This window comes from Simochromis diagramma, unplaced genomic scaffold (genome assembly GCF_900408965.1).
Source record: "Simochromis diagramma unplaced genomic scaffold, fSimDia1.1 OVJJ01000740.1, whole genome shotgun sequence".
NCBI classification, from domain to species: domain Eukaryota; kingdom Metazoa; phylum Chordata; class Actinopteri; order Cichliformes; family Cichlidae; genus Simochromis; species Simochromis diagramma.
Window position 1 is genome coordinate 53,671 of NW_024387541.1, and position 72,089 is coordinate 125,759.

At 42.8% G+C, this 72,089-nt stretch overlaps 1 protein-coding gene across 1 annotated transcript; it reads left to right on the forward strand.

Annotated features, from left to right (window-relative positions):
• Positions 1 to 2,134: 2,134 nt before the first annotated feature.
• Positions 2,135 to 50,844, forward strand: LOC120727411 (sodium/hydrogen exchanger 9B2-like). Its single transcript, XM_040021640.1, has 14 exons — positions 2,135 to 2,345; positions 18,377 to 18,466; positions 19,890 to 19,998; positions 37,008 to 37,178; positions 42,766 to 42,908; positions 43,012 to 43,139; positions 43,340 to 43,421; positions 46,348 to 46,441; positions 46,523 to 46,629; positions 46,716 to 46,865; positions 47,001 to 47,109; positions 47,290 to 47,426; positions 49,549 to 49,723; positions 49,862 to 50,844. The coding sequence occupies exons 1-14, from the start codon at positions 2,268 to 2,270 to the stop codon at positions 49,897 to 49,899; spliced, it is 1,611 nt and encodes a 536-aa protein (XP_039877574.1). The 5' UTR covers positions 2,135 to 2,267; the 3' UTR covers positions 49,900 to 50,844.
• The last annotated feature ends 21,245 nt before the right edge of the window (positions 50,845 to 72,089 follow it).

A 72,089-nucleotide genomic window follows, 5' to 3' on the forward strand; every position in this document is an offset into this window, starting at 1 on the left:
CCACTATCAGCTCCTTTGTCTTACTGACGTTTAGAAGGAGGTTGTTCCTCTGGCACCAGTTCTCCAGATTCCTAATCTCCTTCAGGTAGGCCGTCTCGTTGTTATCAGAGATCAGGCCCACCACGACGGTGTCGTCAGCAAACTTGATGATGGTGGTGGAGCTGGTAGTGGCCACACAGTCATATGTGTACAAAGAGTACAGCAGGGGGCTCAGAACACACCCCTGGGGTGCTCCAGTGCTGAGAGTGGTGGAGGCTGAGACATGTCCGCCCATCCTTACTGCCTGTGGTCTGCCAGTTAGGAAGTTGGAGATCCACTGACACATAGATGAGCTGAGTCCCAGATGCTCCAGCTTGGTGGTGAGTGTGGAGGGAATTATGGTGTTAAATGCAGAGCTGTAGTCTATGAAGAGCATTTTAACATAATTCCCCCTTCTAGTGTCCAAGTGAGTGAGTGATGTGTGGAGGAGATGAGAGATGGCATCGTCTGTGGAACGATTTGGACGGTAAGCGAACTGTAGTGGGTCCAGTGTGTCTGGTAGTGAAGAAATGATGAAGTCTCTGACCAGGCGTTCAAAGCACTTCATCACTACTGAGGTGAGGGCTACAGGGCGATAGTCATTGAGAGAAGCAGGGTGGGGTTTCTTCGGGACAGGAACAATGATGGACTCTTTGAAGCATGTGGGGATCACCGACTGAGATAAAGAGATGTTGAATATCTCAGTGAATATCTCAGTGAATATATATATATACACATATATATAATTCCCTCGAAGCACAGGCAGACTCAAGTGGTTTCCTGTTACTGGTTTATTTGAAGACTTCTCTCCAAAGCCACCGTGAAAACTATACAGCATTAACAAAATAAAACTCAGCCTACGACACAGCAGTAAAAACACTGTACAACAAACACGATAAATAAATAAATACCTCGTTGGCTGCATGCTGCAAAAAGGGAATCAGCCGCTTCTGAGGTTTCCTTTAACCGTTTAACCGTGTGTAGTTAAAGTCCACCTAACATGTCTTTCAATAAAACCCATCCTTTCTGCGCGTTTACAGGTGTTTTCCTTCTTTCTACCCAAAGAGGAAACTAGCACAACTTCTAAGCGAACTTGACTTTCAAAATAAAAGCACCAAAACGTTGACTACAAAAAACAAACAAAGTAATGTACAGCTTAAACAATTTACAATCATGACATGGATCTTGACAAGATAAAGAAATAATCCAAATTATATACAATGTCATCATGCCAACAGCTACAATATATATATATATATATATATATATATATATATATATATGTATATTGTAGAATATATATGAATTCAATATATATTGAATGTTACAATGTTTGCAAAGAGAGGAAGTGACGAAAGATTTGCGCACGCGGGGGGTTTCCGGTGCGGATCTCATTGTCAGTGTTGCCAACTTAGCGACTTTGTCGCTATATTTAGCGAGTTTTCAGAGCCCCTTAGCTACTTTTTTTTCTAAAAAGCGACTAGCGACAAATCTGGCGACTTTTTCTGGTGTTATTGGAGACTTATTTATGACGACTTTTTGACGTGAAAGGGCGTGTTGCTCTTACTCTCAACAAGCAGCGGTGCTGCCGTGGGCACCTCACCCGTGCTAAAGCACTCACGGGCGGAGGATAGTCCTCCCCCAGCTGCAGGAGATGTTCACACCTATGCGTCCAAACTGCAAATGAATCGCGCATGAGCGAAGCCGCTGCTCCCACACTGACTGTAACGCAGTCAGTTCTTATTTTACTGTTATGCTGTTTTGTGGATCACAAGGTTTAAAACTACTAATAAACACACACACACACACACACAAAGTAACTCCACCAGAGTGCCTGTTTCGGGTCACTTTTGCCGGTCGAAGCCCGGATAAAGGAGCAGGGTTGGAATTGTGACATTAAAAAACAATAATTGCTAAAAGAAATTTAATTTGTAGTTCTAAATACATTCTAAATGCATTTAGGACGTTTTTTGCTCACTTTATGTCTCTTCCACGATGTTATTTCTCTCTCCAACAGTTATATTAGCATGACCAATTATGCAAATTATGTGATGACGTCATGTAGCGACTTCTAGCGACTTTTAGGACAGCCAATAGCGATTTTCCTTACTGAGGAGTTGGCAACACTGCGGATAGTGACAGAGAGTTTGAGACGGTATCGTAACTCTGCGGCTCCCCATCTCCTCTCAAACTGCGAGGGTTTTTTTTACGCTAATAAATTTGTTTCCCGCTTCGGTTCCCCATCCACAATGAGCATCAACAACGATGTGGACGTGGTCCGTGAACGCACCGCCCGGGACACCGAAGAGACTGCGCCTCTGTTACAGGTAAAACAACCGACGAAGTCCCAAAATTATGCACAAAAGGGATTACTAATGCAAAAAAAGGGGGTTTTATTTATACATGTTTAAATATAATTATATACGGTGGCCCCTAGAGACAAAGCATGTACAAACTCCAGAAAGCATTTCCAAAACACATTTCTAGCGTTAACTGAACTTCCAAAACAGAGCTACCTAGATCACTTAAATTACACAATTGGAAGCATATGTGTATTGTTTGTGTATTTATACACAAGCACTCATATATATTTAAATAATTTAAAAAAAATGTTAATTTACCTGTTACTACCACACACCAAATCAGGTCGTTGGTACTTCCTGGCTTGTGTAGCCACTAACAAAAGCTCAACACTGCACCTAGCATCCTGGAGCACTTCTGTTGTCTTTTGAGTTTTTATGTGCTTCTGAGTTTTTACGTGTTTTGGAGTTTGTACGTGTTTTGTGCTTTGTTTCTTGTGGCCACCGTAAATATACTTTTATTTATTCACTCCACATAAAATGTAACAAATAAATCATATAATACAAAAAACTATTTACATTTCAACTTTTAACTATTTAAATTTTCAGCTAAATTTTCAGCTTGTTTCACTTTAAACAAATTTAAAGTGAAACAACACAAAACACTGCAAACCACAACACAATTAAATATAAATTAAAATATGAAAACAAAAAGAACATGCATATTCTCTGTCATATGGGCCTGCTTGAATAAACTTTCTGAATCCTTTATCATCCCCAACTGAAAATAGTTGTGGATGATTACTAATTAGTGATGTTCGATTCGTGAACGAATCGTTCAATACTCGAGAATCACTTTACTGACTCGTGAATCATGATTCACAAGCCCAACTGACTCACTGACTCATCCCTGTTGCTGTTAGCAAACTAATTCCATTAGTAGAAATATATCTAGCTTATAATTAAAATTGTGGGGGGAAACAACAGCCAGTTTCGTAACAAAAGCATTTCTGCTCTGAACTGGAAGAAAAAAACCTGAGTAGAAGCTCACATCAAGAAAATAGCTCCTCGGTTCAGAGTAGCATCGCGCTGCTAACATGCTAACAACACATTTGAGCTACTCACCCCCTCGCTTCCTGTGCTGAATCATAAGCGAATCACTCAGGACTCGCTAACCCCCTCCCTCCTGTGCTGAATCAAAGAGCGAGCGACAGAATCACTCAGGACTCCCTCACCCCCTCCCTCCTGGCTCACAGCTTCTTCTTCTTCTTGGTTGGCCACCAATGTTAAGGCGCATTACCGCCCCCTGGCTCACAGCGCAGTGGACATTTAGATGAGAAAATATATATTTGACACACTTAAGGAAAATACTAATAAAATACAAATAAACAAAATAAATGTTTATTAAGCAATTTTGATAGGAAGTTGCTTGATTTTAGAAATGTTTTTGCTCTTTTTTTCTCTATAAAATAGTTTTGTTTTTTTTAATCATTCATCTTAGCAGTGGGATTTACATGAAAAGGGAAACAAATTAAGTTTGAGTGAAAATGTAAAATTTTTGCACTCTCTGGTCAACTGACTCAGTGAATCAAATGACTCAAAAAACCCGATTCACTTTGGTGAGTGACTCATTAACACTCGATTCAGTAAAAAGAATCAAATTTACCATCACTATTACTAATGTGACGTTGTTGTCCCTGGCTCTCTTTCCCTCCCGCTCTGTTCCTGTGCTACTGAGAGTGTAACTACCGCCCCTCCCCCCTCTTCCCAGCGCAAAGCACAAGGCTCGCGTGTGGAGTGAAGCGAAAAAAAGTGCGAGAGAGGGGGTGAGAGAAAGAAAAAAAAAAACAAACAAACAAAAAAAAAAAACCCAAACCCTAAGGCTCCCAATAAGGAGCCTGTTCGCGTCATTCACTTCAAAGAGCCGGCTCTAAGAGACGTTTCGTTCGCGACCGACAAATCACTAGTGACTTGCTGACCTAAAATCTACAGTCTGAGACAGAAAATAAATGTGTTTATGTCACAAGGAAGAATTTATATGTGACATTTTCAATCTCAGATAAAAAAAGATTTTTTTTCAGATAAATCTTGCGAAGGGTGAAGCAATAATTCCAACAAATCTAAAATCACAATTCAATAAACATATTTTAAATGGTCCAAATTTAAAAAATAAAAATCAAACATCAACAGTGACTTTTTTGTTTAATTTAATAATAAACTGTGAATTACAGTAGTTAAAATGGATGGTTTTTACAGTGTTGTCAGTAAATCAGGCTGTCAAAATGTCCAGGAAAAACATCACGTGCTTGTTTTGAATTGCTTGTTCATCTGTTTTCTGCCTGTGTCAGCACTTGCAGTGAAAGTACACCCAACACCAGAACCTCTATCTTTCTTCTTCTTTTTTTCCCCTCTCATGCTAATCTCTAACTTTGTTTCCTTTGGGCTTTGTCTCTTTTTTGCAAATAAATTGTGTCCAAATTTGAAGTAGACAAATATATGATTTTTTTTTTTTTAATATATTGGCGTTATTTCAGTCTTTCATTGGTTAAAAATCCAAAGGACCAGACAGGGCACAAGAGAGGTGAAGAAGAGAGTGGTTGGAGACAAGTGAACAGGATGGACAGGATTAGAAATGAGTACATCACAGGGACAAAGTCAGAGAGACAAGGCTGAGACGGTTTGGAGGGAGGGATAGTGGCTATATTAGACCAAGGATGTTGAAGATGGAGCTGCCAGGATAAGGGAAAGAGGAAGACCTTAGGGGAGATTATGGATGTAGTCAAGGACAGGAAGAGGGTTGGTGTGAAAGAGAGGCGTAATTTAATTACATAACAATAATTGCTTTAATGCAGATTGTTTTGTATATTTGTTTGTTTGCTTTTTGAGTAGATGTTGTGAACAGGAAAAGAGCAAAAGCCGAGTTAATGCTAAGGGACAAAAACATACTGCAAATTGTGAAAAAGAAGTGTGGTGTGGTGGGGATATGATTAAAATGCAATAATGCCACCTAGAGGAATTTCTACCCAGGAAATATAAATGGTAAATGGCCTGTATTTGTACAGCACTTTACTTAGTCCCTACGGACTCCAAAGCGCTTTACACATTCAGTCACACACACATTCACACACTGGTGATGGCAGCTACGTTGCAGCCACAGCTGCCCTGGGGCGCACTGACAGAGGCGATTTTCAAACAAACCAACTAGAAGATGAAAATTCACAGAGGCAGTCTGGTTTCAGTATTAAGATACCTTTAATATATTAAGCTATTATAGCTTTTTTCCTTAAACAATTTCAGCATGGATCACAATAAAAGATGAGTGTGGGAGGGCCATCCTATAGTACAGTCCCAAATTACGCAAAACAGCCTAATATTGAGCTGGAGTAACAGCGAGGACCATTAGAGGAAAATCACATTGTTATGTTCATTTTGATCAATGTTGTCATTGTTGCACTTACACTTGTAAACCTTGCCTTAAACTGCATGTTTAGATATTCTTCTGTTCCTCCCCTACACATCGAAGCAATTGGCTATACTGTTAAACTGCAGGCACATTCCAATTTAAAGGTTCTGGTTGTCTTATCTGTAAAGGATGATCACTCCTGGCCATTTAAGAGCTCATCTGTGCTTGTATATGGTGAACCATTAAAGTTAAGCCATATAAAGGGTGAGAGGAGATGACCCTTTGTGATCAGCAGGATGTCACACACACACACACACACACACACACACACACACACACACACACACACACACACACACACACACACTCGCACATGCATAAACACGGTCACTGCAATAAAAAACAAACAAACAAACATAGCAAAAACAAGAACTAGTAAAATCTCCACTCCAGCAAATCAGTCACTCCGCCAACAGGGCCTCAAATAAGCCATTACACCGCATATTCAACCAATAAAAGGGATAGGATTAGGGCTGTTCGATATAACGATATATATCGGATGACGATATAAAAACATCTATTGTTTCCTATTATCGTTTGTTTCGTGGTGTCGTAAAATAAACTGTTTACAGGAATATTTTTTCACCGCTTTGATGGCTATATTAATTTCTTAAAGTTCTCTCTTTCTCTTATATTTAATAAAACCACACTATGGATGGACAAGCGCCTGTTTTTACGTGTTGTCGTTAGCAGCAATGACGGTAAAACCATCGCGTGGCTCCGCTGTCCTCTTGTTTGTTTTCCTTGTAAACCTTTCACAATAAAGCTCAAGATCCTGTTGAGACTTTTCAAAATAAACGTCAAAGAGTTTGCAGAGAGTTTACGGATGAGAAGCAAAAAAGAGCCGTCAGGTGCTAAAAAAATAAACCTTAGAGTCAAACTTTGAAAGAAAATGGTGGCCTTTACAACTTATGTCTAAAAATGTATAGTTTCATGCATCGGTTAAAACACTCGACTCCAGGTAAAGGCCCAGTTGGAAACACTTCACGCAAGTTGAGTTGCCCGAGATTCGCATAATTTACAGAAAATGTTACATTTTTGTGATTTATATCGTTGTCAGGACGATAAATGTGTTATATCGGGATATGAGATTTTGGTCATATCGCACAGCCCTAGATAGGATAGAGGAGGACGAGCATACGGCCACATTTTTAAATATTTCTGTCATATATTCTTGGGGATCTCATGTAATATTGGTACCAAACCATTATTACACAGCTACAACTAATGGGTTTCAGCCCAGACTACAAAAAAATACACACATACTAGTAGCATGTAAACCCAACCCTGGCACATACAGATAAAGATTGTGTGTCTCCAAACTTGCAGTGTTGGTCTTGGATATAATTTTCAAATATCTCAAGTTAGATTCAGAACCATCCTGAGTCTCATAACAAACACAAAGAGACGTTTGTTTCCAGAACATCCTCAGTCATAACCAGTGTTGGGACTAACACATTATTAAGTAACGCGTTACAGTAACTACGTTATTATTGTGGTAACGAGCACGGTAACTAGTTATTATGCCAAAACCGGGAACGCGTTACCCGTTACTGGGATTTAGATAGGCTCGTTATTCGTTACTTCGTGTGGTGGCTATCGCGGAGCTTCCACAGATTCAATAACATTAGCAAGTGGTGGAAGCCAGCAGGTGGATGAAGGAAAAGGGAGGCAAGAGGAGAGACCCGAAGCAGCCGCCGGTCCGAGTGTCAGGTGAACTGAACTTCAGGTAAGAAGTTATAACCTGCAGTCCATCTGGGTCAGATATGAACCAAGTTTAGGTGTAGTTTATTTTCGTTATGCTGACTTTTTCGTACTGCGTGCTAGCTAGCATGACAGAGTTTCTATACAGCTGGGTGGGTGCTATGTTACTGATGTTGAACTTTATTTTGTTCATAAGGTTAATTATTAGAGTTGCCAACGTCCCGTAAAAAACGGAATCGTCTCTTATTTAGAGAAAATATTACGCGTTTCGTATTGAGGTGAAAAGGAACACAGTTTGTCCCGGACTTCAGCTACAATGAAAAAGACACAAAGCTGGAGTTTCTGTGTTTACGCTGCACAGCTGCCTGTTCTTCTCTCATCCTCTCACCCTCCCTCTCCTGATTCTGCTTCAATCATGAAACTGATCAGTGATCAGCTGATTGGCTTTTCTCTCTTGTTTATTTATCGCCCACTTTGCGCCAGAAAGAGGAAACCAGCGGATGTCGCGGTAAACAACAGCAGCACGTTTAAGCTTGATCAGCTGTTGTTAGAATTTATTTAATATTACTTTCTAGTATCAGCTGATGTTTGCTGGAGCCACAGCTGTAAAGCTGCTGGTCATGATATCGGTTTGGTTATGTGGTGAGAGGGAAACATGAAGATGAAACCAGGAGATGTCCTTACTGAATCATCAGAGCTGAACAGGTGATGGAGAAACAGGTTTACCTTTTAGGTCACATGAATGAGTTGAAGGGAAGTTATGAACTGTTTCTGAGAGACAAATAACACCAGGATCCTTTTCTAAGTAGCTGACAGCTGGTAACTGTGCAGGGGCGGGTCTAGCAAAGTGTTGCCAGGGGTCCATGTAGGGCATTAAAAGGGAGAGGTGGGCACAAGAAAATACTTTCTTATTCTCATTTAAAATGTCTCACTTTTAAAAAAAATAATTATCTGAGTCTTACAACAAACAATTGATAGATTGATACATATATACCATCACAACAGTGTACATCACTGTCACAACAGTGTTTGTTTTCATTCAAAGACTTTATGATTTTTCCTATAATGGCGGCCGGTCTCTAGTCAAAATGCCCGGGACGATTTTTTTGTCCCAGTCCAGCCCTGTATGCAGCTCATCTGCAGTCTGGTGTTACCTACATCTTCCTATTCAGAAGGCAGAATTTCCGAGTTCTGAGTACAATCGAAAGCTCCACGACTGCAGTTTTTGTGTTGGATGTAAAAAGCAGGCTAGGATAGAATCAGGCGTGGGATTTCTCTCGTGAAAATGTGCACATTATTTTTTCCTTTCTATTGGTAGGTGGCACAGTGTACTTGTGGCAAGTAAGCAAGCTAGAAGACTGGCAATCTTGCTGGGTTACGGAAGCAACACACTAACAAGAGAATTCTGAGTAAAACCAAAGTTACTTTCCCTAAAAACTAGTTACTCTGAAAGTAACGAGTAACTTGAAGTAACTGAGTTTCTTTTGATAGAAGTAACTAGTAATGTAACTAAGTTACTAATTTAAAGTAACTTACCCAACACTGGTCATAACCATAATCAGTCAGACAAACACCAGTGGAAAGAAAAACCCTTATGAAGTGGAACTGTGGTCTGTTGTAAGGTGTTTTCTTTTTAAATGTTTGCATAGAGGCACCAGTATTAACTTTTATAGCATTAGCTTCACAACTATACTTAATACTTTATGATTGAAATGTGCTGCAAAAAGGTTGAGGTGATGTCGCTGTCTCAGGCCATGCATCAAACACAGGTGGTTATGCCCATGCCCATTATCAACAATCTACAAGCAAAGGACTTTACACTTTTTGAACTGTTGTAGTCCTGTTTTAATTCCTGATTAGTTCTGGGTCTGGTTGAATTGGGGGTTAGTCCCTGTGTCTTGATACAGCCCTGATTTTGTTCTGCCTTGCTGCTTAATTAAAAAACTAGTTTAAGAAGGCCGGAAGTGCAAGGCTGTGAAATTGGACGGTCTAGCCTTCAGATTTGCATCACCGCTGTGTTGGTGGAGTTTAATAAACTCGTCCGTCTGCTCCTTGCTATCTAAAATATAACAGGACACTGGCGTAAATTCTTGACCGTCTCACACTTCTGTTTAATCAGTTTTCTGTTTAACGTTTATTCAGCTGTGTGAAAATCCCGGAGGAACTCACCCAATGGTTTAATAAAGTTTCATTTAATCTAATAATCTAATAACTTTGATCTCAGCCAAACCAATTTACTCCGGAACAAATAAAACACAGAAAAAAGGCAAACAATTACATTTTTAAGTTATCCGAGTGACTAATATATCATGTTTAACTTGAGTAGCGAAAGAGCGGGGGTCTGAAAAAGATGAAGCCGGGAGTCTGCTGCTCTCGCCGGCGATCGTGGCTCAAGAGTTGGGAGTTCGTCTTGTAATCGTAAGGTTGCCGGTTTGAGCCCCAGCTTGGACAGTCTCAGTCATTGTGTCCTTGGGCAAGACACTTCACCCGTTGCCTACTGGTGGTAGTCAGAGGGCCCGGTGGGGCCAGTGTCTGGCAGCCTCGCCTCTGTCAGTGTGCCCCAGGGTGGCTGTGGCTACAATGTAGCTGCCATCACCAGTGTGTGAATGGGTGGATGACTGGATGTGTAAAGCGCTTTGGGGTCCTTAGGGACTAGTAAAGCGCTATACAAATACAGGCCATTTACCATGGAGTGACCATTGAACCCCCCCCCCCCCCCGGCTTGCTATCGAGCGAGTGGGTAACAGACGTCTCCGAAAATGTCGGCACACTTTTGCAAATATGCGATGTCTTGATAAACCAAGCAGATATTTGTAATTTACACAGCTACTTTCTCGCCTGAAAATATGTTAAAAGTTTATTTTGTGACCCAGAAAGATTAATTTTAAAACTTAGTAGCAGCCGCCATTGTTGGCAGCTGAAATTTGGCTGGGCCGCTGGGCCTTCAAACGCGGCCTCCAGAGGATGCAGCCGACGTTTTGGGACACCGCTAAAGTGTCTTGCCCAAGGACACAACGACCAGGTGAGAGGGCACGGGGATCGAACCGGCGACCTTCCGGTTACAGATGCACTTCCCAACCCCCTGAGCCATGGTCACCTTTTGCTCCTCAGCTCTCTCACAGTGACTCAGCTATGTTCCAATCCCTCCATCCACCTGGGCACTCTCTTAGCTAAACTCAGGACACACACATGCATAAACATACACTGATAAACACTCATCCCCCATCCCTTTCCAAACGTCTTCGATGATTGTCCCCTCCTGGGGCAGATGGCGGGTCGACTGGACCAGCGCAGACATGCTGCAGGACCGGATGCGCTGTCTACTCTGGCTCTCTCTTCCCCTTACCCACCCCTGTTGCCTGTCTGTTTCTGTGGTGTATTGACAGTTATGTGCTTTTTGTGCTGTAGTGTTTTTTTTCTCTTCTCAAACTGTTCTCACATTAGGAGCTCAGTCTGAGTGGAGTTTTTTCTCCTCCACTCCCCTCATGTTATGTTTTTTCGTTGTTTTTCCTATCAGCCTACCTCTCTGACATGTCTTCCCAATGTGATGTGTGTGTAAAGTTTGGTCAGAAGGTTCCTTTGTAAGTGCACATGCGCCTTTAGTGTGCTGCCTGCTGTAACCTATAATTTCCTTTGGGATTAATACAGTGGAACCCCGACTTACGAATACCCCATTTAACGAAAAATTTAAGTTACAAAGGCACTTAACGGCAATATTTCTGCCTGTGTTACGGCAAAATGCCCGTGTAAAGAAATCCGCTGGCTCTGATGGGCTGAGGCCAGAATGCCCACAATGCCTTCCGAATCATGTTACAAGCCCCTTGACTTTCATACTTGCGTTTCGCTGTTCCACATGAACAATGTATTGTTGTTGCAGTTAGCAATTAGCCTATAGCCTATCGTTCACTTAGAAGGCGCGATGGGTGCTTTGACTTACGAAAATTTTCGACTTACGAAAGACCCACTGGAACAAATTAATTTCTTAAGTCGGGGTTCCACTGTATTTTGATTCTGATTCGTATAACCTTTAGGGCTTATTTTTATTTACTGCAGACCAAGTGAGAAAGTATGTGAAAGTATATGCAATGGACACATTGTCACTGAGGTACAGTAGAAACATGCTAGTCCCTGTATGAAGCCCTGGGCTATATTTACTAGGGGTGCAACAATACTCGTATCGATATTGAACCGTTCGATACAGTGCTTTCGGTTCGGTACGCATATGTATCGAACAATACAAAATTTTGTATTTATTTTATCAACTTTTCTTCTGACGATGCTGTCTGTGTTGAGCGCTCAGTGGATCTGCGTTTGACTACTCCGCCTAGGCTGCACTGTTGAGTGCAGATCCACTGAGCGCAGCGCAAGCTAGCAAGACAGAAGCTAAGGTCGTTGCAACATGGCAACTGCCTCAACGCTACCCGAAATTGAACCTCCCCCACCCTCATTCAGATCTGGCATTTGGAACTATCTTGGTTTTCATGTGAAGCATGACCCTGATGGTAAGCGCGTCATGGACAAAAGTAAAACAGTATGTCGGATGTGCCACGCAATGCTCAATTGGTGGGAACTAGTGCGTTAGCGCAGTTAGCTTGTTAACATGTCGACGCCGTACAGCCCCATGCACGGGGGTGATCCGCGGTAACTCGTTAATGGAGATTTGCCGCGTTATGGCGTTAATGTCATTTCAACGAGATTAACGTTGACAGCACTAGTGGGAACACAACGAATATGACTGCATATTTATGCCGACATCATCCTAGTGCAAAGACAAGTGGAAGCAGACAAAAACAACAAGCATGCATGCTACAAACTGTACCCGAGGGAAACCCAGCACACCGCAGACCACGGCCTCTCTGTGTGAGGATCTAAACGTATTCTACGCTAGATTCGACGCAGCGAACACCATGAGACCGGACAGTGTGCGCACCGCGGATGACGTCAGTGCGCACACTGTGTCTGAGGAGGATGTGCGGAAGTGCTTCAGGAAGGTGAACGCACGCAAAGCTACTGGTCCGGACGGGATTCCCGGCCGCGTCCTCAGGTCATGCGCGGCTCAGCTGGCTGGAGTGTTCACGCACATCTTCAACCTTTCCCTCTCTCTGTCTGTAGTCCCAGCCTGCTTCAAAATGGCCACCATCGTCCCTGTACCCAAATCCTCCACCATCTCCTCATTGAACGACTGGCGACCTGTAGCCCTGACCCCCATCGTGAGCAAATGCTTCGAGAAGCTGGTCAGGGACTTCATCCGCTCTGCACTACCCGACTCACTGGACCCTCTACAGTTCGCATACCGCCACAACAGGTCCACTGATGATGCCATAGCCCTGACACTACACACTGCCCTGTCACACCTGGAGAAGAGAGACACGTATGTGAGAATGCTGTTTGTAGATTACAGCTCAGCATTCAATACCATCGTTCCCTCGAAGCTGGACAGGAAACTGCAGGATCTAGGACTGAGCAGCTCCCTCTGCAGCTGGATCCTTAGCTTCCTGTCTGACAGACGCCAAGTGGTCAGACTGGGCAGCATCACCTCATCCCCCATCACACTGAACACTGGTGCTCCACAGGGGTGTGTACTGAGCCCTCTCCTATACTCACTCTACACCTACGACTGCACAGCCACTAACAACTCCAACATCATTGTGAAGTTTGCGGACGACACTACAGTGGTGGGTCTTATCACCAATGGTGATGAGACGGCTTACAGGGAGGAGGTCAGCGCCCTGACCCACTGGTGTCAAGACAACCATCTCACCCTCAACGTCGCAAAGACAAAGGAGTTGATAGTGGACTTCCGGAGGTGCAGAGAAGTACACACCCCCATCACCATCAACGGCGCTGCTGTGGAGAGAGTGAGCAGCTTCCGGTTCCTTGGTGTACATCTGGCTGAGGATCTTACGTGGTCAGTACACACAAACAAAACAGTGAAGAAGGCGCAGCAGCGCCTCTTCTTTCTCAGGAGACTGAAAAGATTCGGCATGAGCCCCCGCATCCTCAGGACCTTCTATCACTGTGCCATTGAGAGCATCCTCACTGGATGCATCACCACCTGGTACGGCAACAGCACCGCCTACAACTGCAAAGCTCTCCAGCAAGTAGTGCGGTGCTCTGAACGGATAATTGGAGGTGAGCTTCCCTCCCTCCAAGACATCTACAGGAAGCGCTGCCTGAGGAAAGCGGGGAGGATCATCAAGGACTCCAGTCACCCCAGCCATAAACTGTTCAGACTACTTCCATCAGGAAGGAGGTTCTGCAGCATCCGGTCCCGTACCAGCAGACTGAGAGACAGCTTCTTCCATCAGGCCATCAGACTGCTGAACACGTCAGAGACACCTCAGCTTCACTACTGGAACTTCAACATTATGCACTACACACTGTACAGTAATGCCACTGTTTTGCACATGTCTCAACTCTGTATATTTTTATATATTTTATTTATTGTTTACTCTATTTAATTTGTAAAATATGTGTGTACACACACACACACACACACACACACACACACACACACACACACACACGTGGAAAAATATTTAGTATACACGTCCAGAAATGCATATACTATTATATATTGTACATATATTTATTAGTTTCAGATGTAGCCATTCTTGTATTTGCTTGTTACATATTTGCACAATTCTGTTGCTTGTGAAGCTCGCACACAAGAATTTCACTCACATGTGCTGTACCAATGTACCTGCACATGTGATGTGACAATAAAAGTGATTTGATTTGATTTGATTAGACAGCCGTTAGCACATGATTCTCCTTATGGGGACCTGATATGTTTATATTATTTTGTTGTTTCAGCAACATTCAATTTAAAAACTGCACGTTTGAGTTAAAATATATATTTATAATTTTAATAAATGACAAATTAAAAAAGCATGAACATTTTTTTTGTATCGAAAAAATATCGAACCGTGGCACCAAAGTATCGAACCGAACCGTGAATTTTGTGTATTGTTGCACCCCTAATATTTACATAACCATCCTTGTAACCATATGAGTTGGGTAAGGGTGGATCTTGCCATCAAAGGGAGAAAACCGCATGCTTGTTAGATAATAACCTGTTATTAACCCTATGCCCATTTTTGTTAATACTGCCCACAGTTTAAGTAATGTTATTATTTTAGTCCATTACTAATAATGTGTGTCCAAGGATGTGCTGAAGAACCTGTAGGCCTAGTCCAGGGGTCGGCAACCTGCGGCTCTTTAATCGTTGTACTGCGGCTCCGGGTGGTTTGGGAAAATAAATTAGAAGTATTTAGCTGAAGTGTATTTTATTTGTGTTTAATTCTTTTTTTAACTTGTAGTTCTAAATTGGAAGATTATGGTGATATTGAAATATAAAAATAATATTATATTTTATTATTTTTCATCGCTCAAAATAAGTGTCACTCGCGGAAGCCGGTGTACCCGCAGAAACGCCGTGCATTTATCGAGACTTTCAACCCCAGGTAGGCCAATTATGGATCTTCGGATCCACATTATGTCAGCTGCTGTTCTCCACTGTGAACTATGTTAAAAACAAACACCGCTCACGCCTCACAGACGACAGCTTACAGTCCTGTGTAAAGATGAAAGTGACTTCGTACAGCCCCGATTTGCAGACGCTGTGCGCAGAGGTTCAGGAGCAGAGGTCCCATTGTAAACATATCACGGCAGACCCGACGATGTTTCCATGAACACTCTTTTCAGCATCTCTTTATTGACCACTTTTCACACACGGTTGCTGTACGCATACAGCCGGCTGTAGCTTTTCAGCTCACAGCACGACAACACAACAGCAGAGATAGCACAGACGTTAAGGCGGCGAGGTGTGATTGCGGGTGCCGCTCAGGTGCGTCCGCCTCCCCTGCAGCGGCACTGCAGACCACACCCTGCCACACACATTAACCGGGTAAAATAGATATTTAGGCAGAATTTTGCAAATATCTATTTTTCTTTTTTTTTTAGCGGCATAGTGCTTTTTTCCAATTGTTTTTTTAAAAGTCAGGTCAAGGCTCCAAAAGCCCAAAGGCGATATAAGGGTGGCTCACGACAGTTTTTGTTTGCTACATGGATTATTTTAGTTCAGCTGGGTGTCTTTCCTTTTGTTATATTTCTTTAAGAGTTCAAAATGTGTTAATTACATAAATAAAATGTAATTTTCTCTGTAGCACTTCATGGATTTCAAAAGCAACACACCTTAGTTGTTCACACAAAGCATAAAGGTAAAAAAAACAATATACAGTGTTATCTTCATTTTAGATGTCAAAAAGTATTTGTGGGTCCAAGTGGCTCTTTGGGTGTTAAAGGTTGCTGACCCCTGGCCTAGTCTATATGTGTGGTTTAGAGCAGCGGTCCCAAACTCCTGGGCCACAGACCGGTGAGTAGTTTGGTGCCAGGCAGCAAGAGTTGAGGCTCGGGTTTTAAATTTATGGTTTTCAGTAGTGGTGCAACGGATCACGGTTGATCCGTAATCCGATCCCACTCCATGGTTCGGCACACACGTAATCCGAAGATTCGAATAAGAAGAAAAAAGTATGTGTATGGTGCGTGTGGTCAGTAGCGATAGCTATGGTCAGTGCTAGCGGTCCAAGTGGAGGAGGAGAGGAGTTTGCGGTATTTAAGCAGCCCTTTGCTGCCCAATCTGACCGGATTTAAGCTATTTTTAAAAGCTATTGGGGTGTTTAGCTGCAGACGGGAGGCTGCATTCTGTTGTGGGTTTTTTATTATACATTTTCATGTACTTCTTTATTTGTTTTGTACAGGGTGGGCCATTTATATGGATACACCGTAATAAAATGGGAATGGTTGGTGATATTGAAGTCCTATTTGTGGCACATTAGTATATGTGAGGGGGCAAACTCCTCAAGATGGGTGGTGACCATGGTGGCCATTTAGAAGTCGGCCATCTTGGATACAACTATTGTTTTTTTCAATAGGAAGAGGGTCATGTGACACATCAAACTTATCGGTAATGTCACAAGAAAAACAATGGTGTGCTTGGTTTCAACGTAACTTTATTCTTTCATAAGTTATTTACAAGTTTCTGACCACTTATAAAATGTCTGCTGCCCATTGTGTTGGCTTGTCAATGCAATCCTCTTCTCCTACTCTTCACACACTGATAGCAACACCCCAGGAGAAATGCCAGCACAGGCATCCAGTATCCGTAGTTTCAGGTGCTGCACATCTCGTATATTCACACCATAGACAGTTGCCTTCAGATGACCCCAAAGATAAAAGTCCAAGGGGGTCAGATTAGGAGACCTTGGGGGCCATTCAACTGGCCCACAACGACCAATCCACTTTCCAGGAAACTGTTCATCTAGGAATGCTCGGACCTGGCACCCATAATGTGGTGGTGCACCATCTTGCTGGAAAAACTCAGGGAACGTGCCAGCTTCAGTGCATAAAGAGGGAAACACATCATCATGTAGCAATTTCAAATATCCAGTGGCCTTGAGGTTTCCATTGATGAAGAATGGACCCACTACTGTTGTACCCCATATACCACACCAAACCATCACTTTTGTTGGTCCAACAGTCTTGGAGGGATCCATCCAATGTGGGTTAGTGTCAGACCAATAGCGGTGGTTTTGTTTATTAACTTCACCGTTCACATAAAAGTTTGCCTCATCACTGAACAGAATCTTCTGCGTGAACTGAGGGTCCTGTTCCAATTTTTGTTTTGCCCATTCTGCAAATTCTGTGCGCCGATCTGGGTCATCCTCGCTGAGATGCTGCAGTAGCTGGAGTTTGTAAGGGTGCCATTTGTGAAGGGATGTTCGACTAATGCCACTCTCCAGTGACATGCGGCGAGTTTCTACGCTGTGGGCTCTTGCTGAATAAAGCTGGGACAGCCACTGATGATTCTTCACTAGTGACAGTTTTCTTGCGTCCACATTTTATAAAATCCAACTCTGAACCAGTTTCACGAAACTTAGCAAGCAGTTTGCTAACTGTAGCATGGGAGATGGGTGGTCTCGTAGGGTGTCTTGCATTGAAATCTGCTGCAATGACCCGGTTACTGCGTTCACCAGATATCAACACGATTTCGATCCGCTCCTCACGTGTTAACCTCTTCGACATGTCAATGGCTGTGAACAAAGAGAAACTTGTAAATAACTCATGAAAGAATAAAGTTACGTTGTGACATTACCAATAAGTTTGATGTGTCACATGACCCTCTTCCTATTGAAAAAAACAAAAGTTGTATCCAAGATGGCCGACTTCTAAATGGCCACCATGGTCACCACCCATCTTGAGGAGTTTGCCCCCTCACATAAACTAATGTGCCACAAACAGGACTTTAATATCACAAACCATTCCCATTTTATTACGGTGTATCCATATAAATGGCCCACCCTGTAGTTGTGTATCTGATTTTGAAAGAAATATTTCCACGTTACCATAGCGACCAGAGAGCATTAAGGGGCAGAGAGGAGGGTGTTGTGATTTAATCTTTTATGGTGTTTTACTGCCTTCGTCTTTTTTAAATCAGCTGTTTATTATTCTATATGATTTTTTTTAGTTTTTCTTGCCTCTTACTTTTATTTTTATTTTATCACCATCTCTAAAGAGATCTCTGAACATGAAAAATCTGTAAATCACATTATCATGTTATGTTTTTACTTTTTAAGAAGTTGTTGTTGTTGTTGTTGTTGTTTTGTTTTGTTTTTTTAGAATTTTTTTAAATGTTAACAGCAATTATATGGAGTAAATTTTAGGGTCTTAATAATTCGTTGACCATGAGATGCACCCACTTTAAGAGGTTTGACAAGAAGAGGATAAAGGACACCACCTTACAGTCCATGTCTCTAACCCAGTTATCTCTCTCTCTTACACACACACACATGGGTGCATACACATGCGCATGCACCTGTTCCTGGTAAAGGTAGGGAGTAAAGTTCAGGCTGGTCAAGAGGACGGAGAGATCTCCGTCCTGCCCCAGAGGAAGACGGAGGAGCCGGACGACACGACCACGGTGAGTGCTTGAAGAGTCACCCCTGAAAGGCTATTTATAGAAAACAAATGCATGTGTTGGGGCTGTTCTTGCTCCAGACTCGGTGATTATAAAGGTTTAGGCCAAATGTATCTGGACAGATGAGCACTGCAGCATTAACCACCCAAAAGTCCTGGATTCTATCCCAGCTGTCCTATAATGCAACCTCTAAGGGGTTTGTCAGCAACCTGGTGATAGTTAAGGGTTTAAGATGCCACCTGTGTTAGTGATCATAAAATTTCTGGTTTAGGCTGTGTGTCACATAATGCTGGGCTTACACTGTGCGATTTCTGGCCCATTTTGAGCTGATTTTTCAGTCGTGCAATCGTTTTGGTGATCGGCCCGAGTTTCGCCTTATACGTGGGGTAATGAGAAGGGATTAAGACCTCATGAGCGGCTTTCGATCATCAATTGCTTGGTCGTAAGAAAATCAAACCTGTTTGTAATCCTGTCGGCCGTCATGAGGGTGTCACCGCAGCCTCTCACACTGCACACGCGCAACACAGAAATAAAAGTGAAAAGACGGAGCAGCACGGCAGTGCAGCATGTGATCTGGACACAAGCGATGGAGGCACAACTTGTAGAACTTTGCCAAGCTCATCTGAACCTTTTCGATGTGGCCTCACAAAATTATCACAACCACAACAACCATGACAATAATTCGATGGACATTCCTGCTCAATCACAGCTGCCTGATCAATGTTTTTCATTAGCAATTTAGCAAAGTTGATGGTGGCGGTGTGCGTGACTGTGTGAGTGAAAGACAGAGAGGAAGAGCGAGCGACAGATTTTGTGTTATAAGCTTCATGTTATGGACGCACAGTGTGAGCACTCAGGTCGCAACTGAGTATCGGGCCGTATAGTGTGAGACCCTGCATCGTGATCTACGAACTTGTAACCCCTGCGAGTCAATCGTGCAGAAGCAGAGCAGAAGCTGAATAACACGACTGAAGAAAAAACAAAACTTGCACAGTGTATGACCAGCTTAAGACAAAGACTGGTTGGCAATGTTCTGGAAATGATCAATTGCTAAAAAAAAATTTATTTTTTGGTTGGTGGGTGGTAGCAGGAGGTAGTAACTATGAAACTGGTTGCTAAAGGAAGTAGTTGCTAGCAATCTCTAGCTGAAATTTGTTGCAACTTGTGCTCTTTGTCAGTTGGAAGTTGCAATGAAAAGGCACAACTTTTACTTGAAAGACAAATGTCCTATGATCGGCAATATTTCAGACAAGGTGGAGTCTTCTATGCTAACTGCAGTAATCTGTTGTGATATTTTTTCCCTAGCATTTAGTGTTTGCCATGGCATTACCAGGCAGTATCTAGGCAAGTGTGACCTAGTGATCAAGGTCCAATTATCTGACTTAAATAAAAATCAAAAACAGAAAAAAAATCTGTGTGTGGATAGATGACGATGCCATCATCTGAGTCGCCCTCCTCATGCTGCGCGTCCTGTATCAATCTGAAGGACAGATGTCCTCGACCTCGGGGACTCATCAACCTGCTCATCACTAAAGGTAATGAACACTCATAATGTGAGAATTATCAGCCCAAGGACCAGAAGTGGGTCGAGTATCCAAAAATTGTACTCAAGTAAGAGTAGCATTACTTTAAAATATTATTACTCAAGTAAAAGTGAAAACTAGTCATCAAAAAAGTTACTCAAGTAAGAGTAAAAAAGTAGTTGGTGAAAAGACTACTCAAGTAGTGAGTAACTGGTTGTAATGTCCGATATATTTTTATAAATAAATACTATCAGACAAACAAATATAAATGTACAAATTTTAGTATTTTCAAGTAGAATATATGTAAAAATATCAACAAAATAAGGCATTATATATGCAGTATACTTTATATTCATTTTTGCTCTAAATGGCACAGCAGCCTCAGAGAAAACATTAGAACAAGGAGAACTTCAAGACATGTTGAGAAGGTAATTTATCCATTTAAATCAGCTGTGGTGGATCAAGAATACATCTAAAACCTGCAGGGGCACCGGCCCTCGTGGACTGGGATTGGGGACCCCTGCTCTAGATGCAGGAAGAGCTGTACTGATTTTGATAGACAGCTTCTTGATGCGAGGAAAGCCATGCAATAGATCCACACCTCCAGTGAACGGACATGGAAGGTGCCTCTCCAGCTCCCCTGCTTCTGGCGTTCCTGACCCAATGGATCCATTATCTTCGTCTGTTAGGCTGCTGTTTGAGCTGGTCTCATCCAGTGCAAACAGCAGGTGATGTCTGATGAAGTTGAGACCTGTGGAAAGATGTATGGTTTTCCAAATAATTAGGTCTAGGCATTATAGTGCTGTATAGACTGCCAAGCTCCGGTTGTTTGGCATGAAAATGTGATTTGATGACAAGAAGATTTGATCACACTGGAGATGTTTTTTTACTAACTCTTGTTGGAAAAACAAAATTTCGTCCTTCATATCCTGCACAAATAGTTTGCAATGAATTCCAGATTAAGTTCAAAATAAGAAAGCATGCAAGGCTAACACGTGCTAGCCAATAGATCCTCCTCACACTGTTTGGCTGTTACTTCAGTGCAGACTGTTTAAACTAAACAAGTTGCTGTTTTACATAATATATGCTGTCAACAGAAGTATTGCCTTCTGATTTAATAGTTAAAGCAGTAGAGATGAGCTGTGTTTACACGTGCGTGGAACTCTAGGTTCATTAACCAGGCTAGCTGTTAGCTTATAGCTCACCCATGCTAACAAGCGAGCAGTTAAAAGCTGCGGAAACAACACCCACAAACGTATCTCACTACAACGAGTGATTCATTCAAACTCGATTCAGTAAAAAAGAATCGAATTTACCATCACTATAACCACAGCTAAAAAGATATTTAGAGTAAACTTACCGCAACACGTTTCCTCAGGTTACATGAGTTGAATTTTTTCACACTGAAAAGTTCGTTTTGGCTCGCACTGAAGACACCAACACTGAAGACATAGCTGTTATTTTGTACTGCTTTTAAGTGAAACAATCTTTGTATATGAGGCCAAGAGTGTTCATCCTCTTCAGTTCTAGCGGAGACAGTTGACTCTGCCATGTTTTCATGTGTTTCTTCTTTCCGTGTGTCCACTACTTTAAAACGCTTGGGCCACTCTGCCCGCCACAGTTTCAAACTGGTCATGTGACTGCATGGCCACATCTGATAAAAGAGTTGCAGGAAACGCCACTGGCGGCATGATCCATTATTAGCAGTATTATGTAATGTGTGAAATTATTATTATTTTTTTTTTAAGTAACGAGTCGACATGAGTCAACATGTGGAAACAGGTAACAAGTGGAGCAGGGCGATATGACCAAAAATATTTATCACGATATACCTTTTAAAAATTGGCGATAACGATATATCTGACAATATAATTGACACTAGACAAAATACTTTACAACTCCTCAACTTTATTAGTGCAAAAAAAAAAACCATCAATGTATTTTCACTTAAACAAGTAGCTTTTTTAAGTGCATTAAAGTTATATAAAAAATTAACAGTGCAAATGCAAATTCCTTGCTGACAGTTTAACCAAAAGGCATTTCCAGTGGAAACTGGCCGACATATCCTCAGCATAACCATGTATAATATCCACAAAACTTAAAAAGAGGTTATACAGAAGATCAGAAAGATCAGAAAGGGGGTTTATTGGCAAATGTTGAGCAGGTTTACAACATTAGGAAATTGCTGCGGTGCTTCAGTGCAAACATAGTGTCATAAATAGCACTTAAATAGACATGAAAAAATAAAAGTAGGGATAAGAATTAAAAGTGCTACGTAGAAAGATATGTGCATGAGATATACATGAGATATATACATGAGAATAAGAATTAAGAGTGCTACGTTGAAAGATATATACATGAGTGCAGGTGGTGATCAGTGCCAAACATGGAATGATGCAGTGAACACAGCGTAGGGTCATCTGTTAGTGGTGGGAACAGTCATACAGTTATTGTTCATGTGTCCAACAGCAGAGGGGAAGAAACTGTTCTTATGGCGAGAGGTTCTGGTGCGAATGGACCGGAGCCTCCTGCCTGAGGGGAGCAGGTCAAACAGACTGTGTCCAGGGTGAGAAGGGTCAGCTGAGATCCCAGCTGCACGCCGCAATGTCCTGGAGGTGTACAGGTCCTGCAGAGATGGGAGTCTGCAGCCAATCACCTTCTCAGCAGAGCGCACAACACGCTGCAGTCTCTGTTTGTCCCTGATAGTGGCTCCAGCGTACCACACGGTGATGGAGGAGGTGAGGATGGACTCGATGATTGCAGTGTAGAACTGCATCATCGTCCGTGTTGGCAGGTTGAATTTCTTCAGCTGCCTCAGGAAGTACATCCTCTGCTGGGCTTTCTTGATGACGGAGGTGATGGTGGGCTCCCACTTCAGGTCCTGGGTGATGGTGGTACCCAGGAAGCGGAATGAGTCCACAGAGGTGATGGGGGTGTCAGTCAGGATGATGGGGGGGAGTGGGGCTGTGTGCTTCCTGAAGTCCACAATAATCTCCACTGTCTTCTGGGCATTCAGCACCAGGTTGTTGTGGCTGCACCAGGACACCAGACGTTCAACCTCCCTCCTGTAGGCAGACTCATCCCCGTCCGAGATGAGCCCAATAACGGTGGTGTCATCTGCAAACTTGATTAGCTTGACAGACTGGTGGGTGGAGGTGCAGCTGTTGGTGTACAGGGAGAAGAGCAGAGGAGAAAGAACACAGCCCTGAGGGGAGCCGGTGCTGATGGTCCGGGAGTCCGAGACATTCTTTCCCAGCCTCACATGCTGCTTCCTGTCCGTCAGGAAGTCAGTGATCCACCGGCAGATGGGATCAGGCACATTCATCTGGGAAAGCTTGCCTCGGAGATGGTCTGGAAGGATGGTGTTGAAGGCAGAGCTGAAGTCCACAAACAGGATCTTGGCGTAGGTTCCTGGGGAGTCCAGATGCTGCAGGATGAAGTGTAGGGCCATGTTGATGGCGTCATCTACAGACCTGTTGGCTCTGTATGCAAACTGCAGGGGGTCCAGGAGGGGGGCCGTGAGGGTCCTGAGATGGGAGAGAACTAGGCGCTCAAATGACTTCATGACCACAGATGTCAGAGCCACGGGTCTGTAGTCATTTAGTCCAGTGATCCTAGGTTTCTTGGGGACAGGGATTATGGTGGAGGACTTGAAGCAGGCAGGCACATGACATGCCTGCAGTGAGGAGTTGAAAATGCCAGAAAACACTGGGGCCAGCTCGTTTGCACAGTGTCTGAGGGTGGCAGGAGACACACCGTCTGGGCCGGGAGCTTTCCGAGCATTCAGGTTCTTAAACTGCTTCCTCACATCTGCTTCATGAATATGAAGAGTTGTGGTGGGAGGAGGTGGTGTGAAATCCTCTTTTGTGTGGGGTGAGGAGGGGGGTGTTGTAGGTGAACAGTTTGAAGGTGGTGATGGCTCTATGGAGGGGGGAGAGGTGGGGGGATTAGTGTCCAAAGTGCCTCTATTGTTGGGGCCGTTGGAGGTGTGAAGGCTGCCTGGTGGCTCGTCAAAACGGCAGTAGAAGTCGTTAAGGGTGTTGGCTAAGAGCAAGTCATCAGTGGAGTGGGGGGTTTTAGGCTTGTAGTTGGTGATATTCCTAAAACCTTTCCACACAGAGGCCGAGTCATTCTCTGAGATCTGCTGCTGCATCTTCTCAGAGTGCTGATGTTTAGCAATGTCCACTTCTTTAGTGAACCTGTACTTGGCCTCTCTGTAGCAGTCCCTGTCTCCGCTTCTGAAAGCCTTTCTCTTTTCCAGCCACAGCTTTTTGAGTTTAGGAGTAAACCAGGGTTTGTCATTGTTATAACTCACCCTGGTGCGTGATGGCACAATGCTGTCCTCACAGAAGTGGATATAGGAGGTGACAGTGTCCGTAAACTCGTCCAAGCTGTTAGAAGCAGCCTTCAATGTGTCCCAGTCTGTGGTCTCCAAACACGTGCGAAGCTCCTCCACAGCCTCGTTGCTCCACAGTTTTTTAGTCCTCACGACAGGTTTGGAGAGCTTCAGCCTCTGTCTGTACGCGGGGATCAGGTGGATCATGACGTGGTCAGAAAGTCCGAGTGAAGCGCGGGGCACCGCGCGATAGGCCCCGCTGATCGTGCGTAACAGTGGTCTAATGTCCTCTCCTCTCTGGTCGGGCATTTAATATACTGCTTGTATTTGGGAAGCTCATGGCTCAGATTGGCTTTGTTAAAGTCCCCAAGAGCAATGATGAGAGAGTCCGGGTATGTCCGCTCCATGTGCAGTATCTGCTCCGCGAGTCCGCACTGAGCTGCCTGCGCATCTGCGTCTGGCGGGATGTAAACAGCGGCCAGGATGAATGAAGCAAACTCCCGCGGAGAATAAAACGGTTTGCAGTGGATAAAAAGATATTCCAGAGAGGAAGAGCAGTGCTGAGCAATCACTGTCACATCTGTGCACCAGCCACTATTAATGTAGAAGCAGACACCTCCACCTTTGGTCTTACCAGAGAGAGAGGCCTGCCGGTCCGCACGCAGCAGATGGAAGCCCTCCAGCTTGAGCGCGCTGTCCGGGATGTTCTCACTGAGCCACGACTCCGTAAAACATAAGACACAGGAGGAGGCAAAGTCTCTGTTCATGCTTCTCATCAGGGCCAGTTCGTCAATCTTATTCCCGAGTGAGCGTACATTAGAAAGGAAGATCCCAGGAAGAGCAGTTCGCAGTCCGCGTCTCCTCAAATGCACGAGTGCGCCGGCTCGCTTCCCTCTCTTTCGGCGTCTCGCTTTCCTGGTCAGAGTCAGCAGTAAATCTGCCGCAGATGCGACAAATATTGGAAATAAATCCACAGGCGTTGTAGTCCTGTAGTTAAGGAGCTCTTCTCTGGTGTAAGAGTATCCAGAGGAGTGCCCAGACACAGAAGAAATGCACAAAAACAAAACAAAAGTAACGCACTGAAGCACCAGGGCATCCATACGCGGCGCCATCTTGGTAAGACCAAGATGGCACAATACGGTAATATTATGTTGAAGCACAGTACGTATCACTCCGCGAGGCTCCTGCCTACGATAGCTGTAATGCTCCGACAATCCATCAAGCGGTGCGGGTTCGTAGCTTAGCAAAGTCGTACTGAAACATTTGACAGATTTCCGAGCACCGTGTACGACATAAAATTGTTTCGAGGTTCGTAAACACAACCAGAATTCATACATAAGGCACACGGGATTATAAGGGGCACTGTCGATTTTCAGAAAAATCAAAGGATTGATTTTAAGTGTGCCGTATTTTCCAAAAAACACGGTAATAACGACAGCCCGCTGGCATGCTCTACCAAAAATAGTGCTTTGTTGTGTATCTGACGGATGAAAGCTAAACCAGTTCCACACCACTGAAGTTGCAGCATTTTTACAGACCAATTCTGGTTCATCCGTTTCATTTAACGATCCACTTTCGCTCTTCTCATTCTGCGTCGCCACCATGTGCGTATGTAAACAAAGGCACTGCGCATGCGCGTTTTACCCATATTCTATCGCGATATTTCATTTTCCTATCGTTGCCCAACATTACACCGGTATTACCGTGAACTGTGTGTGTGTGTGTGTGTGTGTGTGTGTGTGTGTGTGTGTGTGTGTGTGTGTGTGTGCAGGTAAGAATGTGTGTGTGTGTGTGTGTGTGTGTGTGTTATGTGTGTGACATAAAAGCAGGAAACAACATCACAAGAAAGATCTACCAGATAGAATGTATCTGCAATAAAAGCCTCTCCCAGCACAGAGTGGCTGGAGAGGTGGTCAAAGGAATGTCTTGTTCCTATAGATTGAACTCAGACTTCACAAATTTAAGAAGCATAATGACAAACATTCATCAATTAGACTTAACATTCCCCCCTTTTTGTCATTCTGTACTTAAATTTCAACTTATGCACCCTTGTTTTGACAGTGTCAGTGTAGATTTCATTCATACACAGCTCCTCATGTCATTCACCTCCTATTGCAGCAAAAGTTCACACTTAATTCATGTAAACAGTTAACCTGCTTCTCATTGATCTCATACACAGTAAACTTCAACTTGCAAGTAAACAACTGAATGTCAACAGTCAAACAAGAATAATCAACATTCTCAAAAATCATATGTCACTACAATCCAACTGCATACAGACATAGGCATTCAAACACATCAGTTGACTTTATTGTTTGTCCATGTGGCTCTCAGCTAACTTCAAAGCTGTAGCCTGGTCAACACTCCTTTTTATGACTACTATCAACCCCCCAAATCTTCTCACTGTAGGCATCCTGTGGGGGTTAGAGTCAACCGGTGAATTATCTGCATTTACAACTCTTCTCCTGTCCTGTTGTCACCGCAGAAAAAGCTTTTGTAAAGGAAATTGGATCAAGGTGTTTTGATCTTCTTGGCTCAAAACCTCAACCAGCTTAGAGAAGTGTTCATGATGTAAATATAAACAAAAGGCTTCTCTGTTTACATCCTTCTTGCAGAGGACAAAAAGAATAGGTGACGTTGCACAAATTCCATGGTAAATCTCCAACTTGGACTAATCCATTGCCCTTCATACACATAGGTAACTGGCCTGCTTCCAGTTCGTTTGCTGTATAATGTCCTGCAGCGTGTCAGATACTTGGAGTCAGACGAGCAGGTCTGTCTTACCAGAGCAGTTCACCTTCCCAGCTACTGGTGAATCAACCTTCCATTCAGGTTCAGAGCAGTTGAAAAGTTGGCAGTGTTCCAAGTACGTTTACTCCTGGATGTGTTGCTAAGGCAACCAAACAAACTGTCTCGCTCTCAGTAATGCTATATGGCCACAGTCCAGAAAAATGTGTAGACAAGCATAAGAATTGGTCTCGTTGTTTATGTGAGCGGTTGTCTTCATAAACTGCCACCAGTAGTTGGTTGAAAACCCATGCGGGTACTGGGTGTGGTTTGCTCTGTCCCAGTGCGCTCCTGTCATCCCACTCAGGGTCCACAGGCTCAAGAAGGTGCACAGCACATTCCCAGCCATTCTGATGAGTACCTGTGGCTCAGTTGGTTTCTTCACCGGATTGAGACGAGGGGCCCTGGAGGCTTTCCCCCCCACCCCCTTTGTACCCGGTCTTCCTGCCATTTACTCCGAGCTGGCCTGGATGTGTGTGTCACCTTTTTTCAGTGCGCTTGATGTATCCCAGTGTTTCTTTCAGCAATCTTCACTGCTGTGGCCGTCGTCAGCAGCACCTGATAGGGACCTTCCCACCGTGGACTGGACCAGCACTTCCAATCTCCAGACTTCAGACTCTGCTCCTGCGGAGAAACAGAATCATCTGGCAGATCATTTGTTCTCATGACTTCTTTACTTTTAAACATTTCAAGCATCTAATCTGCTAATATGCTCTCTCTTCTCTTCTGCTTTTCTATCATCACTACAGAAGACTAGAACTCTAAATGCTCTACTATATATAATTTCAAAGAGTCAGACCGTTCTCTGTTGGAGTAATCCTCATGTACATCTTAACTAATTCTATACAGTCTAACCATGTCCTGCCTGTCTCTTCCATTGACTTAAAGTCTTAGCTTTACTGTTCCATTAGTTCTCTGTACCAACCTTGCACTTTGTGGGTGATATGAACAATGATGTTTTAGTGTTATCCCTAGATGTTGTGCCATTAATCCAATCACTTCATTCACAAAGTGACCATTATCCCTATAAATGGTCTCTGGAATCCCGAAATGGCATCTGCTTTGCTAGCTGGGAATTCGATTTCTACCCACTTTGAAAAAGCGCACACTATCACTAAACAGTACTTATAGTTATTACAGTTGGACAGCTCTATAAAGTCCATGTGAATAACTTGAAATGGGTGACTGGGTCTGGGGAATTTCCCTCTCTTAGGTTTCAAATTACCCCGAGAATTGTACTTGCAACATATCATACATGACCTGCAAATTTTTTTTAAAAGGTATTAAATCCTAGAGTATAAAAATGTTGCACTACTGCTGTCATCATCTCCCTCCTGTTGAGACATGGCATGGCCCATGGCTCAAAATAGCAGCAGTCTTATACAAATTCTAAGGCAGTATCGGTTTATCACACAGACAATAAGATTAGATGATAAGATTAGATGGCGCGGCCACGTCCAGACGCCTTCCTGACCGCTCCGCTCCGACTATCCACTTTTCTTGTTTTTTTTTTTATTTTTTGCTCTGGTTTACATCCCAAAATCCTCTAGTCTTATAGTATACGACAGCGGATCACTTGTAAACATCGGTGCCAAGGTTGCACATCTAATCTTGGACACTTTTAAACCTGACCCTTCCTGGCCGCCAGAGATTCTACGCGGCGCGGAGAACAACAAAGGACGGGCTGCTCATCCGAGGCGCAGAACAAAGAAGCGCCGGGGAAAACGCGCTGGTATTAGGAACAGACTGAGACAGCAGGCGCATCGCGCAGCACTGCCCAGTATCCTACTGGCCAATGTACAATCCATGGAGAACAAGCTCGATGACCTAAGAGCAAGGGTCACCTTCCAACGTGACATGAGGGACTGCAACATTCTGTGCTTCACGGAGACATGGCTGACCCCCACCGTGCCGGACCAGGCCGTAACTCCGTCGGATTCATTCTTTGTGCTCCGCGCGGACAGAACGGCAGAGTCGAACAAAACCAAAGGTGGAGGAGTGTGTTTCATGGTAAACAGAAAGTGGTGTGATGCCAGGAGCATTTCTACTCTCTCCAGCGGGTGCTCGCCACATCTGGAGTTCCAGAGCATTAAGCGCCTCCCTTTCTATCTGCCCCGTGAGTTCACCTCAGTCATCGCCACGGTGGTCTACATCCCACCCCAAGCGGACACAGGTATGGCTTTGTCCGAATTACATGATGTGCTGAGCTCGCTTCAAAATAAGGACCCGGGCGCAGCCCTCATTGTAGCAGGAGACTTTAACAAAGCGAACCTCAGACAAGTCATGCCAAACTTTTACCAGCATGTCTCGTGTCCAACGAGAGGGGATCGGATTTTGGATCACTGCTACACGCCATACAAGCAGGGCTACAAAGCTGTCTCACACCCGGCTTTTGGGAAGTCTGACCACAACGCCATCTTCCTCATTCCCCAGTATAAACAAAGCATACGGAGGGAAGACGTGACCACGAGGGAGGTAAAACGGTGGACTGCCTAATCAGAAGCTACGCTACAGGACGCACTCAACGACGTAGACTGGGACATGTTCAGAGCATGCGCAGTCGACATCAACGAGTTTACGGAAGTAGCAGTATGCTTCGTCAATATGCTAGCGGAGGAGATTATCCCCACTGCGAGAGTCACCACATTCCCAAACCAGAAACCGTGGATGGACAGATCGATCCGCACTGCAGTAAATGCCAGGACCGCCTCCTACAACGCGGGTCTCGCCACTGGCGATATGAGCGCCTACAAAGCGGCCTCATACGGCGTGCGGCGCGCGGTGAGAGATGCCAAACGCAGGTACCGGGAACGTGTGGAGTCCCGCTTCCACCAGGGCGACACACGGAGTATGTGGCACGGACTACGCACCATTACGGACTACAAAGCCAGGGACACTGCGCCGATCAACGCCGACTCTGCATTCACCAACGAGCTGAATCGGTTCTACGCCCGTTTCGAGGTTAGCCAGGCGGCTAATGCTATCTACTGCCTGACTACCGAGGACATTGACGTCATCAGCGAGAGACCGGTGACCAGCACAGCGGAGCATGACGTCCGAGCGGCACTGAGGAGAGTGAACACAAGGAAAGCGGCGGGGCCAGACGGCATCACCGGCCGTCTGCTGCGCTGCTTTGCTGACCAGCTAGCAGGTGTGTTCACTTACATCTTCAACGAGTCCCTGGCGAAGTCTGTGGTCCCCACATGCTTCAAAAGATCCACCATCATCCCTGTGCCCAAGAACAGCAAACCCTCATCCCTGAACGATTACCGGCCAGTTGCACTGACCTCGGTTGTAATGAAGGTGTTTGAGAGGCTGCTGAAGAACATCATCTCCTCCTCCATCCCAGACACCACAGATCCGCTGCAGTTTGCCTACAGATCCAACAGATCCACAGAGGATGCCATCGCCCACGTCCTACACACCACTCTCAGCCACGTGGACAAGAAACAGGGTAACTATGTGCGAATGCTGTTTGTTGATTACAGTTCAGCGTTTAACACAATAGTGCCCTGCAGACTGTTCACAAAGCTCAGGGATCTGGGACTTAACAGCCGTCTGTGTGCATGGGTGTTGGACTTCCTCACTGGCAGAACTCAGGTGGTGAGGGTGGGCAGGTGCTTCTCCAACAGCATCACCATCAACACAGGAGCACCTCAGGGATGTGTCCTCTCGCCACTGCTCTACTCCCTCTACACTTCAGACTGTGTGGCCACCCATGGCTCCAACACCATTGTGAAGTTTGCTGACGACACAGTGGTGTTGGGTGCCATCTCCAACAACGATGAGGCGGCCTACATGGATGAAGTGAAGAATCTGGCATCGTGGTGCCAGGACAACCACCTCCAGCTGAACGTCAGCAAGACCAAGGAGCTGGTGGTGGACTTCAGAAGGGGTCAGCACAGAGACTACAAGCCCATTATCATCAATGGAGCTCCAGTGGAGAGGGTGCAGTCCTTCAAGTATCTTGGTGTCCACATCTCCTCAGACCTGACATGGGCTGCCCACATTCAGGTCCAGACCAAAAAGGCTAGGCAGCGCCTGTATCACCTACGACAACTGAGGAAGTTCAGGGTCTCTCCAAAGATCCTCAGGATTTTCTATACAGGCGCTGTGGAGAGCATCCTCACACAGAACATGACATCGTGGTTCGGGAACAGCTGTGTGAAGGACCAAAAAGCTCTCCAGAGAGTGATCCGTACAGCAGAACGCTGCTGCAGGATTGCTCTCCCCCCGCTTCAGGACACCTACACCAGGAGATGCCGGACTAGAGCAGCGCAGATACTGAAGGACCCGTCCCATCCTGGCAACAAACTGTTCCAACTTCTGCAATCTGGTAGAAGGTTCCGCATCATCCGGGCAAGGACAGAGAGACTCAAGAGGAGCTTCTATCCCCAAGCCATCCGTGCCCTAAACACACACACCCGCCCTCTCACATCATCTATAATTGACTGAGACAGGACTCTCTTCCAGACACTCTAAACCAAGGCACAATGTACATTTCAATTCCTTTAATTTTAAATATGTTTATATTGTCTATCCTGTAAAATAGTCAGATGTCTATTCATATTAATGTACAGAATTCACCTGCTTGCTGCTACTACTGCACATTCACCCAGTGTATATACTATATGTATATGTGTATATATCTATCTATCTATATATATATATATATGTATATGTATATGTATATATATATATATATATATATATATATATATATATATATATGTATATGTATGTATATGTTCTTCCTCTACACCCCCCCCCAATTTTTGCACATGTCGAGGAGCGTGTCAGGCTACATTTCACTGTGTGTTATACTTGTATAACTATGCATGTGACAAATAAAGAACCTTGAACCTTGAACCTTGAATAAACAACATCCTGCAAGCTTGCTCCTTCTGTAAGTCACAACTGTTTTTCTGCAGTAGGTGAGTGAGCCTGCATGTCTGCCAGTGCATCTCGCATACTAGGCGATGTCTGCTGATGTTGCACTGCTAAAATGTTAACACCATGTGCTCCTAAAGCTGCCTCTTTTGTGATCTTATCTGCAAAAGCATTCCCTGATGCAACTGGATCTTTCCCTCACGTGTGTGCTGCACAATTACAAATGGCAATTCTACTGGGCAATGATACTGCTTCCAGCAGATTTTGCAGGAGTTTGGCGTATTCTACAGACTTCCCTGTAGAGGCTGTCACACCTCGTCTCACCCACTGCACTGCAAAGAAATGTAATGTAGCAAATGCATATTGGCTATCAGTGTATATTGTCTCTCTGCAGCTTTACACGCTTCCGTTAAAGCTACCATCTCTGCTGCTTAAGCAGATATGAAACATGCTAGTAGTCCTGCACAGATAACTTTCTCACTATCTACTACAGTAAAACCTGTTTTAGCTTTAGCTTTGCTGTTGTAAAACTCAAACCTTTAACAAACCAAACCTTTCCCTCAACAAGTGGCACATCTGTTAAGTCATCCCTTGGCTTACACTCCTTCTCCACGTGCTCTCTACACTCATGAGAAGCGCCCTCTTCTTCCATTGGCAAAAGGGTTGATGGATTCAGAGTTGTGCACCACTTTATGGTTATGTGTGGTTGTGAGAGTAAGAGTAACATTAAAGACAAGTGTCTGTAGTAGACATCTACCTCGTGTGGAACTAACAGTGTCAAAAGGTGAAATAAACTATTTCCTGAAACATTGTACAGCTTAAGCTGCTGCACATACTGATCTCACACATGGAGGTAAAGCACAAGCAACTAGAGCTAATCTTTTAGGATAGTAAGTTACTGGCTTCACTTGTGGAAAAAGAAAAAAATGCTGTTAGTTATTTCACAGTCACCTGGCATTTGTGCTGTTAACAGAACCACAAATCCACCGCTGGACCTCCTCTGCACTGTCACTCTTGGAGCTTGGCACGCTCCCTTCATCCCTCAGGTTCTTATGTTCCAATGCTGCTGAAGATTTAAGGCAGAGCACGTTGTACATCTTAGTTGTCTTCCTCAACGTCGAAACTCTTTCATTTTATTTAAGATTTTGCTGTGCGAAGTCTCCTCATGACGATCTCCTGGAAGCCCAGTAGCACAGCTCTCTGCGTGATGTCTGCTGTGCTGAAGGTGATCCCTGATCCTCCTGAAGCCTCTCTCCTGGCCTCAGCTCCCATCTTGTGGGCGATCCACTCAGTCACTCCTTCTCGTCATGGCACCTCACGACATCTGCAAATTAAAGAAAATTACACTCCTCTCGCCACACAGCTTTCGCCATGTGTCAACTCCCCAATGAGACATGTACAAGAATGTTGCACAGTCTCCCTAAAACAACCTCCAGGGTTTGTCCCTTGGAGCAGCTTCACTCCAAGCTATAAACCTGTGTAAAAACATTAGTCAGCAATTAAATGTTTTGCTTGTTTAGCTCCCAGCTCCTGTATCCTAGAAGACAAAGTCTTAAAGTTAAAACAACTTCACATTTGCAGCCAACTGCAGCTCATAAGTGTAATAAAGTATTCAGCATCACAGAGACAAGGATCATTGCAGGTTTATTCTAAACTCATTAAACTCCTACTTTTCCCATAATTTGCTCAAAAACATTTAACATCTCAACGTCATTCCACATTGTAATCAGTGACTTCCCTTAAGTTTGTCACTCACCATGAGCCCAATAGTGGTCAGATAATGAGCCCCATGTAACTATTCTGTAACCACTGCACATCTGTTCAATTGTCACTTGTCTGTCTGTGCTGAATCCTTTACAAGCACTCTTAAAGAAAAACAAACATTAGCCAAACACACGGTTCATCCTGGTGGTCAGGTGTCGGCCATCCAGATTCCAGAGGTGCTGTAAAAGGTCATAAAGTTAACACTCTGCTGTAAAAAGAAGTAACACTGGTTTCAAACACAGTATCACACTGTATTTACTTTTTCCCCTGTAACATTCACATTTTCTCCAATATTTTCTCCAACAACACAGTGTAATTTCATCATCAACATATAGCCTGTAACTACAGTTTTCTTCAAACAAAATCTCAGTAATCCTGTGGTAGAAAAACATCATTAAGTTGTGTCCTGCTATAAATCACATGACCAAATCACATGATTAACCATCTGTTGTAGAAAAGAAATGTAAATGTTAGCGCTGCACAGGTGTATACACTCTTTCTTTTAAAGTTGCAGATTTCACATAGTCATGTGACCCAAGTTTCCTCCTGTTCCTACAACAGAGACACACACAGCCACACCTTTGTCAGGTGGGGGTTAACTTCACACAATGGTGTTAAGTCAGTCAGTCTTGTCAGCTTTAACCAGTCAGTCAGTTCCCCATTTTTTTTTAATTCTCACTCATTCATTCACTCAGCGATTCTTTCTTTTGCTGATAGTGGAAATTATCGTCGCATTTAGTTTCCACCCTCAGCAAAGCCGACAACACTTCAAAAAGAAAAGAAGAATTTTAGACTGGATTTCCTCGTTGAATCGTTTTGGACAGGAACTCATTTTCTAATTGTCCCAAATATGTGGCTTTCTCCTGAGCCCATTTTAATTTTGGAGAAACTCACTTTGCAACCGTTTGCAACAACATGTTGTGTAGTTCTTCCTACTCAACGTTCAGATCTGCTTAGATAACAGAACAATTATCAAACAAAACTTTCAGTGCACCATGAAAGTAACAAAATAAAAAGAAAAGAAAGGCCTTGTTAAGTCACGACACGTGTTCTTCATTTCAGAGGGGTAAATCGTACCAACCCAATTGGCAGGCTCAACTTAGTAACAAAAGACAAATGAACAGCTAGTTTAATCTCAAACATTCATCCAATCAGCCACAACATACAGCATAACCCTGTTGTCTCATCACATAAATTTCTTCTCATGTAACCAAATGTGTGCCATTGTAAAACTTCTTCACACAGCAGAAACTCACAATCAGCTCACTCAGCTCACTCATTTAAGACCCCTCATCAGCATTCTGTTTTCTCCAGATGCAACCATCTGTCCTCCTATAATATTCAGTCCACTAGTCTATGTATCACTTTTATCTTACTAGTGACTTGGACAAGATGACAAACAGAATCTCATGCTTAAGATGCTATCTGGTCTTCATGAGTATCACATATTGTGTATATGCATGTAGGGTTAGTATAGTTAATGCATTTTCTGTATGTTTTTGTGTTCCTCTCTCATCATACTTTCATTATTCTCATCACTGCTTAAACAACACACATCTCTCCCTCTCTTTTTTTTTTTTTTTAAAACTGTCCTTTTCTCCAAAACAGAAAGTAGCATTACATTGTTTCAGGCTGAGAAACACCAAACACTCTTCATGTTATCATTCATATTTCATCCACACAACTATTTGTTTCTTTTGTGTCCACTGGGCAGGTGACCTGCAGAATCACGTCTGCCCCAGCTGGATACCTTTTCACACACACCGTGACGTCAGACACATTCACACTCACTTCTGCTTTGCGCACAATTTCACTTCATTCTTCAACGATCTACACACCACGTGGTGCCCAATAAATACTTTGCAGTGTATTTCATCCCCTTTCAAGGCAGACTTACTCAGTTTATTTTCCATGACAAGACAACAATCAGCCACCCTCACGCAGACCACGTCTGGCCTGCACACACACAAAATAGGCCTATTGCTTGTGTCTGCATGCACAGCTCTCATGGACCTGTGTCCTGAACGCACAGTCCAACGCACTCCCGTGCTCGTGTGAAACCGCGCAGCTACGGAGCCGTTTCTTTAGTAGCCTGCAACCTTCCCGCACGGCTGGCGCACTCCCGTACCTGCGAGAAACCGCACGGTCACGTAGCCGCTCTCTATTGTTTTAGGTTCGCGTGAAACCGCGCAACGAGCGCTCCCCTGGACCCGCGTCTCAGTGACGCATAAGGCCTTTTCTACTCACTGTTAGTGTTGTTTTCGTTCATCGGAAAAGTCTCTGGATCCCGTCAATCGCCATCCATCCTGAGGGGAGTTCAGATGCAAACTCTCTGGCCTGGTGACAAAGTTAGCACCAGGGCTTTCAACAGGTGTCCCAGACGCTGGCTGCTAGCAGAATGCGGTGGCGTCATCTCCCTCTCCTCGGTGGATGCGATGCATTGGGTTCAGGCTCCGAAGGACCAAATAAATGTTGGGTCTGTGTTTCCACAAGCCCCGCTGGTTTAGAGACTTATTCGTCATGAAGAAAACAAGACAGTCAGCGATCGATCGATTTACTTGCAAGGGAGGCCTCGTCGGTGTCTACCACGAAATGACCCCAAATCCGGCCTCCGATTGCTGCCTTTTATTGGGAAAACAGTTCACACAAAACAATAGTACCTCCCCTCATAAACCCCCCTTGGTTAAAAAGACAAGGCACTGTATGTATATGTGTGTGTGTGTGTGTGTATGTGTGTGTGTATGTGTGTGTGTTATGTGTATGACATAAAAGCAGGAAGCAACATCACAAGAAACAGATCTTCCAGATAGAATGTATCTGCAATAAAAGCCTCTTCCAGCACAGAGTGGCTGGAGAGGTGGTCAAGATCAAAGGAATGTCTTGTTCCTATAGATTGAACTCAGAGCTTACAAATTTAAGAAGCATAATGACAAACATTCATCAATTAGACTTAACAGTATGATATAGCCCAGCCCTAGTAACAAGTCGAACATTGCCAAATGTAAACGTACAGTTTCTTCTTCACAAATGCACTCAAGTAAAAGTAAAAAGTATTTTGCAAAAAAGGTACTTTAAAAGTACTTTTCTTTTCAAAAACGTACTCAAGTAAATTTAACGGAGTAAATATGACTTGTTACTACCCACCTCTGCCAAGGACCAGCAGCACTGTTAATATGCATACTATCAGAGAAATAGAAAAACTCTGAATCTTAACGAGTCTGAAAGATTTCACATCTCCTTGCAGTGTGTCTGTTTGCTCTGCTGTTTGGAGTCGTCTGGTCCATCACGGGAAAAGAGTGTTTACCTGGAGGGAACCTTTTTGGCATCATCATCCTCTTCATCTGCTCCGTGCTGGGAGGGAAGCTGGTGGGAATGATCCAGCTGCCCACACTGCCCCCCTTTCCTCCACTACTTGGTACAGCCCAGTAACTTATTGTGTTGTAGTCTAATCCAGATTATTAGAGGTCCTGTAAAACTTAAAAAATACTTCCTGTGTTAAATTTAGAGCTTACAGTGTAGCCCATGCAAGTTCCCAGCGTTTATACTCGAGCGCTGTTATGTGCTGCAATTGTGCAGCTAGAACACTAGGGGGTGCTGGGATTTCTCTCTTTGACAATGATCCATTCTCCATCAATCCATCCAATCGATTTCCTTCAATTTTTTGCATTATAAATATGTTCTACGTTCAGGGGTGTAAGCAATGTTATGCAGCGGCTTTTGTGTGAAAAGCACAAAAGCTGCCACATATTTTGCTTTTTTTGTAGTTTCACTAAAGTTCTTTTGTAGTCCATTTGTTGGTGGTTGTGAAAGAAAAAGTCGAGTTTGACTTGGCTCAGTTTTATCACATGGGCCTCTGCTATTCAGTGTTCAATGCTATTTTATTTTCTTATAAGAAGGAAAAGGAGAACAGTCCTCATATGTGACATAAATGGACATTTGAATATTGGAACATCCATGATACACACCAAAATAATGCATAATAGGAAAGTATAAAGGCAATGTTAATCCACTCTATAATACAGCCTGCATCCCTAACAGTACGTGGCGCTGTCACTTGGTGTTCGCTCGCTCTGTGGTAGAGTATCACTTCCTGTTCCTGCTCAAACACAGTGGTGTTTCTGAGTAGCTTATTTGCTTAGCAATTTAATTAACAACTTTTAAATACATTCTTTTTCATAGTATAATCTTCAAGTGCTTCATCCGAAGCACACTTTCTGTGTACTCACTACCTAATTTATAGCCAAAGTATTCACTCACTGTCTCTGTACTGTTTCGCTAGCTTAGCTTAGCTCGTAGCCGACTCGTTAGCACCATGGCTACTTCACCTGTCCCTCCTGCACTTTCTTGCTCATTGTGTCAGATGTTTAGTTACTCCTCGGCCTCCTTTAGCAGTAATGATATCTGTAACAAATGTAGCATATTTGCAGCTCTGGAGGCCAGGATTACTGAATTGGAGACTCGGCTTCGCACCCTTCATTCACCCATAGCTAGCCAGGCCCCTGTAGCTGGTGCAGCCGAAGATAGCATAGGCCCCGCTAGCTGTTCCCCGGCAGACCCCAAGCAGCTGGGGAAAGAGGGCGGCTGGGTGACGGTGAGGAGGAAGCATAGTCCTAAACAGAAGCCCCAGATACACCACCAACCCGTTCGTGTGTCTAACCGTTTTTCCCCACTCGGCGACACACCCGCCGGGGGTCAAACTCTGGTAATTGGTGATTCTGTTCTCAGACATGTGAAGCTAGAGACACCGGCAACCATAGTCAATTGTCTTCCAGGGGCCAGAGCAGGCGACACTGAAGGAAATTTAAAACTGCTGGCTAAGGGTAAACGTAAATTCAGTAAGATCATAATTCACGTCGGCAGTAATGACACCCGGTTACGCCAATCGGAGGTCACTAAAATCAATATTGAATCGGTGTGCAGCTTTGCCAAAACAATGTCGGACTCTGTAGTTTTCTCTGGTCCCCTCCCCAATCAGAACAGGAGTGACATGTTTAGCCGCATGTTCTCCTTAAATTGCTGGCTGTCTGAGTGGTGTCCCAGAAACGATGTGGGCTTCATAGATAATTGGCAAACCTTCTGGAGGAAACCTGGTCTTGTTAGGAGAGACGGCATCCATCCCACTTTGGATGGAGCAGCTCTCATTTCTAGAAATATGGACAAATTTATTAAACCCCCCAAAATATGACTATCCAGAGTTGGGACCAGGAAGCAGAGTTGCAGTCTTACACGCCTCTCTGCAGCTTCTCTCCTCCTGCTACCCCCCCAAAAACCCATCTCCATAGAGACTGTGTCAGCCTCCAAAAAGACAAAAAACAAACTAAAAACCAGCAACAAACAACTTAAACATAAACAATTACAAAGAAAGAACAATACAGTATCCACATCTGAACCAAAGAGTAAAACAGTGAAATGTGGATTATTAAATATTAGGTCTCTCTCCTCCAAGTCTCTGTTAGTACATGACTTAATAATTGATCAACAAATCGATTTACTCTGCCTTACAGAAACCTGGTTGCAGCAGGATGATTATGTTAGTTTAAATGAATCAACACCCCCGAGTCATTCTAACTACCAGAAATCTCGAAGCACAGGCCGAGGGGGCGGTGTGGCAGCAATTTTTCACACCAGCCTATTAATTAATGAAAGACCAAGACAGACTTTTAATTCATTTGAAAGCCTGATGCTTAACATTGTCCACCCCAGCTGTAAAACTCAGAAACCAGTCTTGTTATCATCTATCGTCCACCTGGGCCTTACACAGAGTTTCTGTCTGATTTCTCAGACTTTATATCTAATTTAGTTCTGAGCTCAGATAAAATAATTATTGTGGGTGATTTTAACATCCATGTAGATGCTAAAAATGACAGCCTCAACATGGCATTTAATCTGTTATTAGACTCAATTGACTTCTCTCAAAATGTAAAAGAACCCACCCACCACTTTAATCACACTCTAGACCTTGTTTTAACATATGGCATAGAAACTGAACATTTAACAGTGTTTCCTGAAAACCCTCTCCTGTCTGATCATTTCCTGATAACATTTACATTTACAATAATTGATTACACAGCAGTGGAGAGTAGACTTTATCAAAGTAGATGTCTTTCTGAAAGCGCTGTAACTAAGTTTAAGAATATAATCTACCCACTGTTATCATCTCCAATGCCCTGTACCAACACAGAGCAGAGCAGCTATCTGAACGCTACCCCAACAGAGGTCGATTATCTTGTTAATAATTTCACCTCCTCACTACGTACGACTCTGGATACTGTAGCTCCTGTGAAAACTAAGGTCTCAAATCAGAAGTACCTGACTCCGTGGTATAATTCTCAAACACGTACCCTAAAGCAGATGACTCGTAATCTGGAGAGGAAATGACGTGTCACAAATTTAGAGGATCATCATTTAGCCTGGAGAAATAGTTTGCTGCTTTATAAGAAAGCCCTCCGCAAAGCCAGAACATCTTACTATTCATCACTGATTGAAGAAAATAAGAACAACCCCAGGTTTCTCTTCAGCACTGTAGCCAGGCTGACAAAAAGTCAGAGCTCTTTTGAGCCAACAATCCCTTTAACGTTAACTAGTAATGACTTCATGAACTTCTTCACAAATAAAATTTTTATCATTAGAGAAAATATTACCAGTAATCATCCCACAGATGTAATATTATCTACAGCTACTCTTAGTACCATTGATGTTAAGTTAGACTCTTTTTCTCTAATTGATCTTTCTGAGTTAACTTCAATAATTACTTCCTCCAAGCCATCAACGTGTCTTTTAGACCCCATTCCTACAAAACTGCTCAAAGAAGTCCTGCCATTAATTAATTCTTCGATCTTAAATATGATCAACCTTTCTCTAATGATCAGCTATGTACCACAGGCCTTCAAGCTAGCTGTAGTTAAACCTTTACTCAAAAAGCCATCTCTAGACCCAGCAGTCTTAGCTAATTATAGGCCAATCTCCAACCTTCCTTTCATATCAAAAATCCTTGAAAGAGTAGTTGCCAAACAGCTAACAGATCATCTGCAGAGGAATGGTTTATTTGAAGAGTTTCAGTCAGGTTTCAGAGCTCATCACAGCACAGAAACAGCTTTAGTGAAGGTTACAAATGATCTTCTTATGGCCTCTGACAGTGGACTCATCTCTGTGCTTGTCCTGCTAGACCTTAGTGCAGCATTCGATACTGTCGACCATAATATCCTATTAGAGCGATTAGAATATGCTGTAGGTATTACAGGTACTGCGCTGCAGTGGTTTGTATCATATCTATCTAATAGACTCCAGTTTGTGCATGTAAATGGAGAGTCCTCTTCACACACTGAGGTTAATTATGGAGTTCCACAGGGTTCAGTGCTAGGACCAATTCTGTTTACATTATACATGCTTCCCTTAGGCAGCATCATTAGAAGACATAGCATACATTTACACTGCTATGCAGATGACACCCAGCTCTATCTGTCCATGAAGCCAGATAACACACACCAATTAGTTAAACTGCAGGAATGTCTTAAAGACATAAAGACCTGGATGGCCGCTAACTTTCTGCTTCTTAATTCAGATAAAACTGAGGTTATTGTACTCGGCCCTGAAAAGCCTAGAAATATGGTATCTAACCAGATTCTTACTCTAGATGGCATTACCTTGGCCTCCAGTAACGCTGTGAGGAACCTTGGAGTCATTTTTGACCAGGACATGTCCTTCAATGCACATATTAAACAAATATGTAAGACTGCGTTCTTCCATTTGCACAACATCTCTAAAATTAGAAATATCCTGTCTCAGAGTGACGCTGAAAAACTAGTTCATGCATTTATTACTTCCAGGCTGGACTACTGTAATTCATTATTATCAGGATGTCCAAAAAACTCACTGAAAAGCCTTCAGCTAATCCAAAATGCTGCAGCAAGAGTACTGACAGGGACTAGAAAGAGAGAGCATATTTCTCCTGTTTTGGCTTCCCTTCATTGGCTTCCTGTTAAATCCAGAATTGAATTCAAAATCCTGCTCCTCACATACAAGGTCTTAAATAATCAGGCCCCATCTTATCTTAATGACCTTGTAGTACCATATCACCCTATTAGAGCACTTTGCTCTCGCTCTGCAGGCCTACTTGTTGTTCCTAGAGTATTTAAAAGTAGAATGGGAGGCAGAGCCTTCAGTTTCCAGGCCCCTCTTCTGTGGAACCAGCTTCCAGTTTGGATTCGGGAGACAGACACTATCTCTACTTTTAAGATTAGGCTTAAAACTTTCCTTTTTGCTAAAGCATATAGTTAGGGCTGGACCAGGTGACCCTGAATCCTCCCTTAGTTATGCTGCAATAGACATAGGCTGCCGGGGGATTCCCATGATGCATTGAGTTTTTTCCTTTCCAGTCACCTTTCTCACTCACTATGTGTTAACAGACCTCTCTGCATTGAATCATATCTGTTATTAACCTCTGTCTCTCTTCCACAGCATGTCTTTATCCTGCCTTCCTTCTCTCACCCCAACCGGTCGCAGCAGATGGCCGCCCCTCCCTGAGCCTGGTTCTGCCGGAGGTTTCTTCCTGTTAAAAGGGAGTTTTTCCTTCCCACTGTTGCCAAAGTGCTTGCTCATAGGGGGTCATATGATTGTTGGGTTTTTCTCTGTATCTATGAAGCGCCTTGAGGCGACTTATGTTGTGATTTGGCGCTATATAAATAAAATTGAATTGAATTGAAGTACTTCATACATACAAACTTTTTCCACTAAATTACTTGAAAATCTTCACTGCTTATTATTTCTTCATGTCAGTAAAACTTGAATTCTTGTCCTCTTATCCTATGTACAGTATCTATCAGTAAGTATATGTAGATACATAGACGTACATTGCGATTTCAAATAAAATACAATTAAATTCCATTTAAATTTAGGGGGATCACACCCTCAGTTGCAGACCATATCATAACGTGCTACCACACGTTATGTTAGATATGGTCCTTACAACTACAGCAAGCCTGTACAAACGTGTGTGTGTTTAGGTATGCTGCTGGCGGGTCTGCTATTGCGTAACGTTCCTTACGTAACGGACGCCATCTTCATCGACACTCACTGGTCTGCAGCTCTGAGGAACATCGCCTTGTCCATCATCCTGACCAGGGCTGGTCTGGGCCTCAACCCTGAGGTACACGAACAGTCAAATACTGTAGCAGCATACAATTCCTGACACGCTGGTAGTTACACACAGAAAATCGAATGCAGTCTCTTAAATCTGTGTTTGCATGCAGGCTTTAAATCGACTGAAAGCAGTGTGCGTACGTGTTGCAGTTGGACCCTGTGTGGTGGAGGCCTGCAGTGCTGCTTTAGTTTCTCACTTTCTGCTGGGTCTGCCATGGGTTTGGGGTTTCATACTGGGGTAATTTGCACACACATACACACACATACACACACACAAAATGGTCTTAGTTAATACTTTAGTTGACATGTTGGAATCTCTTTAAACAGACTTTAAACAGGTGGTTTCTGCATGTTAATTGGAGCTATTTCTTTCTGTATGACTGATTCAAAGTAAGTAAAGTGACACTCACTGTATCTGTGGTGTGTGTGTTTGTGCAGTTTTGTACTGGCTGCCGTTTCTCCAGCAGTTGTTTTTCCTTCAATGCTGCTCCTGCAGAGAGAAGGATATGGAGTGGAGAAGGTAAATTATCACCCGTTACTATCATCACCACATTCGACTGATGAAAGGTTCATCCTGCCAGAAGGGGCAGCATATGGGTGGAAAAACAGATGAGCCTGAGATGAGTCTATAGAAATGAGAAAACATGTGTGTAGGCTTATGCGGAGCAAGTATAACCTAAAAATAAATGCCATTACAGCAGTTCTAGAGGACTCTAGAACTGCTGTAATGGCTATGGCTCCATCAACACATGCTCAGTGATTGCTAAGCTTCCTAATTGTGTCCTAGCCCCTTTACAAGGACCCAAAGTGACCTCTAGGAGACCCACTGTGGTCCTTAATACCTTCTACAAAGATATAAGCTTAAGCAGAATCAGAATACTTTATTGATCCCTTATTGATCACTTATCAATAAGGTATTAGTCACTTATTAGCAATGTAGGGACTAACGCGTTATTAAGTAACGCGTTACAGTAACCACGTTATTATTGTGGTAAAGAGCACGGTAACTAGTTATTATGCCAAAATCAGGAACGCGCTAATCGTTACTGGGATTTAGATAGGGTCGTTATTCGTACTTCGTGTGGTGGCTATCGCGGAGCTTCCACAGTTTCAATAACATTAGCAAGTGGTGGAGGCCAGCAGGTGGATGAGGGAAAGGGGAGGCAGGAGGAGGAGAGACCCGAGGCTGCCGCTGGTCCGAGTGTCAGGTGAACTGAACTTCAGGTAAGAAGTTATGACCTGCAGTCTATCTGGGTCAGATATAAACCAAGTTTAGGTGTAGTTTATTTTCGTTATGCTGACTTTTTCGTAAAAATTTATTATCTGAATCTTACAACAAACGATTGATAGAGTGATACATATATACCATCAAAACAGTGAACATCACTGTCACAACAGCGTTTGTTTTCATTCAATGGCTTTATGATTTTTCCTATAATGGTGGGCTGGTCTCTAGTCAACATACCCGGGCCGATTTTTTTGTCGCAGTCCAGCCCTGTATGCAGCTCATCTGCAGTCTGGTGCTACCTACATCTTTCTATTCAGAAGGCAGAATTTCCGAGTTCTGAGTACAATCGAAAGCACCACGACTGCAGTTTTTATGTTGGATGTAAAATGCGCACATGACACTGTGACGTAGGCTAGAATCATGGCGGTGGTCAACGACGGTCCAGGCGTGAGATTTCGCTCGTGGAAATATGCACATTATCTTTTCCTTTCTATTGGTAGGTGGCACAGTGCACTTGTGGCAAGTAAGCAAGCTAGAAGACTGGCACTCTTGCTGGGTATCCAGTTACGGAAGCAACAAGAGAATTCTGAGTAAAACCAAAGTTACTTTCCCTAGTAATGAGTTACTTGAAGTAACTGAGTTACTTTTGATAGACGTAACTATTAATGTAACTAAGTTACTAATTTAAAGTAACTTTAAAGTACTAATTTAAAGTAACTTACCCAACACTGCTTATTAGTCTTATTAGGATCAGTTTATTGAGTCTGTTAGCATCTGGGAACCTCAACCTGCATGCAAACCCCAGCATGCAACGGCATAGATGATCGCTCTGGCCACAACAGACTCGTAGAAAATCCTTAACATTGTCCGACTCTGGCCCTTCCTTTAAAGTGCTGTGGTGTTTTTAGCCCAGTCCAGTTTATTGTCAACGTATGCTCTGAGGTATTTATAGTCATCCACAATGTCAACATTGACTCCCTGGATTGAAACGGGTCAAGTGTTTCCTGGTCTTCCTGAAGTCCACGATCAATTCCTTGGTCTTTGCCATGTTGAGCTGAAGATGATTCTTCTCACACCACGTGACAAAGGAGTTGATCACAGGCTGGTACTCTGTCTCATCATCCCTGCTGATGCATCCAACCACTGCAGAGTCATCAGAAAACTTCTGAAGATGGCAGGTCTCTGTGCAGTGGCTGAAGTCTGTGGTGTAGAGGGTGAAGAGGAAGGGAGAGAGAACGGTCCCTTGTGGTGCCCCTGTGTTGCTGATTACCTTGTCAGACACACTGTGGAAGACACACATATTGTGGTCTTCCTGTCAGGTAATCAACAATCCAGGACACCAGTGAAGCATCCACCTGCATCGCTGTTAACTTATCACCCAGGAGGGTCGGCCTGATGGTGTTGAAAGCACTGGAAAAGTCAAAAAAACATAACCCACACTGTGCTCGCCAGCTGGTCCAGATGGGTGTAGACACAATTAAGCAGGTAGATGATGGCGTCCTCAATTCCGAGACGAGGCTGGTAAGCAAACTGAAGGGGATCCAGATGTGGTCTGACAATGGGTCGGAGCTGGTCCAGGATGAGCCTTTCCAGGGTCTTTATGATGTGGGAGGTCAGTGCCACGGGCCTGTAATCCTAGGGGCCACTGGAATGTGGTGTCTTTGGTACAGGAACGAGACATGATGTCTTCCACAGCACTGGGACCCTCTTCAGACTTAGACTCAGCATGAACAGTTTATGGAAGACTCCACAGGCTGGGGGGACAGGTCTTGAGGATGCGGGGACTCACTTCATCTGGTCCAGCAGACTTGCTTGAGTGAAGTCTCCTCGTTTTCATCTGAACCTGGTCTTGAGAGAAAGTGATGGGTGTTGGAGGGGTGTCAGGAGCATCCCTTGAAGCTTTGATAGGATAGTGATTCAGTAACAATACCCTTCTAAAGGATTTGTAAACCTTATCAGTTCAAAACACCCTCCAAATGAATTCATAAGTTTGAAATATACAGAAGAATCCCTTCAGCTACTTAGTAGTAGCTACTACAGCTACTTCTAATAGCCTTAAAACACTTGAAGTTTATTTAAATGGAAGCGGCACTGCTAATCACCCAAAAGAGCTCAAGGCTCCTTCAGGATTGACTAATAGTTAAGCTTCACCAACCCAAAAACTTCCAAAGGGTCAAGAACATTTAAAGCTCTAATGTCACTGTGTGTTGTTCTTCAGGGAATCCCCACCCTCCTGCTTGCAGCTGGAAGCTTTGATGTTATTCTCGCCATAACAGGATTCTCTACTTGTTTGGGAATCGCCTTCTCTACAGGTCAAAGAAAGTTTTTCTGTCCTGTGCTTTATGGTTTGTGTTTTTTCTAGTCTACATGGTCTCGTTGTGTTTGTCCTGCAGGTTCTACATGGATGAACATACTGAAGGGTCTGCTGGAGGTGGTGGGAGGCATCGTAGCTGGTATGATCCTGGGCATGTTCTTGTACTGCTTCCCCAGCAATGACCAGGTTTGACATTATTTTTATATTAATATGATTTTTCTTTCTTTAATTGTTCATAAAATGTGTCTTTAATATCTTCTGTCTGATTGCAGGAGGATCTGGTATTGAGGAGGACCCTCATGTTGCTGGGTCTGTCCACATTTTCAGTCTTCTTCAGTCATGTTATTGGTTTTGCTGGAGCTGGAAGTCTCTGTATACTGGTGCTGGCTTTCTTGGCAGCACTGGGCTGGAAGACTGAAAAGGTATCATATATCAGGATCACTTTAACCTGCATCCCGCCCCTTGGATTTTGCCATGTTTACCCTAAATCAACATCATTCTTAATGGTTGGCACTATGGAATGTGGTTAATCCAGGTATCTCTAACTTCGCAATCAGGCACCAGTAGCAGAAATGGTGGGTCGGTCATGGGATGTATTTCAGCCACTTCTCTTTGGTCTGATTGGAGCTGAGATCACGATTAAAGAACTCAGCCCAAGTACTGTGGGTAAGAACATTATATTAACGACATATTTAAGTTAGACTTTGCTCCATTTGGCTCTAGATTCTGTTCTCACTATTTAGGCCCCAGTAATCAAAGAGATTTAACCTTCTAAGCAACACAATTTGCTGCATCAAGATATTTAAGATATTGGTTTCCTCTTTGTTGTTGTGTCTATGCCCTTAGGTCTGGGTATGGCCTGCATTCTTATTGGTCTGGTGATCCGTCTCCTTGTCACCTTCCTGTTGGTTCATTATGGAGGATTCAACCTAAAAGAGAAGCTCTTCCTTTCTGTGGCCTGGCTGCCTAAAGCTACTGTGCAGGTCAGTGAGTGTGTAATCCTGATATTAGATTGTTAGACAATTTTCCTTTTTCAAGAATAATGTACCCGACTTTATTAAAAGAACTAGAAGCACCTCAGACTTGTCCAGAAACTTCTAAAGGATCAATTGTTGGATCTGTGTTTCCACAAACCCCGCTAGTTTAGACACTTATTCTCGTTAACGACAAAAACAAGACGAACATCTTTTACTTGCTAGCAAGGGAGGCCCCGGCCGGTGTCTCAGAAAGCACTCTAAATCCTACCGCAGACTGACCCCCACGACGGCCTCCGCTTGCTGCCTTTTATTGGGAAAACAGTTCACACAATACACATCACAGCAAAAGCACCTCCCACCGTAAAACCCCCAAATGGTTCTAAGACAAGGCACAATGTGTGTGTATGTGTAAACATCTGTATGCATGTGAGAATGTATGTGTGTGTGTGTGTGTGTGTGTGTGTGTGTGTGTGTATGCATGTGAGAGTGTGTGTGTGTGTGTGTTTGAGTGAGTGTGTGAGAATGTGTGTCTCTCTGTGTGCGTGACTTCCAACTGTTTCTAACAACATCCTTAGTCATAAAATGGTAATCTCCCCCACACCCAATATATGGTTTCGATTCCTGTATTGGTTCACAATGCACAACACAGTGAAGCCCCAAAAGGGCAGGAAGCTTACCACACAAGAAACAGAATCTTCACAAGGGATGTGTCTATAATAATCCTCCCCCAGCACAGAGTGGCTGGAGAGGTGGTCAGAGACAAAGGAATGTCTTGATCCTATATATTGAACTAAGACCTTACAAATTTAAGAAGCACATTGACAACATTCAACAATTAGACTTAACATCCATAAAGTCTCTTAACACTCCTAAAATGCCACTGGTGTTCAGAACAGCCACTAAAATTATCCACACAAATCTTGTGTTTTATAAACCACTGAAATCACTAAATTGAATTGATTAGAACTACCTACATGGTTCCTGAATTCTCTTTATTGACTTCGAAAACCTAAATTACTACAATAATCTCACAAACATGTTCTAGTTTGTCATTAGTCATGAAACCCAAGGGCCTCTACATCTTCCTCAGTTATGACTAAAAACTAAAAAAGTACCGCTGTTTCCCTTAACCCTTTAAGACCTACCATAGAACCAAGTCCGCCAGAGCTTATAGTATATTTTTACATGCTGTGGAGCCATTTTTTGGAGCATTTCAAGTTGCTATACATCAATACAACCATTATAGCCCAAATTTTAATAATATGTCTGCATTAAGTGGATAGTAATTACATAAATTGCAAAAAAGTGCAATAAACTACAAAAAAATTTAAAATCGTTTTTGATTTTTTAACATATATTTGTAGTTAGAGAAATTTAGGAGGCTTATCCCTCAAAACTGTAAATACAAAAAAGTTGCACAAACTAGTTTCCCACCAAAGGAAATTTATTTTAAGTGTCTTCATAGTTTTATTTTTGAGATACACCAATTTTCATATACTGCAGGAAAAACGAAAAAATATATTATAGTGCAAATTTGCAAAATAACAGCATATGCATCAAAATAAAATATTTCCAACAGTGCAATATGAGTCCTCAGCATCCCAGAAACGACACAGAAAGTCATGAAGTCAAACATAACTTTTAAAAACACAAGTATAGGCTCATAAGGCCACGATGTTAAAAAACTACATTTACGCAAAATGACGCCACTTGCGGTTTCGGGCAGGTCATGCCGCACATGTGATAGTTCACGCTGATGGACGTAGGAAGTGTTACAAACAGCTGATCGGATCGGCAAAGTGTGTTTCTGGAATATTATGTTTTTGTTGCTGCAAGTACTTTTTATGCAGTTTTTGCAAAGCTATATGTGGAAGGAAACTGTGACCTAGGACAAGCTGATGGCATAAGATGTAAGTACAACTCCTCCGGTTTCATATGCAAAAAAGATTATTGCGCTAGCTTACGTTGTTGCAGTTCTACCGGGATTTAAAAATAGTTACGCAAAATGGAGCGTGTCCGCTCCGACCGGCTTTAAAGGGTTAAAACCACCTCTGTGACTTTAATGATACATGCCTTAATTGTTAATCTGCACTTCTCCTGAGCAGATATTTATGTCTGTATGTGCTAGGCTGCCATTGGCTCCAAGGCATTGGACATGGCGAGGAAGGAAGGGGACGAGACCTTAATTAAGTTTGGTTTGGACGTGCTAACATTAGCGGTGTTAGCCATCTTGACCACAGCTCCAGTTGGTGCACTGGCTATCGGACTGGCAGGACCACGTCTCCTGGCCCGGCAGGTCAAAGGTCAGCAGGCATGCACATCTACACAGTGTGTAGTGACTTCATAATGTTACTCTTAAATCACTGAACAGTGTCAGGTGTAGTCATATGTAAACAACAAATGTCTTTTCTTCACCTCTCTAAAAATCCCGACCTCAGCAGAAGAGACAGAAGGTGAAGCTACACCATCTGACCTGTGAGATTATTACACCATCTTATCCACCTTATACTTCTAATCAAATAACTGTTGAATCATTATACGGCTATAGGCCACATTATGCCTTTGATTAAAGATTGTGAAATCATTACACTGTTTTATGATGCATTTTACTGCTGAGTTATAAGAAATGCTGTTTGTGTCGAATCATGGCCTTCCTTTTCTGATTACAAAGAGAACAGAACATACTGTAGAGTTTTTCTGCCCCATCTCATCAGGAGGAGTTAAAACAGGAAGCCAAGGCCGTCACTAAGCTGGAAAGAATGTGAGGGTTTAGGCTTTATGGCCCTGAAGGGAGGGGGAAGAAGCTGTAAGAGTCTGTGTAACTGTTGGACACTTCGAGACACCCTCCTGTCCACATCTCCGACATCTGTAATGCTCAAAGTGTTGTATGGAATAATGAGAATTGTATGGAATAAAGAGTTTGTTGATTGAGCATTTATACACTGAGTGTTGTTCTTCCTTCAGCCCAAAGATGGAAGAATCGGGGTATTTAACATACCGCAACGGGTTGTTCAAGAAGACAATGTGACTCTCAAGAGCAAGCTATAAAGCTATCCTCTTTTTGCAGAGACAACAAGAAACTGTTCCTCTTTTGCAGAGACAAACATAACTAACCTCTCATCTATAAATGATTCTCTCTAACTGAGTGTGTGTGTGTGTGTGTGTGTGTGTGTGTGTGTCTGTGTGCTAACCACAATTGCACCCTATTTCACCTCGCCGACTAGCTCCTGACCTCTCACCAGACAGAGAGACAGAAGCCACTCACATATATGTAATAACCGAACTGAAACTATGTATATGTCATCTACTAAATAAATGTTTTAATCAAGAACCTCTACTAAAGGCTTAATACAAGAATATGAACTTATAAACGATAATAAAAATGACCTGATATAAGTGTTTTGTAAGCATGTATTGCAATTCCTTTAATATGATAACAGTATGCATCTTAAGGCCATCTTAAAGCTATCTCTTACATTGTTAAAAGCAATGATCACACCGCAGATTATATTGTGCTGGTAAAATACTTTTGTTCATCCCCACACTTCTGAATGGAAAAACTCCTTATATATAAACTGTATATACAATATATAGGTATATCCACACATAATGTAAATGATAAACAGAGTTTAGCTGCAGTTCATTTATATATACTGGCTGTAGGTTTTGTATTAGAAATTTCTTTAGTTTATGTATTAATTACATCACTTTAGTAATAGTAGTAACACTTTCTGTACTTAGTATAGAAAGCTCACTTTTGACATCAGTTGTATGTATGTGGAATGTGATCACAAGTGGGGCCCAAGTTTTATTGCACCTTCCCAAGAAGACTCATTTTCCTCTTGAAGGATCTGGACATCCTGTTGCAGATGAGGAACTGTTCCTAGATTGAAGAGATAAGGATCTGCTAATAATTGATCTGCTATGGAATGTTCTTTGTTTGGGAGATATAAAAGGGTTCAGGGTGATGTCTTTTCCTCAGAAAAACGGGTTAGGTGTGTGATCTGAACGTTTTTCTCAACTGGAGTGTTTTTCTTTTCTTTTTTAATAAATCTCACTTCAAAGACACGCTTGCCTGTTGGTTACAATTTTTATTCAAGATTTTCCATAACAATTTGGCGTTATCGGCAGGATTCCTCGGGTGAATTTTACTGAATCATGGGCATGCAGTACCTGGCCATCCTGAGGTAAAGTTACTTCAGTCCCACCGTTCTTTTGTTTTCAAAAAAGGGGGAACCGCAAGATGTGCTTCAGCAATTCTCGCAAGCAGGAATTGTGACAAAGCAAGAAGGGAACCACAAAGAATCTGCAACGGTGAGCGGGTTTTGATTTGGGGAGGGTTTTCAACCAGACCAACGGGAAGAGCCTCGGTTACATGTTATTGCAACAAGTGGGTGCAGGGTCGTAGAAACTCAGTGAGTTTGAATATTCTAGTGTGAGAAATTGCGTGTAGGATCTTAGAAGCTCAACGTTTTTCCATAACAGTTTCTTCTATTTTCTCATATACTTAGGTTAGAAACTGTAAATGTGCAAATGTTTATATTATTATTAGGTCATTATTAGTAAAGCAAATGTGTTGAAAGTACCGATATATTCTGTGTTATAACATTTTATGTATTTCATCTATTTTACAATCCTTCGAAATGAACTCTGTTTGCTGAGCGTCATATGTCTGAGCTACACCGGTCTTATATATACTGGTGGAAAACCCCCATGTTTGTCTGAAAGATAAGGACTCATCTGCAAGCACTCGTCCACTCCTGGCCAAGTGGCAGTGAAATGTTTTTACAGGTATTGTTACTGCGTCAGTGGTTTTGCTCTACAAGGGCGTCACCAACATGTCCTTTTTAGTGTGATAAACTATACTATATTGACTTTTATGCAGCATTTGTTTTTGTTAATCCAATTATTAATTTTAGAATAGAATAGAATTCAACTTTATTGTCATTGCACAGGTACAGGGCAACGAAATGCAGTTTGCATCCATCCAGAAGTGCTTTAGCTGTGATATAGATATATCACAATATATATTAGCAATAATATAGATATCAGGGCTCTAGACTAACTTTTTGCCATGGGCGTACAGGTACGCCTAAGTTAGGCGCACACAAATTTTATAATAATTTATATAATATAATGTGTTTTTCTGGATACACTGTGCTTTTTCAGCATTCAAAGATTGATGACACCGTGTCAGAGCACTGGCTATGAATTTCAGAAGGAACAGGCCTTAACTTAACAGAAAAGTTAGCAATAGTTCTTTTCCTATTACAGCTACATCCACTTCTGTCGTGCCTAGGCTGCTCACTAGAGCTGGGTATCATCACAGATTTCTATAATTCATTCGATTCCGGTTTTCAAAGTCTTGATTCGATTCAACTTAGCCTCAGACAGTCAGAAATATTATAATTCTGATCATTTATCAGCACTGACTTCATCAGAATTGTGAACATCACAGCAGATGCCTTTGTGTGAAAGTAACTGAGAATAAAACACAGAAAAACATGAAGGAGATTTTCCTGGTCTGGCTTTTTATAGCAGATAACCTTAAAAATATTCTACAATGTTCTGCATATAAAGTTTAAATTTCTTCAGTATTGAACAGCAGAAAAAAATAGGCTTTCTTGTCCGAGGTCATTTAAGTGAAAAAAAGAAAAGAAAAAGACAGCAGCCACAGCGCTGTAAACAACGGTAGACTGGTGGGTAATAAGCGAATGAAGAATACAGAAAACAGAGATTGGAGACGGGAAACTGTTCTTGAAGTACAGAGAGAGATAGAGAGAGAGCTAGCTGTGCATGGAGTGTGATTTTAATAGTCGTGGAAGCAAAACAGCAAAATTCATGACGACATTGATTAAATGTGAAGCGCAGTTTGCTGCTTCTTTTGGTGCTGGCTCGGCGAATTTTGGTTGGAGAGACAAAACCTGCACCTCAGAATCAGCGCAAAAAGACATAATCACAGCGCGGACCGGACGCATCAGGATCGCTAAGCTCCGACAGCGTGTCCGTGTTCGGGCCGTCGGGTGAGAAAGCCGAGAAAGACAAATCTGATTCTGATGCATCGGTCCGGTCTGTGTTTATGTCTTTGTGTGGAATCCGTGTACCTGCTCTCATCTGCTGTTTGGTTGTTGTTGAAATGGTTTTGTGAGCTTTAATCTGAGAATCTGGCGTTTCTGGCAAAACAGTTATATTTAAAAGTCGATTCAGGATTTAATGAATTGATATCGCTTTATACTCACCTCCCACTTCCACCTCCACTTTCAACTGGACCACGGCCAGTCAGAGCGGTCCCGCCCCTTACTATCTCTGATTGGTTTAGTCCACGATAGGGGCATAATGTGTGTCTGTTGTTGACCACAGGGAAGGTTGCAGATTTTTTTTTTTTTGCTACCCGAACATTTGGTCGCACAGGTGCAACCAAATATTTTTTTTTAGTCGCACCACTGAAAAATTTGGTCGCATTTGCGACCAAATTGGTCGCACTCTAGAGCCCTGGATATGTAAGTATATTACAGAAATGGGTCTATTATGGTATGTTATAATGTACACGGTATGAAGTATGTTATGAATATTCTATAACTATAAGTATGTACAGGCTGTAGTGAGTACAAGCTATGAACAGGATATAAATATGAAAAACTATACAGAAATCTGAGATATACAGCTATACAGAAATGTGAACTATGCAAGTTATAAACAGTTGTAGGATTAAAAATTATCGTATGTACACAATGATTATTTACACAGAGCTATACAGTAGTGCAGTTAAGATAAGTGAGATATGTGGATAATTTCTACAGAGGCTATATAAAGTGCTTGTGGTTGTGGGTGGTGGTTCAGTCCATGTTATTATTGTGTGTTTGAGGGTACGGTTGTTCATTGTGTGTGTGTGTAGGTGGTTGTGTGTGTGTGTATGTTCAGTCCATGAGTTTAACGTGGGTCAGATGTCAGGAGGCAGAGTTCAGGAGTCTGACAGCTGTGGGGAAGAAGCTGTTCCAGTACCTGGTGGTCTTAGTCTGGAGGCTCCTGTAGTGCCTCCCAGAGGGCAGGAGGGTGAAGAGTCCATGTGATGGGTGACTGGGGTCTTTGATGATTTTCCCAGCCCTTTTCAGACACCGCTTCCTGTAGATGTCCTTTATGGCAGGAAGTGGTGCTCCGGCGATGCGCTGGGCAGTTTTCACGACCCCCTGCAACGCTTTCCGGTCCGAGGCAGAGCAGTTCCCGTACCAGACTGTTATACAGTTGGTCAGGATGCTCTCGATGGTGCAGCGATAGAAGTTCACCAGGATGTCTGAGGACAGGTGGCTCTTCCTCAGAGTCCTCAAGAAGAAGAGGCGCTGGTGAGCCTTCTTGACCAGCTTGGAGCAGTTGGTCGTCCAGATGAGATCCTCGGAGATGTGGACTCCCAGGAACTTGAAGCTGCTCACACGCTCCACAGCCGTCCCCTTAATGTGGATGGGTGGATGTGGGTCAGCATTCCTTCTGTAGTCCACGATGAGCTCCTTGGTCTTCTTGGTGTTAAGCAGCAGGTTGTTTCTGTCGCACCACTCAGCCAGACGATCCACCTCCTCCCTGTAGGCGGCCTCATCGTTGTCACTGATGAGGCCAATCACCGTGGTGTCATCTGCAAACTTAATGATGGTGTTGGAACCATCAGCACGTCTGCAGTCGTGGGTGAAGAGGGAGTAGAGGAAAGGGCTCATCACACAGCCTTGTGGTACACCGGTGTTCATTGTGATTGTAGATGAGCAGCGGTTATCCAGCCGGACATGTTGGGGGCGGTTGGTCAGGAAGTCCAGTAACCATTTGCAGATGAGGGAACTGATGCCCAGGTCTGTCAGTTTCCTGATGAGTTGTGAGCGGTTGATTGTACTGAATGCTGAACTGAAGTCTATAAACAGCATTCTGGCGTATGTGTTGTTGTTGTCCAGGTGTGAGAGGACAGAGTGCAGTGCGATGGAGACTGCATCTTCTGTGCTCCTGTTCTGGCGGTATGCGAATTGGTGGGGGTCCAGGGTGGGGGGGAGACAGGATTTGAAGTGTGCTAGGACCAGCTGCTCTAAGCACTTAGTGATGATATGGGTGAGTGCTACTGGGCGGTAGTCATTGAGGCTAGATGGGTTGGAGTTTTTGGGTATCGGGACGATGGAGGTGGATTTGAAGCAGGCCGGTACCACAGCGTGGGCCCAGGACAGATTGAATATGTCTGTGAGCACTCCTGCAAGCTCCCCAGAACACGCTCTGAGAACATGCCTGGGGATGTCATCAGGACCTGCAGCCTTGTGGACATTGATCCTGCTCAGCACCGCTCCTACATCGGTGGGGGAGAGAGTCAGAGGTTGGTGGTCTGGCGTCATGTCTGTTTTGGTTGTGGTTGTGGGGTTCCCTCGCTCAAAACGAGCATAAAAGTTGTTGAGCTCGTTGAGGAAGGAGACATCAGAGGATGCGGGGGAGGGTTTGGTGGTCCTGTAGTCTGTAATGGTCTGGAGTCCTTGCCACATGCGTCGGGGGTTGGAGTTGGAGAAGTGTTCTTCTACCTTCTTTTTGTAATGGTGTTTGGCTTTTTTGATACCTTTCTTTAGATTAGCCCTGGCTGTACTGTAGGCGTGTGCATCTCCTGACCTAAAGGCAGTGTTGCGGGCCTTCAGGAGGAGACGAACATCCCGGTTCATCCAAGGCTTCTGGTTGGGGTACATGGCGATCCGTTTCTGGGTGGTGACACTGTCTGTGGTTTCGGAGATGTAATCCAGTACAGATGAGGCGTACTGGTCCAGGTCTGTGTGGGTGAACATATTCCAGTCTGTGTTTTTAAATCTGTCCTGGAGCACTGCGTCTGTCCCCTCTGGCCACACTTTAATTGTCCTCACAGCAGGTTTCACACGTTGGATGAGTGGTGAATACCTAGGTTTGAGGAACAGGGAGAGATGGTCCGATTGTCCAATGTGGGTGAGGGGTGTGGCTTTGTAGGCTCCAGCCAGGTTGGAATACACATGGTCTAAAGCAGTGGTTCTTAACCTTGTTGGAGGTACCGAACCCCACCAGTTTCATATGCGCATTCACCGAACCCCTCTTTAGTGAATTTTTTTTTTTTTTTCAAATTCAAGACATAGATATGTTTTTTACTGGTGCACAAAATGAGCCGTGCATGAACATCACCTTATTCAAAGAACAAAACCAACACAATGCATGAACTTACAACAAATTACATACCTGCAAATCATTGTGACTTCTGCTGTTGCCTTTGAGAGACCAGTTCAGATATGCGTGGCTTCACCTTGGCAAGTGCCAGTCTCATGTCATTTTCACAGAAAAGTCTGTTCCTTTTCTTCGTTTTTATGTCCAGCATCGTCGAAAAGGATTGCTCGCAAAGATATGTTGTAACAAATGGTATAAAAAAATCCAGGGCTTTCTTAGCAATAATTGGATACTTGTCCGTTTGTCGACACCAAAACGTTGAGAGTGTTGTTGTTCTGAAGAGTTGCTGTTGAACCTGGCTCTGCTGAATTTCAATGATTTCGTCAAGGTATTCATCATTGACATCTGCTGTCTCAACAGCAAACGTGAACGGCTGTCTCACCCATGCTGGATATGACTCTCTTGTAGGGAAATATCTGTCGAGAGACTTTGCAAGCTCATCTAAGTGCGTTGCAATTGTTTGCTTCAGTTCCGTGGATACAGAAACATCTCCGATTCCAGACACATCTTCGACCTTACTTACACAGTTGTCCAGAAGGGGGAAGTTTGCAAAGTTGTTGTTCTCTGTTCGTCGTTTCCATAACGTTAGCTTTTTTTGAAAAGCCTTCAGGTGTTCTTCCGCTTCTATGATATTGACTCCACCACCCTGCATCTGCTGATTGAGACGATTGAGAGCTGCGAATATATCAGCCATGTACGCTAAAATGAGAATGAACTCAGGATTTTTGAAGCAATCTGCATGACAGTGTTGGTGCTCTTGCAAAAACAGGCCTAATTCCACACGCATGGCAAAAACACGATTCAGCACCTGTCCCCGGGATAACCACCGAACATTAGAATGGTACAGAAGTACCTCGAATTCAGAGCCCATTTCTTTACACAGCTCACTGAAGATGCGGTGCCTCAGAGCACTATTTCGCACATAGTTCACACATTCCACCATGGTTTTTAATACTTCTCCAATGCATGCCTGTGCAAAATACAATGAGTCACAATGATTTGTAGTGCATCGGCTTTTACTAGCGCACCAAAACCAGAGTTTCTTCCCAGCATGACGGGAGCTCCGTCCCTACAAACTGCAGAAACCATGTCCCATGAAAGATTGTTGTCTCAGAAGAAGTCATCCACAAGCTTCTTCACATCGGCTGCCTTAATTGTTGTTGTAAGAGGCTTACAAAATAAAAAATCTTCTTTTATCATGTCATCTTTCACATAGCACACAAAAACAGTAAGCTGGCTTAGATTAGCAACGTCTGTGCTCTCATCGAGCTGAAGGCTGAATTTTGCCGGGCTTGAAATCAGATCGGCGACTACTTGAGCCAAGATGTCTTTACTCATGTCTTCTATTCTGTCGCTGACGGTGTCATTTGAAAGAGGAATTTGTGATAATTTACCTTCGGCCGCTGTTCCGAGTATCAGATTTGCCATCTTTAACGCGGCTGGTTTCACGAGTGTTTCACCAATGGTGTGTGGCTTGCCCTGCTTTGCGATCAGGTAAGCAACTTCGTACGATGCTGTGAGGATCGGTTTGTTAACGGGTACAAATCCAAGAGCAGGCAGAGTGGGCCTTTCATCGAATCTGGCTCTCTTCACCTTGAATTCAGCAAGTGTTGTGTTCTTGTATTCCCCGTCTCCATGCAGCTTCAAGAAGTGTTCCTTTAGTTTTGCCAGTGCGAGACTAGAGTTGCTCAACTTGGCGTTGCAAATCATGCAGATAGGACGCTCACTCCCATCACGTTCCGTGATACATGTAAATCCATATTGTACATATTCGTCCAACCACTTTCTTTTTTTGCCTGACATAGTTAGTATGGATTAAAATGTTTAAAAAAACACGACATTCACATGTTGACTACTGCGCACGCTACATTCCCCACAGCCCTGATTGGCCAAGCAGTGTAGCATGATCATCTGCAGCCAGTGATGGCCAGAAGGGGGCATGTCATCACAAATTTACACGATAATTTGGGCGTGGCTGGACCTCTGCGACCTCTGCGGTGGAGGCTCTGCCGAACCCCTGAGACCGACTCACCGAACCCCTAGGGTTCGATCGAACCCAGGTTAAGAACCACTGGTCTAAAGTCTTGTCTCCTCTGGTGTAGCAGGAGACATGTTGGTGGAATCTGGGGAGGACTGTCTTTAAGTTGGTGTGGTTGAAGTCGCCAACAACAATAAAAGCAGCCTCGGGGTGTTTATTCTGGTGTTTGTTAATGGCTGCAGAAAATTCTTTCATGGCCAACCTAGCATTAGCGTCGGGGGGTATATACACGGCAGTGAGTATGATTGAAGTGAGTTCTCTGGGGAGATAATAAGGTCTGCATTTGACCATTAAAAACTCCGCATTAGGTGAGCAGTGACTCTCAGTAGTAGTGGAGTTCATGCACGAAGCATTGTTAATATAAATGCACAAACCTCCACCTCTGGTCTTGCCGGAGTCATCTGCTAGCCTGTCGGCTCAGTGTGTGTGGCGTCCTGCTAACTCGATAGCATTGTCCGGGCAGCTGTTGTTCAACCATGTTTCGGTGAAAAACATGACATTTGAGTCCATAACCCGTCTGTTGTTAGAGCCGTATCTCATTCATTTTGTTTGCCAAAGAACGGACATTGGCGAGGAAAATACTGGGTAAAGGCAGCCGGTGTGGTGTTAGTTTTAGCTTAGCCCGTAGCCCTCCGTGCCTACCTCGCCTTTGTTTACGTTCTCGGCGCCGTCTGCGTGCACTTCCGCCCGGCCGGGGAGAGTGGGCAGCCTCCGGTGTTCTGGAGATCTCTGGGATGAGTCGGAGATCAGTGATAAAACTGTTGGAGTTATGAGTCCAGATGTCCAGAATCTCTTGTCTGCTGTAGGTCAGCAACGCACAGCAATTCTGGATGAATAATCCGGTTAAAAGTAGATAAAAAAACCGCTAAATAGCAGATGCTGGAGAGACACTGAGCCTCGCGTTGTTCAAGCGCCGCCATCTTTTTACATTTTTACTTTTACTTTTACAATTTTACATTACACTGTAATGTTATCAGCTCATTAAAAGTGACAGTATGTGTTTTATAAATCAATTCCTGGCTAGCTAGTGTCAATATATAGGCTAAAATATATTTGCCACACCAGATTTCATTTTTTTACTTCATTTTTTTAATTTTTTCTGTTTGTCTGTTGAATAAGTGAAGTACAGCTGAGGTCATTCGTCATATGGGGACTGGCAGCCAGCATGCTAGTCTGATGTGTTGGAGTTTTTTGGTTATTTTGGTGTGGTGGAGCAATGTAGATAGACTTGATGTGGGAAGTCAGGTCTTTAAAATTACATCACATTCAATAACAAAAAATAAAGCAATCATTTCTGATTTCAGATTTGGTTTGTTAGAAAAAGGTATTTTTTTGCTGTGTGTTTAAAACATGCAAAAAGCAAATATTGGATACAGATTAAGTAAATAATGGCAGTAACAGATAGTTAACCTCATTAAAAATGGAGAAGCTGTGTTGCCCGTTCTGGAAAACAACATCAAATATGGAAGTCATGTTTAATCTTAAATGACTGGGTAATCTATTGTCTAATGACATTTTCTGTGGAAAATGTTATTATATCTTTTTGAAAAAGATGTAATATTATAAGGATTATAAGGCGCATTAAGCGAAACAAAACAGTCAGATAAGACAAACTTTACTCAACCCATTCTTCTTGCTTCCTCTACCTTGTACGATTGATTCATAAATGTTGAATTCTCTTGCAGCTCTATTCTCATGTTCTGGACCTGAAAACAGGGTTTGATCTTTGGTTTCATTTTATAATACTGGACTTATTTTTCTACGAAGGTTTGAACTTTGAGAGTGTTTAAAAGTGTGAAAATATTCATGCCTGTCTGAGAAAAGTGTATAAAGCATGTAGTGAGGGGTATTACAGCCTTAAAACATCTATAATAATTATAAAATATAAAGCTGGCTACTTTGCGGATTTCACCTATCGTGGATTATTTTTAGAATGTAACTCCCGCGATAAACGAGGGACCACTATATGCCCAGAGAAAAGTCACCACAATTAAAGTCTGGTTTAAAAGAGCAAAGATGGCAAAATCCCAGAGCTCAGGCATTCGAAATAAAACCTCACAAACCATTTATTTTGCAAACAGTTTGCACCACACTCAGCACGTTACCACAGGAACCAAAGACCAGGTACAGTCAAGAACAGAGGTGAGAATATTCACTCACACATTTTGAAATATTTTTTCATATATTCTTTGGGATCTCATGTAATATTGGTACCAAACCATTATCACACAGCTACAACTACTGGATATCAGTGCAGATTATAAACCATCCCACACACATACTTGTAGTCTGTAACCCAACCCTGCCACATGCAGATAAACGCTGTGTGTCTCCAGACTTGCAGTGTTGGTCTTAGTCACCGCCTATTACAACAGTGAACATCCAGGGTTTGGGCATTGAAACGGGGGTGGAGTACAAATGACTGGGTGTTCACCTCAATAACAAACTGCGTTGGTCCACAAACACAAATGCACTCTACAAAAAGGATCTAAGCCATCTCCACCTGCATGAGCCTGTACGAGCGCTGAGCAGCTTGTTCAGCAGTAGACTTTTGCACCCACAGTGTAGGAAGGAGCACTACCGCAGGTCATTCTCACCAGCAGCTGTTAGATTAAAGAACACAGTTTAGTTCTGTACAAACAAATTTCAGTTGCTTAAGTATATAGGACTACTTTGTGTCTATATAAATGTCTCATTTGTGATAAGGTTTATTCTATCCTATCCTATTCTATCCATCCATCCATCCATCTTCATCCGCTTTATCCGAGGCCGGGTCGCGGGGGCAGCAGCCTAAGCAAAGAGGCCCAGACCTCCCTCTCCCCAGCCACCTCCTCCAGCTTATCCGGGGGAATACCAAGGCTATTCTATTCTATTCTGAATTATTCTAATAAATATCATTTTCAAATATCTCACTCAGATTCACATCCATCCTGAGTTAATCTGAGTCGCATGACAAACACGATGAGACGCGTGTGTTTCCTGTTTCTGCTCGTCACCTCAAACAAAACATCTTCAGTCATAACCACAGTCAGTCAGACAGACACCAGTGGAAAGAAAACCCCCAAAGTGGAACTGTGGTCTTTTTAAACTTTTGCATAAAGGCACCAATATCAGCTTTTGTAGCATTCGCTTTACAACCATAGTTAATACTTTATGACTGAAATGTGCTGCAAAAAGGTTGAGGCGATATCGCTGTTTCAGGACATGCATCAAACACAGGTGGTAATGCCCAGGTTGATCAAATAATCAACAATGTACAAACAATGGGCTTTCAAATTCTACAGGTGTTAATTCTTGACATACTGTGATAAAATACTTGTTACAGTGTTTGCAGCAATGGTGCAAACCTTTGGCTATTTTCAGGAAGCCAGATGCATGAGTGTGGGTGGAAGACATCTAAAGAGAAAAGTATTACTGAACAGTAATGACACGAGTAGCATTTTGTCCAGACGGCCACGAGAAAGAAAGTCAATCAAGACTTGTAGGCACAAAGAAAGTGTGGATTTATTTAACTGTTTAATGTAAGTTGTTTGTGTTTTCTGCATTCATTTAACCTCAAGGGCTAATTGTTATTTGCTGCAGAGTGTTGCGGAATCAATCAATGTAGAGTAGTGACACAAACCACGGAGGCCCAGAAGAGTGCAGTCAAACGATGAGTTTATTAACACACAGGAGAGAAAACATCAGCATATGTCTTCTGCCAAAAATACACAGAGAATGGTTTATATATCATCAGGGTTTGACTCCCCCTCTTGCGTTCTATAACATATTTTTGTATTTCTAAGAACATCATTTGCATCTTGTACAGACAATGAGACAATTTTTAGAGCTAGAGTCAGACACAGAAGTTCCTCTTTCTAACATCTTTTCCCAAATAAGGTGATGATTTCAGGCCATGGAGGTACCCGTGGACTTGTCCTCCTGTTGACCCATCTTCTGTCACCTGTTACTAAGTAAACTCAAATGCCGCAGGTTGCAACAAGAAGCCGAATACATTCAGGCCTTCGCTCAAGCCTGTTCCTAGATTATATGTACTATATGTATTATAAGCGTGTAGCGGCCTTCTATGTTCTGAGTCTTTTACACAATAGATTGTGAAGTCATAGCGCTTCACAAAGCTTGAAACCTTCAATAAACTGAGACTGAACATCAACTCTGAATGAGCACAATCATGCAATGTGTATGAAATACTTCTGGCTGTACCTGTAATAAAAGGTTAACATGGTGGAATTAGCTTTAATAAACATATTTAATACAATATCAAATGCTATAAGAAATAAATGATAAAACTGCAGATTATATGTTAGCAATAAAATTTCTGTACTTCCACACTCCCTCTTTTGACATTATGAAATAAATGTCACCACACTTCGTGTTGTGTCACTCCTCGGCCCACTCCATGGCATCTAAGTTCATCAATGGACACTGGAACACCGGAACGACCGCTCCGGGGTCCACTGCCCTTGCCACTACCTTTACCAACAATCCTCTGGCACAAGGAATGAGACAACAACCACAGGTGACCAGTATCCCTAAAAGTGTGGCGAGTGAAAGCATTGCAGACATGGCCAAACCTTTCCACTGTCCAAACACGGATGCCATCCAGCTCTCCAGCGGGTTTTCGATACCTGAGTGAAAAGTGAAAGCATGTGTAATGGACATAGCTACCATGATGTCATCACTGAGGTAGAGCAGAAACATGCAAGTCCATGTATGAAGCCTCAAGCTATATTTACATCACCATCCTGGTATTTTGAACCCACGTGAGGTTGGTAAGGGTGGATCTTATTATAAAAGTGAGAAAACTGCACACTCTCTAGATAATACAGGCTCATGCAGGTGGAGATGGCTTAGACCCTTTTTTTTAATGTTATTAACCCTATGCCCATTTTTTGTTAATACTGTCCACAGTTCAAATAAAGTTATTATTTTCAGTCCATTACTAATAATATGTGTCTGAGAATGTCCTGAAGAACATGTTTAGTCCAGAGTGGAAGCTTCAAAGTGTTCAGTGACAGTTCTGTGTATCCAATCATATATTGTATAACAAGACTCTGTTAACAAACAGCTTGGTTCATTTAATTGTACAAAATGAAAAACAAAAAGACAAAAACCAAGAAGTCATGTTGTACTCCATCACACCATTTGCTGAATCCATGGCAACATTGTACTTCTTGGTTCTTGGTAAGTTTATAGCTGTTTACACAAGTGAAGGCTGAGTAAAACCCAAGACTTTATCAAAACTGACCAGGTCTATTAGTACAATTAAGTGAAGCCTGGTAGACAGGCAGCTATAGCCATCTGTCTCCACATGTCCACCTATCCTGGATAATCTGACAGAGCCAGTGCGAGCTGACTATGTTTTGAGAGAGAAGGAGGACCCAAATGCAGACACTGAAGGAGACGGAACTGAATTACAAACAAAAAACAAGCCTTTTATTGTGGCAGAACATGAATACAAAAATAAAGCAAAAGGCAAACAGGGGTAAAACTAAACTGGAAGAACTAAACTATGATACCTGACATGAACATGATTATGAGCAGGAGCATGATGGATGCTACAAGACAAAACAAGACTTGAAATACGAACATGCCCCAAACAGAATCATGAGAAACAGGGTTCATACGCCTTTTTCAGGGTCAAATTGCAGGCTTTTTAAGCACTTTCAAGGTCCCTGTTCAGGCTTTTCCAGGACATGCCCCCCCCCCCCCCCCCCCCCCCAAAAAAAAATAAATAAATAATGCATGTTTCAATTCGCATCACCTCAGTAAGACCATGTGAAAATTAAAACAAATCATCCTAGGTGAACTTAAACATCTTTGTTCACCTTTTGTTAAGAAATAGAAAAACGAACCACACAAAAATACTGCAAAAGGAAACGGTCACCTTATATACAAAGTGTATAAACTCAAAATACACATTTCACTTAAAAATTAAGATGTGACAATGTGAACAAATCAACCCCAAAAAAAGAAATAAATAAGTCTTCTCATCAGAAATTGATGCTTTTTTCCTGTGTGACAAAAAAATAGGAGACAGATGTTTGTTTGTTTTTTAAGTTAATTCCCAATAAAACTGTTCTATTGCTAACTACATTGCTGTCTGTATTATTGTTGAAGTCCTAAACGTCACCTTTAAAGTGTTTGTGCTAATAACATCATGCACAGTCAGACAGGCATGGAGAACAGCACTGACTGGGAGGCTTTGAACAGATCACATAGTTCAATTCAACATATAAGACTTTAAGAATGCACAAGTATCTACTTAGAATCTATTGAATTTATCATCTGTGATATTATTATATAAAATTCCAATGTATTTTGTATCTCCCTTAAATAAACAGGCAGCCTTACAGTATGAAATATTTATATACAAATGCACATATATATGTGTGTACTGTCTCAGTGGCTGATAGTGCCCCACAGGCCTCGGTGTGAGCTTGAAGACATTCATAATGTTTAAGTAGTTTAATGTGTCGGTGCTGACAATAAACACATTTTGAATGAAAGCCGGGGAACTTTGGTAGCACAGAAACAAGTGGCTATTCTTTGTGACCATATGGATCAGTCATATTACCATTATTTCAAATACTCCAAAAAGCTTGGGTCCAGGATGTACAGTGGGGCAAAAAAGTATTTAGTCAGCCACCGATTGTACAAGTTCCCCCACTTAAAATGATGACAGAGGTCAGTAATTTGCACCAGAGGTACACTTCAACTGTGAGAGACAGAATGTGAAAAAATAATCCATGAATCCACATGGTAGGATTTGTAAAGAATTTATTCGTAAATCAGGGTGGAAAATAAGTATTTGGTCACCTCAAACAAGGAAAATCTCTGGCTCTCACAGACCTGTAACGTCTTCTGTAAGAAGCTTTTCTGTCCCCCACTCGTTACCTGTATGAATGGCACCTGTTTGAACTCATCATCTGTATAAAAGACACCTGTCCACAGCCTCAAACAGTCAGACTCCAAACTCCACCATGGCCAAGACCAAAGAGCTTTCGAAGGACACCAGGAAAAGTATTGTAGACCTGCACCAGACTGGGAAGAGTGAATCTACAATAGGCAAGCAGCTTGGTGTGAAAAAATCAACTGTGGGAGCAATCATCAGAAAATGGAAGACATACAAGACCACTGATAATCTCCCTTGATCTGGGGCTCCACGCAAGATCTCATCCCGTGGGGTCAAAATGATCATGAGAACGGTGAGCAAAGATCCCAGAACCACACGGGGGGACCTGGTGAATGACCTGCAGAGAGCTGGGACCAAAGTAACAAAGGTCACCATCAGTAACACACTACAACGGCAGGGAATCAAATCCCGCAGTGCCAGACGTGTTCCGCTGCTGAAGCCAGTGCATGTCCAGGCCCGTCTGAAGTTTGCCAGAGAGCACATGGATGATACAGCAGAGGATTGGGAGAATGTCATGTGGTCAGATGAAACCAAAGTAGAACTTTTTGGTATAAACTCAACTCGTCGTCTTTGGAGGAAGAAGAATACTGAGTTGCATCCCAAGAACACCATACCTACTGTGAAGCATGGGGGTGGAAACATCATGCTATGGGGCTGTTTTTCTGCCAAGGGGACAGGACGACTGATCCGTGTTAAGGACAGAATGAATGGGGCCATGTCTCGTGAGATTTTGAGCCAAAACCTCCTTCCATCAGTGAGAACTTTGAAGATGAAACAAGGCTGGGTCTTCCAACATGACAATGATCCAAAACACACCGCCCGGGCAACAAAGGAGTGGCTCCGTATGAAGCATCTGAAAGTCCTGGAGTGGCCTAGCCAGTCTCCAGACCTCAACCCCATAGAAAATCTGTGGCGGGAGTTGAAAGTCCGTGTTGCTCGGCGACAGCCCCAAAACATCACTGCTCTCGAGAAGATCTGCATGGAGGAATGGGCCAAAATACCAGCTACTGTGTGTGCAAACCTGGTAAAGACCTATAGTAAACGTTTGACCTCTGTTATTGCCAACAAAGGTTATGTTACAAAGTATTGAGTTGTATTTTTGTTATTGACCAAATACTTATTTTCCACCCTGATTTACAAATAAATTCTTTACAAATCCTACCATGTGGATTCATGGATTTTTTTTTCACATTCTGTCTCTCACAGTTGAAGTGTACCTCTGGTGCAAATTACTGACCTCTGTCATCATTTTAGGTGGGGGAACTTGCACAATCGGTGGCTGACTAAATACTTTTTTGCCCCACTGTAATTGGCCGTTTTTGACTACTTTTGATTTGGCCTCTAAATTTCACCTTTAAAAACTTTATCTTGCCAATCTGTTATTTTCTCATTTTGACATACTGTATCAGCACAATTTATCTAAATTCAGATGAAATTTAAAATACGAGTAGAAAGTGATATTTTTGACTGTAAAAACCACAAGCATGTTTAACGAATCATTTTCATAACTTGAAATGCAAATAGAAATTGTACGTTTTTAAAAAATATGCACAAGTTTTGCAAACAACAAAGTTATATGGTACTATTTACCTAAAAATGCAGCCAAGGCTCAGACGTTTTTTATATAACCTAAAAATAGTTTGTGTCCACTATAACACAGATGAGAACAGCACAGGGATAAACCTGCAGGTCTGACAGCAGCTGTGTCACTCAGCGTTTACACTGCAATCTGCCTTTGGTGGCTTTTTTGCAGCATCTGTCACATTCACTAATAGAACTGACACACAAAACAAAACAACGACTACACTACACACTAACTACACAAGACAACACACTAACTTGAGACTCCAAACACGGTAAACGTCACAAATTTCTCATGTATCAAAACTGTCTCTCTCTCTCTTTCACCAGTCACTCCTAAAACGTCCCTCTCTTCCCAAACAACCAAATGCCACATGTTGCCATATCATTTTTTTGATTGGTCGACGTGGTACATTTTTTCACCAATGACTGTTGTTTTTCACTCACAAGCAAAGCGTGTTTGCTAGCGCTCTCCTTAGAAAACGCCGTTTTTACCGTTTCTTCCTGGAGTAAACGCCACTGTTTTATTAAAAACAAAAAATATCGGTTTTACGTGGCCTATCAACACAATTTAAAAACTGGTATATAGTTTGAAGTCCACATGTTTGAAATGGAGACTCTGGGTCCGTCGACGCCAGAGGGTTAACCAGAAAGCCTAAGTTGGCTAGTTTATGTATCAGGCTAATGTTTAAAGCTTTCACTTAAGTAAATTAACTCATATCACTGCTAAGTAATGTTAGCTCAGTTAGCTAAGTTCACAGCATATTCCATAATAGCGCTGCCATACTGCATCACACTCAGTGCATTTCAATCATTTCTCCAGCGAGTTTACTAGCACAATAATAATCATAATTTTTTAAAAATAGCGTGTAACGTACACGTACTGGAAAATTATTTACTAGGACTCACCTATCATGCGACTAGAGAGCGCAAACTCCGCCATTGTTGTTTTCCAACAAACACTAATTAAAACAGCAACCTACAGGTATGTTAGTGCACTCATCCCCGACTGTCTGAGGGAGGGGTGGGGTCACATATTGAAACAGACAGAGGCACAAGGCAGCCCAGGCGGGGAAATTTTGCCTCTACATTTTGCGGCTCATTTTATTTCTCTATCTGATAAGAAAACTATTCAATCAGATAGCTATTTATTGTGAATGAAATACTGTTACACTTTCAAGCATTTTTAAGCACCACATCTGAAATTCAATCCCTTTTCAAACCTTGAAAAGACAACATTGAAATTCAAGGATTTTCAAGGATTTCAAGCACCCGTACGAACCCTGGAGAAAATACTAGAACCTGACGTGACCTGAAGGGAGGCAAAAAGACAACCTGATAACCATCTTCTGCTGCATTCTGGGGTGGGTTCAAGAGAGCCAGCTAAGCGATGTAATCTCCCACTTCACAGAATCACATCAACATCAATTCAATGTCATCTTGTTATCTGGGACCAAACCTAATTGGCAGGCTCAACTTAATAACAAAAGACAAATCAACAGCCAGTTTAATCTCAAACATTCATCCAATCAGCCACACACAACATACAGCATAACCCTGTTGTCTCATCACATAATAAGTTTCTTCTCATGTAGCCAAATGTTAAAACTTCTTCACACACCAGAAACTCACAATCAGCTCACTCAGCTCATTCATTTAAGACCCCTCATCAGCATTCTGTTTTCTCCTCTATAATGCCACCATCTGTCCTACTAATAATATTCAGTCCACCCCCCCCACACACACAGACACACACACGGGACAAGTGTACAGTTCGCCCATGCAGTTGGCTTTTGCCTTTTTTGTACTGTGCCGTGGCAAAACAAGCGTTGACCTTTCAAAAATGTAGAGAGAGGATGTGTGTTGTGTCTTATTTTCCTGTGTTCGCTCTGTTCACAAACACATTAACATAGTATAATAGGAAAAAGCAAAAGCAACAAAGCAAAGTGTTAATGAATCCCAGAGGTATGCAAGGTAAAAGTTAAAATGTCTCGTGTTCTTTTTGGTTTGCTAAAGTCCCCCCCCTCCCCCAACAGTATGTGGTTTCTTTAACAGGATGTTGTCGCCACTTTTGCTACAAAACGGTCAGTGAAACTGCAGCGTGCAGACGCTATGAAGACAGTTTTGCTTCTCCTCTGTAAGTACTGAACAAAAACCCCCTACATTTTGCAGCAATTTCATAATGTTGTAAATCTGCTCAACATTTGGCAATAAACCCTTTTCTGATTCTGAAAGTTAAATAACGACTGAGCTTCACCCGTAACTTTGTGTCAAATATAAGTAACACAAATACATAAACTCAAATGTTTGGGAGTTTTCAGAAGCACTCACACACTGTGTGGTTTGACTTTCATTTCAGTGTTGAGCACCTGCCGGACGTCAGCCCACAGTCGTGGTAAGGTTCAGCCCTGTGTGTGTGTGTATGCTAGTGTGAATGTAATGCTAGTAAAAAAAATGTGAGCGTTATATTCACCTATACTTTGGAAACACTAGGTTTATAGATGTGAACTCTTCACAGTAAAGTAATTATGGAGTGAATATGTTAAGAAGTTACTGGAAGCTTTCTTCTTTTTAAAAATCCCAAATCTGCTCTTCTGCTTCTTCCAACGGTCTCTGCTCGTCTACTCACGAGGCCAAAGAAAAACTCTCCTCCCAAGAAACGGAGAAACAGCTGCATGAGCAATTTCTTCTTCAAAACAAAATCAATTTGGAATAAGGGGTTGGGAAAATGTCCCAAAATGTTTCACCGATCACCAAACAAAACAAAAAAATGTCCCCTAACCGTATTGATGAAGTATCTTTTATCAAACTAAGCATTGTTATTGTAGCCTTAGCTTAAGCCGCACATTTGTTCCTTGGTAACCACATTCATTTCAGTACACATGGCCAGGTTTTCATCTAATCTGGTCTTTAAGTCTGACGTCATTAGTTGTGTCTGGACCTAAACTCCGCTGCAGGTCCCAAATTCAAACGATCACTATGGCATTACTGAGAGTTGAAAAACTGTCTAAATGCTTTCATCTGTAATAAAATGATCAGTGTGGATGCTCCACCAGGTGTAACAATTAAGTTTAACATCCAGGCATCCATGAAAGCAGAATTTATTACATTTAACAGAGTTAGAAGTTAGCAGAGAGTTAGCGCGCTAGTTTCCATCTAAACATAATATAGCCTGTGCTGACTGAAAGATTTCTTAAACAAATTAAGACGTACAGCTCTGCTATCACTTCCGACATAAATGAAAACAGGAAACTAAACAGCAGTGATGTTTGTAAGGTTACTGAAGTTGGACTAGCTGGTTTATAATGATGTGCTACGGGGTAGCTACACAGCTATGTTAGCACGAGATTAGCATAGTGAAGCTGGAGGATGAACACTAACTTTTTTCCACTCGATAAAAGTTAACGTGAGGATTCTCGATGGTTAGGGACAAACGCAATCACATGGCAGGATGCTGTAAACAGACCAAACTTCTGTCAGGAGAACAAGTGCGATAATCCATCCACAATATAAGGTTAGTCACTAATATACTGCTGCATGGGCTGGAGTTACATCGTACGGGTTTAAAAACTGAGCTTTAAAATTAACAGTGGTCATAAAAACCAAGAGAGGCCGAGAGTCAGTGATCAGTTTTTTTTTTTTAAGATTAAATAGAACAAGATACAAAGCATTAAAACATGTTAAAAACACAAAAGCCTTACTAAATGCAGGGTAGTCTGGGCCCGGAAGCAGGATTCATCACGTCATCACTTAAAGACTGGATAGATCTTTGGCGCAAAAATGCTATTTCATGCCTGTCAAACTCCAGAAATTTTTATAGATTCAACTAAAGAAATTGGAGCAAATTACAGCTTTTTGCAGCAGGTAACAAAGTGTCTACAGATACATTTTCAAGTTCTTTGTCAAGTTGTCCACCAGAGATCTGTAAGACAACATGTCACACAGCAGATAAATGTCCAATCAGAGCACAAGAACAAATAACTGCCTTTCTTTACTGTTTATTACTGCTGTGGGGCATCATAACACATGAGTTCTGTTAATCACATTTCTTCAGTGAGCGTATTGAAGCACACCATCATCAGATCTCTCGGACTCATTATGGTAACGACAGCAATTGCAAAGCTCAGTTGTTACCCTGTTTCACTAACTTGGTAACTCTCTGGGTTTTTGATTAATTCAGTGAGTGCATTTATTCACTTTGGCTAACATCTGGTCTCAAATAATAACCCCTCAGAAACAGCACTGAGCTGAAAAATCTGAATTTGAGCAATTTTATTCAGCAAATGTTCAGAAAGCCCAAAAGAACCACATGCTTATCTTATTTAGGCCATTGCATGGGAAGGAAACAGGAAGTCAGTCGACTCAGGAGGCACGGCTCTCATTGGTGCAGGTTCAACAGAGAGGGAAAGACATCTTTTCTTTAGGCCAAAGTTTGTATGAGTTTACATGACACCAGAGTTTGTAGTGGAGGAAGCTTCCTCAGCACGGGGTCGACTATTCAACTACTGTTCACACGTAGGATGGTAAGACAAAAGTTATCTACTTATAAAAAACAAAAAAACCCAAAAACAATCACTCTCACTGAACTCACTTCTGAGTATTTATTTTTTAGAGATGTCCCAATGTACATAACCTGTTATCAGCACAGTGGTGTTGTAGGAATAAAACTAACAGCACATATCAGCCTTTTCCACAGTAGAAGTGATGCCGTTCCAATTTTTATTGACTCAACTAAAGAAATTGGAGCAAATTATAGCTTTTAGCAGCAGGTAACAAAGTGTCTACAGATACATTTTTAAATTCTTTGTCAAGTTGTCGGGGTGGCTGTAGCTCAGGTGGCAGAGCAGATCAGCCACTAACCAGAAGGTCGGTAGTTTGATGCCAGGCTGCTCCAGTCTGCATGGCAAATATCTTTGGGCAAGATACTAACGCCATGTTG

Bases quoted from the DNA above. Each gene is read 5' to 3' on its own strand.
- LOC120727411 (XM_040021640.1), top strand. From the start codon at position 2,268: ATGAGCATCAACAACGATGTGGACGTGGTCCGTGAACGCACCGCCCGG. The intron at 43,422-46,347 runs GTAAATTATCAC...GTTGTTCTTCAG, and splicing joins AAGGATATGGAGTGGAGAAG to GGAATCCCCACCCTCCTGCT. The intron at 46,442-46,522 runs GTCAAAGAAAGT...TTTGTCCTGCAG, and splicing joins GGGAATCGCCTTCTCTACAG to GTTCTACATGGATGAACATA.